Here is a 69,499-nt window from a genome sequence, read left to right as displayed (position 1 = left end):
AACCATTATTTTTGCAGATGTAGATAAATCTCTTAACTCCAATTTGTGCTTACTGCTGTAATGAACAATTATAGGACCAAAATGATATTTTTTAACAACAAAATGAAATACCTAGATTTTATTATAGCTAAAAAAAATTCGAATCTAAATAATTAAAATTTCCTCCATTTATAAAAAAAATGAATACAAGAGAAAAACAATAAATTCATTTATTTAAAACAAATGACAATTGTCGATTTAGTCATAGTTCAGTTGGCATCGGTATTGTTGACGGTGTAAGAGGACGTGGGTTTGAGTGCGTTAAAACACATCATCCTCTTATTTAAGGGTTGGGAAAGAACTATGAGTCAAAAATTGTAATACTTAATCAAAGAAAATGAAAATTTGAATGTATCAGCACATAATTAATTCATGTTGTTGATTGAAAAACAATATTTTGGTAAGAATTTTATGTCTTGGCCAGATACTTAGGGTATTTACCGCTTCAGGTGTGGTCTGAATTTGAGTCGCGCTAGTCACACTACTGTTAGGGCTTTACCCTCCTATTATAATTAAAAAAAAAACCTAAATATTTTAGGCAATTATTATTAGCACAACAAATTCAATATAGTATGAATTTATTTTATATTTTGGTATTGGCAAATTCACTCTTGGGTACTTAAAAATACCTAAAATTGGTTTTATCCTATGCTATATTTTGGGAAGAAAATTATCACATTTTATTTTTACCATAAAAAATTATGAAAAAAAATACAATGTTTTATGAATGAAATTTATTAACTTTCCATTCATGATATTTGGCTAGAAGGAAAAGGAAAAAAATGATTAATCAATTACCTAGTAGAGACTAAAAGTTATAGTTTTAGTGCCTAATCCGTGTTTAACAAATAATAAATTTATATGTCAACAATATGCTTTAGATTAATTAAAAAAGTTCTACATTATCGGTTTAACAACAGCTAACATGGTTATCAATTTGAACCTATCGATAATATTATAAAAACAAAAAAATTAAATTATACCAAATTAAATATTTCTTTCTAATATGCAAAAAAGAATAACTAAAACTATACTAAAAATTTCATAAATATCATTATAATTTCAAAAATGGAATTAAAAAAAACTTGGTCTTAGTCCTATTTCTCAATACTAGACATCCTAAATTGCACTATTAGCTTTTTTATAAGATCGAACTCATCAATGATGGAATCTGTTGAAAATTCTTGAGCTATCTCATTTTCGATGTATGTCACCAAGTAAGTTGAAAGAAAATCATCATCCATTCTATTGCGAAGCCTTGTCTTCACAATTTTCATGGTTGAAAGTGCTCGTTCGGTTGTTACAGTAGACACGAGTATATGTATGGAATTCGGCTTTAAAGTCCATATTGGGCCTCTAAGCTTAATCTTTCAAGGCCCATCATACATTAATATTTGATCATTATTATTAAAGTTATATAATTAAAAACTGAAAAATACTTTGTTAATATAGAGTATAACCTTATGGGTTAAGGAGGCGAATTATATGAAATACAATTTGACCAAGGGGGTAAATGTTATACAATATGGACACCAAATCTAAAATACATGATAATTTATATATAAAATTTAAAAATCTGAAGATTTCAAGGGGCGGTTCATCCCTGAGTAGAAAGATTAAACTAACAATATTTTTGAACCCTAGAAACAATATTTTTGGGAGCAATAGCCATGAACCTCGAAAGAATTAATCTTTATAAACCATAAAATAGACATAAAAGATACATTGATTACAAAAAAAAACAAAAGTGAGGATAAAAGGGCGTGTTTGGAAAATCAATTTGAACCTACTATAACATTATTAATGCGAGATATTTGAATAATCATATTGTACTAAATTAATTATAATTGGAATATTCTAATTATTTTATTATAATTATAAAAAAATTAGAAATGAGAAAATCACACTAGGATATTTAGCTATGACTTTTAAATTACTTTTTTATTTTAAAAAAATAAAATTTCTTATAATTACGTAATTATTATTTTAGTGTAATATTATATGTTATTGCAATTATTTCATGGTGTCCAAACACATTTTAAATCCCAAAAGGGACTAAAATAATAATTATACCGAAATCAAATTAAGAAGAAAAAAACGAAGCCTCTAAATATAGAAGTAAAATGTAGCATTAGCTGTCACCTCCTTATAAGCCCTCAATCTTTTAAGTCTTTAAGTCTTGAACTATTAGAGTGTTTAGACTTTAGCCCTCTGTTAAGGCTACCCCTCTCAAGCTCTTAAATAAACCAGCGATTATCTGTATCTAAATTTCATGAATAATCTAATGGATTCTTTGCAAACTCTGTTATCTCCTCAATCACCACCCATCTTCTTCCTTGTTTCAGCACTGTTGGTTTCGTTTGTTTTCATGTTCGGGCTCCCTAGGAACATCCCATACCCTCCAGGTCCCAAAGGCTACCCCATCATCGGCAACATGATGATGATGGACCAGTTGACTCACCGGGGCCTAGCTCACCTATCTCGACAGTACGGTCACGCCGGTCTCCTCCACCTAACCATGGGGAAGCTCCACATAGTGGCTGTATCGACGCCGGAGATGGCGAGAGAGGTCCTACTCACCCAAGACAGCATATACTCGAACCGACCCGCAAATGATGCGATAGTGTATTTAACCTACGATAGAGCTGATATGGCCTTTGCCAACTACGGTCCATTTTGGCGTCAAATGCGTAAAATCTGTGTCATGAAGGTGTTCAGCCGGAAACGGGCGGAGTCATGGGCCTCCGTCCGTGAAGAAGTCGGCTCAACGGTTCGAACAGTGATGAAAAGCCTGGGTTCGCCTCTCAACGTCGGGGAGTTGGTGTTCGCTTTGACGAGGAACATTACTTACAGAGCAGCGTTCGGGTCGTTTTCGCGTGACGGGCAAGAGGAGCTCGTGAAGATATTGCAGGAGTTTTCGAAGCTATTTGGGGCATTCAACATAGCGGATTTTTTTCCATGGATGGGATGGATCCATGGGGGAGAGTTTCAGAAGAGGTTGGTGAAGGCTCGGGCATCGCTGGATGGGTTCATCGATCATATTATCGATGAACATTTGGTGACGAGGGAGAGGAGGAAGGCGGGTGATGATGCAGCAGCCAAATACGATGACGACATGGTGGATGAATTAATGGCGTTTTACAGCGAAAATGTTTTCAAAGGAGATTATAATGAGTCCTCCAGTTCTTCCATTCAGCTCACCAAAGATAACATCAAAGCTATCATCATGGTAATATCTTAACACCTACGTATACATATAAACACACAAACATAGAGATACAACAATGACCTGAATCCCACTGGCACGGGCAAAAAACCTTCTCGTCACGTTGCTATCCCTACAAAGATGCGTGCATGTGGTGAACAATAATGTTTTTATTCGGTGAATTTTAGTTTTGGACTCTCTACTATATTAAAATTTGAAATTTAATCGTTATATCAAAACCATAATTTGATATTTTTGATTTGGTATTCTTATATCAATTAACTCTTTCAAAATTTATGAAATTATAAGTTAGTATAATAATAAAATTATTGTTTGGTCTAACTTTGCCCCTCTGCAGGACGTAATGTTTGGTGGAACTGAAACTGTGGCGTCGGCAATAGAATGGGCGATGGCGGAGCTGATGAACAGTCCGGCAGACCTCAAGAAAGTTCAGCGAGAACTTAGTGACGTGGTCGGATTGGAGCGGGTCGTCCATGAATCGGATCTTGAAAAGTTAACCTACCTAAAATGTGCCATTAAAGAAACCCTACGTCTACATCCACCTATCCCTCTCCTCCTCCACGAGACAGCCGTGGACTCCGTCCTTGGCGGGTATCGGGTACCCGGGAAATCGCGAATAATGATCAATGCATGGGCTATCGGGCGTGACCCGTCATCATGGAAGGACCCGGATGTGTTTAAACCTAGTAGGTTTTTGGACGAGGGTGCACCTGATTTTAAGGGCAGTAACTTTGAATTCATTCCATTTGGGTCGGGTCGAAGGTCCTGCCCGGGAATGCAACTCGGGTTATATGGGTTGGAGTTAAGTGTGGCTCATTTGCTTCATTGCTTTAACTGGGAGTTACCTAATGGAATGAAGGCCACAGAGCTTGACATGAGCGATTCGTTTGGACTCACTGCTCCACGAGCGACTCGACTCGTCGCTGTGCCGAGTTACAGACTGAGTTGCCCATTTCCTCCGGAGTGGAAAATGAATGGGATTGAGAAGGCAGAAATAGAAAGCAAAGCAAATTAATAATGGAGTTAACTGTTGTTCTGTTGGGTGGATTTTTTTTAAATAAAATAGAACCCTTGTTTTAAATATATTTTTTAAATAAATTATAATTACATTAAATTTACATTTATTACAAAATTTATTAATTTTGCATTTACCATGCACATAAAATTTTAAGCATATTTGTGTCATATTGATTTAAAATTGTGTATATAATCGATATTTATTGAACAATTAAAATTTTTTCATATAAAATAAATAGTTTCCAATTTTTAATTCACATCAAATTTAACATGTATAATCTATATCAATAAAATATAACAGTTAAATTATTAAAATTTTAATCTACAAAAATATACAAAACCGGTGTAACTGAATATTTTCCACTAAATATTAAATTTATGATTATCTTAATACTATAATATGTTTTCAATTACTTAAGGTTTAATAATACAATTTAGATTTGTCCATGAATTGAGCTACTCGAAGGCCCGGCTGAAAAATAAAAATGTTTGAGTAAAAATATAAGCTCGAAAAATATGTTTGGATAGAAAAATAAGACCTGTTTTTTAAACAGGTTAAGCCTCGAAAAAGTTTTTTTTGGCACAGACCAATTCGAATTTGCAAGAATATCTGCTATATTTTTACTATTATTCTTATTTTATTATTAATTTTGTTACTATTTTAAAGATATTTGCTTACTAAATTGTCCTCTTAGTGTTATTCAAGTACATATTTTTTATTTTTATATAAAAAATAATATAACATTTTTAATATAGACAAGTCGAGTTGAGCTCAAATTTTAGCATTTTTATCCAATCCAAACTTAAGCAAAAATTTGAACCCATTTTTCGAACCAATCCAACATAAAAAAACAAGCCAAAATTTTTTTACTTTGTCCGACCCATGGACAACTCTAATAAAAATTAGCAGCCTATATAAAAAAACAATATAGCATAAGAGGAAATATGAGTTAAAATCGAGCACCTTTATATATAACATATAATCATAAATAGTAAAAACTAAAACCAACATTCTCAGTTAAATCTTCATCCCAATCAGTAAAGAAATATTCTTATTCCTTAAAAAGAAACACCTAATAGAATAAAAAAGAAATAGTAAGAATCATTGTTGACACCATTTTTTGGATGAAAAACGGGGTCGACTTGGATTTTGAAAAACGAAAACGAAAATGGGAGTCGCCACCAATCTTTTTTGATGAGGTGTGATCGGGTCACCTTTAAAAGCAGTTGTTTTTAATAAACAATTTTATTTTATTAAAACAACGAGTTTGGTCTACGAAATTCAGAAAACGAGTTCGGGAGTCGATTACGTACAAGGAAGGATTAGCACCCTCGTAACGCCCAAAATTGGTACCTAGTTGATTAGTTAATGTCTTAATGTCGAAGATTGAAAACTTTAAAAAAATTTTAAAAATACGATCCTTGTATTAAAATATTAAAAATTTTCAAGAAAAAGAACATATTTCACGTTATTCGGGAAAGAGAATCATATCCAGTAAGTTAGGACACGATGTCTCGAATTTCCGATACGCTAATGAATGCCAAAATTTTATTTATTTAAAAGATATTTTATTATCTCGGATTTAGGAAAGGGATTATGCCCAGTAAGTTAAGACACGATCTTTTCTTAATTCCCGAGATCATTTAAAAACTTGAGTTTGAAAAGATTCATGTATTTAGATTTATCATGAAAATCGAAACCCAATAAGTTAGGGTACGACCTTCACAAATCTAAACACGAAATTTTGCTTATTCAAATAAAATCATAATTTATGCATCGAAATAAATTAATGGTAGAAATAAAACACGAGGGTAATATGCATACAAAATAATATTGAATGCGATAGTAAAATAATACGAGTAATCAAAATGAATGGATAAAAGAGACAATTTAATAACGTGCAAAATAGCAAATATAAAAAAAACAAAATTGCAATATTCTTTTAAAATGAAAGTAAATAAACAAATAAAATAGATGAATAAAATTCATGAGAATATAAAGCACAAATATATATGCGTAAAACTAAACATATATTGTCATATATTAAAAATACATAGACAGAACTAGGTTTAAAAACGTAAAGAATATGTATAAACATGCGTATATATATATGTGCATTTTTATGCAATATAACAAAAATATGTGGTATATAAATAATACGTAAGTATGTATATATATAAATAAGTTAAAAAATATGTACGTATGTTAGAATTATAAAGTATATAAAAAATATGTATGTATGTATATATATAAGCTAAAAAATGTTTATGAAGAGATACGTACATGTATACACATATATAATAAGATATATATATATAAAGATATATAAATAATTATAATAGTAATAGCAATAGGACAAATATATTCAAAATTTAAATAAGCAAATATAAAATAAAAATATAACAATAATATTAAACTAATGGTATAATAATATATATATAAGTATAAATATCGTAACTAGAAAATAATAATAATAACGAAATGGACCAAATCGGGATAAAAATAAAATTTAAGGGCTCGAGCAGTAATAAAATGCGCAAATAAGGACCAACATGGAAAGGCGCGAAAGAGCGAAGGACCTAATGGGAATAAAACCCAGTTTCAGGCCACGCGTCCCCTCCCAGGGGTCCAACGAATTGAGGACCAAATTAAAAACCGAGACAAATCTACAATCCAAATTAAAAAATGAAGAAAAGTCATAAAAGGACTAAATCGAATCAAACCGAAAATGCGGAAGGGCCAAAAGTGGAAATAACCCACCCGCACAAAAACATGCGGACCCTGGGTTGCGGGTCGGGTCGACGCGCGGGTAGGAGGCCTTAAGGACCAAGACGGTGCCGTTTTAGGGCTATTGGATTAGTCCTAAACGGCGTCGTATCACCCAGCTTATAAAGGCTAATTTTTTTGTGAAATCAGTCATTTTCCATTTATTTTTAAAAAAAAAACTGAGTTCTCTCTCTCCCTCTTTTCTCCCTCAATCTCAGCCCTTAAGTTCAAGACTCCACCGCCGCCTCCATGGCCAGTGGCCGGAGTTGCGCGAAACGGGCTTCTCAGCCCTCCTTTCACGGCGTCCCTGAAGGCTAAGCCTTCTCATCCGCGGGACCGAGAGAAAAAAGGAAGAGACTCCCCTCCCCGCTCGACTCTGGTGATGGCGAAGGTGGGTTCCGGCCGGCCCTCGAAACAAATAGGTATATTTCTTTCCCTTTTTCGTTTCGTTTTTGTTAAAAAGAGTTGTAAAACAAACAAAAATAAAATAAAATAAAAGGAAAATAAAGAAAAGACAAAGACGCAAGAACAGAAAAAGAACCGGAAACAACCTTTTTTAATTTTTGATCTGTTTTTTTTTATTCACTGGTGTTGTAAAAACAACTCTGAAATTACAATGTTGGTATTCAGCTCTTTATAGCCGATCATCACCATATTTTGTTTCTATTTTTTCTCTTTTCTTGCTATCCTCCCTTTTCTCTGGATTTTGCAGGCAAATTTAATGGGCATGGTGGTGGGTCGGTGGCAGAGAGTTGAGGTGACAAGGCGAATGGCGGTGGTAGGTGGTGGCAGAGTACGGCACATGGGGTTAGGGGGATTAGGGTTTTCTGATAGCTTTAGGTTATTGGGCCATTGGGTTGTTTGGGCCAGTTGTATTGGGCCATTTGGGTTAGTTTTAGGGTTTGATTAATTTGGGTTTTGGGTCTCTGCTTGTTGGGCCCGGGCATAAATTGGTCTGTACAATCATGCTGTTGCAATCATCAAACAGTAATAACAAAAAGAGCCCAAACAGATCATGTATAAATTATAATGAATTAATCATTGCAAAATCATCAGTTTGATAAAAAGAAAATCCAACTTAGAAGCTTAACACAGTTGCACCATTGCCTGGGGTAGCAATGTTGGATGATTATCTCTTTAGCTCCATTTGCCTTTTTCCTAGAATACAATAACAGAACATACAGAGTAAATCGAATAAGTCGTGCTTAATCCTAAAAGAAGCACAAATAATTGTTCCGATCAACTGGGATTTGTCATTCCTTGCCAATTATACGAAAAATCTTGTAACCATTAAGTAATTCCCACCCTTTTTACTCCCAAAGCAATCCAGTTGCCAGAAAAAAAGAATGATGATATTGGAGGTGCATGTTGGAATAGTTGGCACTACTTAAAGCAGATGCAAGACTACATCAAGATGCGCAGTACAGCTAGCCCAACGGCAGATATGGAGACCAGGGTACCTATGCAGTACTTAATTACATCATATTTCGCAGCTTCTAACTGGGCTCTTAATGCATGAATTTCCTGCAGATGATTCATAACATCATGTTTATGCTGTATGTCAGAGTATCTAAATATAGACTTTCAAATGATATAAGCAACCACACGCTCACCTTATCTAGCTTGTTTGTCAGGTTGGTAGTTTCTGCATTCTGATTGGCCAGTTCATCACGTATGCGCCTAGAATCAGTTAGGAGTTAAGAAAATAAAGCAAGCAAGTGCAACCATGAAGAGAACAACTGAAAATAAAGTCTACCTACCCTCTTTCAAGATTTAAATCCAGACGCTGCCCTGCAGTGACCTTATCAATTTCATACCTGTTTGAGAGATCAGTTTTACAAAATCAAGCTATCAAAATTTTTGGAGAAGTATTAAACAGTTCAACTCTAATCCAGAGAACATACCTTAGTTCACTTCGCATCTTCTCTATGTCACCTCGAAGTTTCTCAGTTTCACGTTGCAACATAGAAAAATGATGCTCCTGCGTTACAAGGAAATAGCCATTAAGAAAGAATACATGAGTATGAACTAAAGAGAACACTAAGAATTATTTATTCCAAGAAAGACATTTACATGAGAAAAAGAGAACAAAAAAAAAAAAAAATTGGCCATCAAAGAACACTAAGCAAGGGAGAGGCATGATCTTAGCTCAGATTGCAATGAACACAACTATATTTCAACTGAACAAATCACTAGTTCTGGTTTCACCAGCATGGCGTTGCAGTAAACCCAAAGAACTACATATTTTAGCCAAAGTAAGATGGAAAGGAGTAAAAGTACATATAAGGGCAAACATATTTGTGCATTTTTTTATATGGATGAAGTTGTTAATTGACTGCAGAAGTTAAAATATACAGTGAACTCTGCAATGAAATCTACTCAAATGAAAAATCTTCCCACAAAGGGTTCAGTATGATAATTTCAACATTGATCTGATTAAACATCTACCAAGAGAGTATCTCCATTCTACACAGGCACTCCATCTTAGAATAACTTTTGAACTTAAAACTTAATATGTTGTCAATAGTTAAGCTTAGTTTAGTTCCAAAACCTCATAGTTTTCTTTTGCCGAAGCACCATCACCTGAACTTCAAATATCCATCTAATTCTACCCCAACTTGTAGTGTTCTCTAGCCTACAGTTCACCATTAATACAAGATTTGTCATTCCCACTTTCATCTTCTTCACCTCTTTCTTTATCTACATCTGAGCAAGGGAAAAGGAGAAAGTGCTAGGAAAAAAGGGGCACTAAAAAGCACATAGTATCTGGATAACCCTAAGCCTACCCAGCCTCACAAACAGCAATATTGAGTTGACACACAAGAAAGGAACAAAATGAAACTGCAGTGTAACATCATTAGTTCAAATTGAACTAGCTACGAGATTTCAGTCTCTGCCACCAATGGAATTTCTAAAGAATCCCAAATATTAGAGTCAATAAGAGACAGATTGAAGTGATCACTTCGCCAAATGGCAAGTTCCAAATAATGATATTAGCACATAACATAAATTTCTTCCTTCTTCTTTGCCGCTTAGTTTTTTGTTAAGCGTATAAATTAGTACCTGAGAACTTTTTACTTCCGATTTAAACTTGGACAAATTGGCTTCTTGAAGCATCTCAGACTACAAAATGTAAAATAAAGCAAAATTTAGTATCAACACACTCGCAATGAACACAAATGATCTAGAAAACATGGTAACAATTACAAAAACATCACCAAACTTACTTTCTGCATTTCTGCCTTTGAAACAAAGGACTGGGACACATTCTCCAAGCTGTCGTTCAATACTTCAGTGATTGCTGATGTTATTGCCTCCGCTTGTTTTGATGGCACGCCTTGCGCTTCCAAACTCCGAACCTATTAGTGTAAAAAAAAACTCAAAATTAACAGAGGAAACCCAAATCCAAGAGTTCCATTACTAATTTTTTTCGTAAAATAACCAAAATAAACGCCGAATCGTTAAGCAATAAAACGATTCCAGTCGAATTAACCAGGAAACAGATTCAAATTTACTTTCCTAATCGAAAGAGATTAAATTCGTCGTTATTCCTAGGTTTTCTCGACAACCAAACAAGAAATTGAAACGAAATAAAGTAAGGAAAAGGGAAATGACGTACCAGAGCCAATGTATCGACGAGAAATGCACGCTTTCCATTGGATTTCACGAGTTGAGAAATCTGCCGGTGCCCGACCCTGTTCACAATGGAACTCGAATACGCATTGAACCCTAACTGTACCACGCGCTTATACGCGCTCATTTTTGCTTCAAATCTAAAGAAAAGGAATAAAAAAACGAAACTGGCTACGAGGAAAAGGAGAAAAACTCAATGATTCCAATCGCCGAATGAAGAAGAGAAAAAATATAACAATAAAAAGACAATTTTATAGAGACGCCATGATCGATTGAAAAGAATCTTTTCTCTTCCTTTGCAGGAGGCGGCGAAGACGCGGCTTATGGGGGAAAATGGTTAGTTGAGAAATGGGGAAGGAAATGGAGGAACAATGATCTAATCTCAATATCAGTTCCTCTACTCTTCACATATTTTCAGTTTAGTCTCTTTTATATTGGATCATATCGAGTATTTATGTGTGTATCCTCTTCCAGTGTGTTAAACTATGTATATTATATGGTTACTGGTCCTAGATGTGATATAATAGGTAGGTTAACATGCATATTGACACGTATCTTATTATAAGGTTAACATGTGTTTATACGATGTGGGTTTGCCTATATGATGGTGCGAACCCACATCATGCAATCTCATAAAAGGGTGTGAGCACTTTACACATGAACTCGAAGTACGAACCGTGTAGAGTGCGGGTCAAAACTCAATCGGATAGCGGGTCGGTAATAGTAAGTATCATAACAGATTATGTAGCATTTTATTAAAAAAACATCCTCATGTAACCAATGTTGCATGGGTGAAATGCCTAATAAGCAAATAAAATATTGAATTTGAGATTATAAAGCTTTCGATTCTAAATTCAATATCGCTATTATCAAAACATAGAATAAAAGTAAATACTTCTCTTTTGCTTACATGGCTTCCACACGGTTATGTGATCAATTTTTTTTTAAATCACATAACTAAATTTAATGAAATTATTTTAATGGTATTATCAATTGGATTTCAATGGTTAAATCAAAACAATAATGCATTCCTGCAATTACAAATAAATGGACTAAATTTCAAATACTGGAAAATCACAGTGACTGAAAGCATAATTAAACCTAGACTGACGTATGGGGAATAGTTTTGCTTCGTCCCAACGAAAGGAATTTCGTCTAGTCCATTTCCGATTTCCTTGTCCCTCAAGTAAAAATTTGTAAAAGCTAAATTATTAAATAATCTTATATTTGCTTTTAAAATAAAAAAAATAAAAAAATTAATTACTCTTATATATATATTTGGTAATAATTAACCTAAATATTATTTTTCTTTCGAAATTACTTAAAATATTATTTCTTTTATCTAAGCATTCATAGTAAAAAATTGTTTAATGATTTTTTATCAATATATATATAAACCATATATAACTGATATTTAAAATGATTTTATGAAAACTTAAAGTAAATATTTATTAAAAAATAAAAATGTTGATATAATTGATATTTTTAGTACTTTTATAATTTTAGGAATGAATTTTATGTTTGGAATTGTTGTAAATAGAAAAAATTAATCCCTTTACTTGAATTTCTCAAAAATTCAGTCCTCATAATTTATAAAACTAAATAGTTAGTCCAATTGTTAATAAATATTAATGTTGTTAGAATCGAACCGATCAATCGATTTGATTAGTGCCATATAATTGAAAATATTTAAAATCGTTGTTAACCGGTAAAAATCGAAACAAAAGAATAGCTAAAAACGTATATACCGATTTTAAAATATGTTTTTGGTTATTTATTTATTTATTTTGGTTTATATGTATTATCCAAAATACATAATTTGTGCGTATTAATTTCTCATATATATTTTTTTTATTCTTTTGTACTAATTGAGTCAAAAATTGATGGATTAATTGATTTGATTACTCGTCTTATAAAATTAGTAAATATATGAACTTCACTGTTAATTTGATGATCAGTGCTATTGCCCCCAAAATGATAAATTTTAAGTGCTCAACATTAAAAAAAAATAGTAAATTTGATATTTTTCTAATTGAGTTATATCTGATTAATTCGTAAACAGCAACCCAATGAAAGAATTTATAAGTAGAATAACTATCTTTATCCATTTAGAGAGTGTTTAGATGAAAAATTTCGAAATTCGAAGATTTTTAAAATGTTTGCATTTTAGATTTCATCAATTCAAAATGCTAACGATTATAATTATTTGTTTGAAATAAATAAATAATTTTAAAAAAATTAGGGTATTGGATTTTAATGAATTAAAGAATGGTAGTTATATTAAACATAATATAAAACATATTCAACATGTATATCATTATAATTGTAAAAATTTAGAATTATTTTTAATAAAAATAACTTTTAAATATATATTAAAATTAAATAAAAAAGTTTTTCGAAGTTTTAGTATTTACCAGAGACCATGTTTATTAAATGAAATAAAATTTTAAAAAAACTAAGTGGAATTTGAATAGGGAAATTGAGATATTAAAATTCCCTCTCTAAATTACCCGTGAATTTTGAAATTCTCTAAAAATTTTATTCAAATAAGTAAATTCATTTCTAGAATTTTAAAAATTTTGATACAAATAAAATTATTTCTCCAAATCCCTCGTTCAAACACACCCTTAAAAAATTATTTAACAGACAGTTAATCAATTAGGGTCAAAAGAGTGACACATACCTAATAAATAAAATAAGTATTAAAAATGGGCATTTGGCAATATTTTAACTTTGTTTATGAAAATAATATATTTTATTATCAGTCTATCAAATGCTATTCTTTTTAACATTCAAATTGAAGTTAGATGGTTATTCTATTAGTGAAATAAAAACAATTTTATAAATATTTAGTACATTAATACTATATTATTTTGTTCTACAAATAGTTTTAAAAAATTGCCATGTGTCGTTTTTTATAAATATTTATTTATTTTTAATATTTTACTGTACCCCTAGAACATTTGTTAACCCCTTGACTTATAGACCGAATATTTTCCTTTTTAAGATATTACCATATGCTTTTCATAAAAAAAAAACGAAAAGAGATAAGTAATAAATATGACACTTATAAAACTCCCAACCCACTTATAAAGTATATAAAAAACTCCACTAACAGAATATCAAATAATTATCCTAATATCTCAAATAAAAGTTTTTATTTTGTTGTGCCTAATTATTATTTATTTTTTAATTTCTCAAGATATTTATCAGAGCAAACTCAATAACTATTTTTTCGCATTCTGTAAGCTTATTAAGAAAAGAGATGCTCATAACTAATTATTTTTTATTTATCTATTATAAAAACATAAAGCAGCAGCACCGCCCCTTTTGGCCATGTTGGGGTATGGGATAAGAATATATTGCAGCTGTTTGTCCTCACCCTTAAAATGTTACCTACATTCTTGGATACCCCATTTGCTTATCAAAATTTCAAGACAAAACCTCCAACATTTCTTTCTGTTGAAATATAGTATAATACAACACTCTACAGTACTCTCCCTTAATCCTTATATGCACAGAAATATAATCCTTGTCTGCAAATATTTTGGTTCCATGCCAGAGGCATTTTTTTCCGTAAATTGTATGATTTTTAATAAAGGTTAGAGCTAAGATTTCAATACGAAACAATACCTTAACTTTGTCAAGAGTAATTGATTTATATATACTTTCTATGATTTAACCCCGTGATTTAATAACAATCTGCTAAATACATAAAAAGTCTGATTACATATTATTTTAGCTCATATTATATATGTTCAAGCATTCTGTTCTTAGTTCATAATAACCCTAAAACTCCCTCAAGAAAAAAAAAATTATGCTATCTATGGATGTTTGCTTAAGAGTTGCTTCCTACAATAGGTAAGTTATCTCGGGGACACTTAGCAGCCTCGAATAGATGCTCGTGTTATGGTTCAACAATTGAAACCCTAATGCACACTTTCTGAGACTGCTTAAAGGCCTGGGTAGTTTGGGTTCGACTGACAACAACAAAACAACCTAATTCATTTTCTATACATCTGTTACTGAGGTTTATTAGAATGTAATGGTAGTTTTGGGCGAATTTCACTATAATAGCAATTTGGGTCATGTGGTTAACCATAATCTGTAATGCTGTCCCTCTTAATCATTTTTAAAGTTCGAACGCTCTGAGTAAAGCGATGGAGCCGACAAGCCAGAACTATTGAGCATGCGACTTTGCAGCGATATAAGCAAATAGCATTCGAATTTGGGTATCTAAAGGGCAAAAGCCAAATGGCCTCCTCGTCCTCCACCTACACTCCATTGTCTGCTTTGGCCGTATTTGTTTTACTTACCAGCAAATTGTGCATTCACGTTTCGCGATGCATGTGAACTCCTTCACTGACAAATATAAAAACCCCAAATAAGTGTCGGCGCTTTCGCTTTCCCCACTCCTACTCACATTATAAGCAAAGCCTTTCCACTCTCCCTCGTGACTCCTCGTTCCCCCCCTTAATCTAATATATAATCAACCAGGCATTAAAGCAAAAGACCCAGAGACCCCAAATCCTATTCCTCAAAACAAACGCCATGAAATTCCATTATGTTCTTCTTTTTCTTCTTCACCATCATCATCGTCAGCAGTTTTTTCTTTTCGTTTCCCTTGTTTTTTCCCCTTCGGTTCGTTGCGGTCACCATGATTACTCCGACGCATTGTCGAAATCGATTCTGTTTTTCGAGGGCCAGCGTTCTGGTGTTCTGCCCCGAGACCAACGTATGAAATGGAGGGAGCATTCGGGATTGAGCGATGGCCGTTCCATGTACAACATGGACTTAACTGGCGGTTATTACGACGCCGGCGACAATGTTAAGTTCGGCTTCCCGATGGCTTTCACGACGACGATGTTGGCTTGGAGCGTGATTGAGTTTGGAGAATTAATGCCGCCAAGTGAACTTAGAAATGCCCTTGTGGCCATCCGTTGGGGTACTGATTATTTGCTTAAAACTGTCTCTCAGCCTAACCAGATTTTCGTTCAGGTATTTAGTAAACTCCATTGTAGTTTAAGTCTAACTTCGGATTTTGCTCATTTCGGTTGAGTTAAAATTGTTCATTTCTTCTACACTGTACTGTTCAGTGCTCTGCTAGTAGCAGCAATGGTAATGGTCCTTTCATTTCAGTGGTTTGAGTGGGTAAAAACGTGATTATCGGATATGGTTCTAGTGCATGGTTGTCGTTTACTAACAAAACTTTCCCGGAAAATCCTACTTTTTTTTTCTTCCATTCTTGGGATACGCATTTGACAGTAGTAGCCACCTGCACTTGAAATGTTTGTATGGGAGTTGTTGCTAGCTAATAGCAATATCATCTGAAGAAAAGAAACAGAACCCAAAGTGAAAATGACATGAAATAGTAATCTAAGTAAATCAAATTTTCTTTTGTATTTAGGTTGGAGATCCATATAAGGACCATAACTGTTGGGAAAGACCCGAAGATATGGATACTGCGAGGACGGTTTATGCAGTGGATGCACCGAACCCGGCTTCCGAAGTAGCGGCTGAGACGGCGGCCGCTCTTGCGGCTTCATCCATGGCATTCAGATCAGTGGACCCAGGGTATGCCCAGACATTGTTACGGAATTCTGTTCGGGTTTTTCAATATGCTGACAACTTTAGAGGTGCTTATAGTGACAATTCTAATGTCCGAGACGGTGCCTGCCCATTTTACTGCGATTTTAGCGGCTATCAAGTAAGTAAAAAATTAGCTAAACTCAGTGGCGGCCCGCTGGCAGTCGCCGGCCACCCTAAAATGGAAAATAAAACTTTTATAATATATAAAATTTTTAACCAGGATGAATTGCTATGGGGAGCTGCATGGTTAAGGAGGGCCTCGCAAGACAACTCTTACCTTAATTACATCGAAATCAATGGCAAAACCCTTGGTGCCGATGACAACATCAATGAATTTGGATGGGACAATAAGCATGCTGGTCTAAACGTTCTTGTCTCCAAGGTCAAGCCTCCTCTAATTTAACTACCCCAAATGGCTTGCTTTAACTTTTTTTTATTTCGGTCTAATTAGGTCAAATGAAAGTAAATGTATCAAATCGAAAATTGTAACATAGTAGAAGGACTAAAATCATAATTTAGAGATTTTCTTTGGGACATCACATGGGTCCCCTTGTCTTTCAGGAAGCTTTAGAAGGAAACATGTACTCCCTGCAATCATACAAGGTGTCAGCAGATAGCTTTATGTGCACACTAATCCCCGATTCATCGTCGTCCCACATCGAATACACTCCCGGCGGCCTCATCTACAAGCCCGGAGGCAGCAACTTGCAGCATGCGACCACGATTTCGTTTCTTCTCCTCGTTTACGCTAATTACCTCGATCGTACTTCACAAACAGTCAACTGCGGTAACTTAATTGCCTCCCCGTTATCTCTTCGAACCATAGCAAAGAACCAAGCCGATTACATTTTAGGTGATAACCCAATGGGGTTATCGTACATGGTTGGGTACGGCAACCGTTTCCCGCAACGGATTCATCACCGAGGGTCGTCTTTACCGTCTGTGAAAGATCATCCTGAGTTTATAGCTTGCAAGGAAGGTTCCATTTATTTTAATTCAACTAATCCTAATCCAAATGTTTTGGTTGGTGCCATTGTTGGAGGGCCTGGAGAAGATGATGTTTATGATGATGATAGAGCTGATTTTAGGAAATCAGAGCCTACTACTTACATTAATGCACCCTTTGTGGGTGTATTAGCCTATTTTGCAGCTAATCCCAGCTAGCTTAAACCCAAACTTAAAAGAAAATTTGTACATAATCAATGGTTTTCCCTTTTTTATTAAAATCCCTTTGCTTTTGGGGGCTTTTAATAGTGAGAAAAGAAGGTTTTTCTCACCTGGAGTGTGAGCAAAGGAGGGAAGAGAGCAGTAGTTGTTGATTTTTTTAGGGATAAATTTGAAAATTATACATTGATTTTGATTTAATGTGTAATTGTATATATGAACTTTAATTTGGTGTAATTATATAAATAAAACTCTAATTGTGGTTCAAATGTATACTTAAAATTTAATTTTGAATTAATAATTAGACCGATTTTAGAGAAAGAAGGCAAAAACTTGTCTAGTTGGACGCTTTTTAATTGAAAATGCAGGGCACATTTTACGGCCACCACTTGACTTTTTTAACAAATCATCTTATTTGGCTAGATGGTTAAATATTAATGTTTTATCCTTGAGTTTCGAGTTTGATTCCTCTCCTACTGGCATTTGTATTTTTTTATTTCATGTTGCTTCAAGTTTTTTTTTTAAATCTAATTAATATTTTAACATATTAGCTCATTTAGTTAGATAATTATTAAAATGATAAAAAAAAGCTTGAAACAACATAAAATAAACAAAAAATATTAATATGTTTATAAAAATAATGGAACTTGGGACATAAAAATGTAATTTCAATTATCTAACCATTTGATTAAAGGAGTTAATATGTTCAAAATATTAATTAAAAATGTAAAAATAGAACGGCGGTAATGACAATATATCGTAAATAAAAGAGAAATAAAAATAAAGAATAAACAGAATTTTACGTGGAAACCCTTTTGAAAAAAAACCACGGGCAGAGAAGAAGAAAATTCACTATGTCGAATTCGAATGGTTACAAGAGGAGTTTCGACTACATCTATTTATAGGTTGAAAAAACCTAATTCTAATCAAAGTCCAATATATTATGTTAATAAATGCTAAAATATTATACTCATAAATACTAAATCTTCTAGAAAGAAGATATATTTTGTTTAACTTGACTTGTAAGCAATTTCTTAGATTTTGGATCACACAACTCTAACAATCTCTACCTTTACACGAATTCTCAACGAACAAGTTTTTCACCTCTTCCATAAAACCCCTTAAGGGTTTAACTTCAACAATGTACACCAACCAAGTCTAAGCAATGCTCAAACTTGGTTATTCTGCAGGATTTTCATGAGTACTAATTTTGCTCACAACAATATCACCACGAGCAATAATATCACGAACAAAATGATACTGAACATCAATGTGTTTTGTTCTCTCATGAAACATTTGATTTTTTGTAAGGAAGATACACTCTGACTGTCACAAAATACTATACTGATTTGAAGGTCTTCATTGAGTTCATTAAATAGTCCCTTCAACCAAATAGCTTCTTTACAAGTCTCAGTAATCGCCATGTACTTAGCTTCTGTGGTAGACAAAACGGCTGTAGTTTGCAAAGTGACTTTCCAATTAATTGCACAACCTCCGATTGTAAAAATATAACCTGTGAGAGATCTTCTTCAATCAAGGTATCCAGCAAAATCCGCATCAACATACTCAATGACTTCATCTCTAGTTCTTCCAAACTGTAAGTAAACATCAATAGTACCTCGTAAGTATCTTAAAATCTACTGAACTACTTTCCAATGTTATTTACTAAGATTCGCCATGTATCTACTAACTGCACTGACTGCATATGATAAATCTGGATATGAACAAACCATAGCATACGTGAGAGATCCCACTGCACTAAAGTATGAAACATGTGACATGTACTCAATTTCATCATTTGATTGTGGAGAAAAAGCCGATGAAAGCCTAAAATGGGCTGCTAAAGGAGTACTAACAGGCTTAGCGCTCTGCATATTGAACCTGCAAAGAATTTTCTCAATGTACCCTTTCTGACTTAGGTACAATTTACTTGCTTTTCTATCTCTGAGAATCTCCATACCAAGTATCTTCTTTGCTGGTCCTAAATTTTTCATCTCAAATTATTCACTTAGTTGGGTTTTAACCTTTCTTATCTCTCATTTATCTTTTGCTGCTATAAACATGTTATCAACATAAAGGAGTAGATACACAAAAGAACCATCACTGTTTTTCTTAAAGTAAACACAACTGTTAAAACTACTTCTTTTGAAATCATGAGAAGTCATAAATGAATCAAACCTTTTGTACCACTGTCTTGGTGACTATTTCAAACCGTAAAGGGACTTTTTCAGCAAGCAAACAGAGCTCTCTTTTTCTGAGACAGTAAAACCCTTTGGTTGTTGCATGTAAATATTATCTTCAAGTTCTCCATGCAAAAATGTAATTTTTACATCTAACTGCTCAAACTCCAAATCATGCATGGCCACAATACTAAGCAAAGCTTGAATCGAACTATGCTTCACAACTGGGGGAGAACACATCTGTGAAGTCCACTCCTGGAATTTGATTGTAACCTTTTGCAATAAGCTTTACTTTATATCTGGGTTCTTCAACTCTTGGAATCCCTTCTTTCTTTTTAAACACCCATTTACAACGAACAACCTTTTTACCTTTAGGAAGTTTCACAAGATCCCATGTTTTGTTTTTGTGGAGTGATTCCATCTCCTCTTAAATAGAAAACATCCACTTTTCTGAGTCTTCACAGCTAACCGCCTCAAAATAATTAGATGGCTCTTGGTTTGCATTTATATTTTTAGCCATATTTAAAGCATAATCAACTAGATCAGCCTCAGCATACTATTTTAGAGGTTTAATTTCTCTTCTAGTTCTGTTTTTGGCGATAGAGTATTGTGGTAAAGAAACAAATCTATTCTGAATTTTTGTACTGGCTTGAGGAATCGACTCTGTTGTAGATTCTGGATTAATTTGATGCTCCACCTGCTTTTAATTTTCTTTATTGGAAGAGTCTTTAAGAGATAAGATAGGTAGCATAACAGTTTCATAAAAAAACCTGCTAATCACAACTTTTCTATTTTCAGGACACTATAACTTATACTCTTTTACACCACATTTATAACCAAGAAAAGCACATTTAATGGATCTCGGTTCCAATTTTCCAGTATCAACATGAGTATAAGTAGGACACCCAAAGATTTTTAAATCAAAATAGTCAGCAAGATTACCAGACCATATCTCTTGTGAAGTCTTTTTCCCAATGGCAACGGATGAAGATAGGTTGATCAGAAAACATGTAGTAGAGGCTGCTTCGGCCCAAAACGACATTGGTAAGTTGGCATTTGACAACATACATCGAACCTTCTCCATGATCGTTCTGTTCATTCGTTTTGCAACGCCATTTTGCTGTGGAGTGTGACGAACTGTCAAGTGTCTCACGATCTCTTTTGACTTGTACAATTTATTAAACTCATCAGAACATAACTCTAAGACATTTCCTGTATATAGGTATTTTATTTATTTTGCCGTCTATTTTTCAATCATAGTTTTCCAAGACTTAAATGCGAAAAACACATCATTTTTCTGCTTTAGGAAGAACGCTCAAACTTTTTTGGAAAAATCATCAATAAAAGTTAGCATATAATTAGCCCCACCTCTCGAAGGCACTCTGGATGGCCCCCACAGATCAGAATGAATATACTCCAACATTCCCTTCTTGTTATGGATTCCTCTAGTGAATTGAACTCTCTTTTGCTTCCCAAAAACGCAGTGCTCATAGAACTTTAGTTTAGAAATTCCTTACCCATCAAGAAGTCCTCTTTTGCTTAATTCTGCCATGCCATTCTCACTCATATGCCCTAGGCGCATATGCCAAAGTTTAGTAATATTATCATCTGACAAAGAAGAGGAAGCGACAGCTGCATCACCAGTAACAGTAGAACCCTGCAAAACATATAACTTGGCAGTCTTTCTCTGCCCTTTCATCACAACGAGGGAACCTTTAAAAATATTCAAAACCCCACTTTCAGCTATGTATTTGTACCCTTTTGAATCAAAAGTACTCAACGAAATTAAATTTCTCTTCAATTCTGGAACATGTCGTACGTCACCAAGTGTTCTGACAACTCCATCAAACATCTTAACTTTAATCGTTCCAACACCTGTAATTTTACACGTAGCATTATTTCTCATCAAAACAACACATTCAGACATTGTTTCGTAAGTTGTAAACCAATTTCGATTGGGACTCATGTGGAAGGTGCAGCCCGAATTAATGATCCACTCCTCACTCAATTTAGAATTGTTAACAAAAGCGACTAGAAGTTCACCATCGCTGTAGTCTTCTACAATATCAGCTTCACCGGAATTTTTTAGTTGTTTTCCCTTTTGATTCACAGCCTCACTTTTGATCTTGTTCTGTAGCTTATAACACTCAAATTTAATGTGCCTTTTTTTCTTGCAGAAGTTACAAGTTTTGCCTTTGTTTGAAGACTTTGATCTACCCTTAGATTTATCGCGAGGATTATGTTCCCGTGTCCTTCCATGATCATCATCAGTATTCCAATCTTGTCTCCCGCGAATAATGAGACCCTCTCCCTTAGATTTGGGTTTAACCACAAGATGTTTCATCTTATCATACGAGGTCAAAAAATCATAAACCTTATCAATTGTGAGAGACTCACGACTATATAAAATCGTGTCTCTAAAGGTTGAATAAGACGGGGGCAACAAACAAAGAAGAATTAACCCTAGATCTTCCTCATCATACTGAACCTCCATGGCCTCCAAGTTTGAGAGAATTTCTTTAAACATAGTTACGTGTTCATGCACAGATGCACATTCCTCCAAACGATGAGCATAAATACTCTGTTTCATATGCAACTTTCTAGTTAGAGTTTTCGACATACATATTTGTTCCAGCCTCTTCTATAATGTAGCAGCGATCTTATCTTTTATCACATCCTTCAGAATTTCGTTAAAGAAATGCAGATGTAATTGTGTTAATGCCTTTCGATTTTTACGCTTCTTCTCTTCATCCGTTAATGTCGAAGGCATCTTATCTATTCCTAACAGGGCATCCTCCAGATCCATCTGCATAAGAATTGCTTGCATCTTAATCAGCTACAACGAAAATTTGGTGTTGCGATCCAACAGTGGAATTTTATGCTTCAAAGACGCCATTACCGTGATCGAGATGAACAACTCAGAAGCTTTGATACCAATTTGTAAAAATAAAACGTTGGTAATGACAATATATCGTAAAGAAAAGATAAATAAAAATAAAAAACACACAGATTTTTACGTGAAAACTCTTTTGGGAGAAAACCACGGGCAGAGGAGAAGAAAATTCACTATGTTGAATTCGAATGATTATAAGAGGAGTTTCGACTACATCTATTTATAGGTTGAAAAAACCTAATTCTAATCAAACTCAAATATATTATGTTAATCAATGCTAAATATATTATACTCATAAATATTAAATCTTCTAGAAAGAAGATATATTTTGTTTAACTTGACTTGCAAGCAATTTCTTAGAATTTGGGTCACACAACTCTAACAAAAAAAATATAAAAAGCTTGAAGCAACATGAAATAAAAAATATAATATGAGTAGAAGAGAAATTGAACGCGAGACTTAAGAAAAAAATACTAACATTTAACCATCTGACTTAAAAACATGCTCTGCTGAACATATTTTTACCTTTTCTTTTCAAATTCGGCCTAAATATCAAATAAATCAGCCTAAATATTTAAATATTTAAAAACAAACGGCATTTTTACAAAATTTAGCGGTGGATTCACCTTTTTTTTTATGTAATTGCTATGGTATATTTTTTGATAAAGTCCTCACTATTTTGATACATTTGTCATCTTAGTATTTCTTAAATTCCTTTTATAGGTAAATATTAGAGTTGAGATTAGAAATTACGACACATTGGTGTACATCTAACTAACTTTACAAACCGGTAAGTGTTTGAAAAATGAAAATTAATATATATTTGGCTTAAAAGTGTATATTTCACCTTTTTATTTATTTATTATGTCCGTTTTACAAATCATGTTAGAAGTTCGTGGTTGCTCTTTCCAACAATGTGATCTCTAAGGTTCGAACATGCATCTCTAAGGTTCCAACTTTATAAAAAAAAATCATTTTATCCCTCCATTTAATTTTTCGCTTCTTTTAGTCTTTAAACTTGTATTGTTTGTCAAATCACTCCAAAATGGATAGAAAAGTTAATGTTTGTTAACCTTATTGACGTGACATCCACGTGGTAGTTCAAGTATATGCCACATCATCAATTGATTATTTTTTAAAAAAATTAAAATTTTTTTATAATTTAATAATTTTAATAGTTTTAAAATTTTTAAAATAAATTTTATAATTTTTTGAATTTTAAAAAATTAATTAATTGCTCATGTGGCACCCATGTGGTCATCCACATGTATGTCACACCAACAAAGTTAAAAAACCTTAACATTTCCATCCATTTTAGGGCGATTTAACAAATAACGCAAGTTTAAAAGCTAAAAAGAGTGAAAAATTAAATGAAGGATTGGAATGACTTTTTTTTATAAAATTAAAAAGTTAGATAAGCAAATATTCCTTTCTAAATTAATATTTCTCTCTTGTGAAAAGAATTTTGATACCATAATACTACGTTACAATTAGAGGTGTTCATGAGCCGGGTCGTGTTAGGCTTAAGCATGATATTAACATACTTTATACTTGTCCAAGCCCGACCCGACCTAAAATATGGGCTTAAAATTTTACCCAAACTAGCCCATATTTGTAAAAGATTAGCCCAAGCCCATTTAGGCCCGTCCATATTTTTTTTGTTTTTTAAAAAATATTTATATTATATTAGTTTAATATTTAATAATTTTATACATTTTTTATTTATTGAAAATTTTTATATAGTCATGTTAACTTTATTTTAATGTTTACATTAGAGTAATATTATATATTTAGTATAGGTTTATTTTTTTAAATGTGCTCTAAATTACATCATATAAGAAAATAATATAATATAAAGTATTATAAACTTAAAAATAGGTCGAGTCGAGCCTTGAATGTTCAAACTAAGTCCAACTCTTATTTTAAACATGCCTCATTTTTTGCTTAAGCCTATTTTCCAGGCCTAATATTTTTACTGAAACTCTTCCAAGTTTCGGACGGGCCTTTGGGCCTGAACGAATAACCCATGAACAAATCTATTTACAATTCAAATCTGTTTGATATCATAATATTGCACTATTCAAACCCGTGCAATATTATTTCCCTTGATATCATAATAGAAAATCGATATATATATTAAATGATCTCTATTAATTTTTTAATTAATACAAAATTTTCAATAAAAAAATGTCGATTGTCAAAATTTTAATAATTTAAGTCGGTGCTAGAGCTGCTTATGGGCCGGGCCCAGAAAAATTTCGGCCCGGGTCCTAGGCCCGGGCCCGGCCCGAAATATGGGCCTAGAATTTTGCCCAGGCCCGACCCGGGAAAAAATTCATAAGCCCGGGCCCGGCCCGGCCCGGCCCGTTTTTTTAAATAAATACCAAAAATTTATTTTAAAAATTTAAAAAATTATTTTAAAAATATTTTAAAATTAAAAAAAATTAAAAATGTATTTTAAAAATATTTTAAAATTAAAAAAATAAAAAAAATCTATTATATTCGGGCCGGGTCGGCCGGGCCCGGGCCAAAAAAGTGGTGCCCGAGGCCCGGCCCGTTTTTTTAATCGGGCCTCATTTTTTTGCCCAAGCCCATATTTCGGGCCTATATTTTTACCCAAACCCTCCCATATTTCGGGCGGGCCGGACCGCCCGGCCCATGAGCACCTCTAGTCGGTGCATCGCACACACAAATATAAATAAAGAATATAAATATTGTCTAATAAAATTAATTTTTTTAAAATTAGGGTAAACTACATAGATTATCATTTTATTATAAAAATTTTCATTTTAAGCATCAAAAATAGAAATTTTACAATTTAAACACCCACGTTATATACTTCTGTCATTTTGGTCAATTTCGTTAAAATCACAAACGACAAGCTACCTGATAGTTAAAAAAAATTTGTATAACAATAAATTTAGCCCTCAACTTTTACATATTATATCAATTGAATCATAATTTTAAAAAATTAACCCTCAAGATTTGCAAATGATATCAATTTAATCCTAATTCTAAAAAAATCAAAAAATATACAAAAATAGATAAATATTTTCAAAACAATGTAATAATAAATTTATGTATTATATATATATATTATTTTATGTATTTTTAGAATTAGGATCAAATTGAGACTATTTGTAAATTTAGATATCTAAAAAAAAAGATGATATAATTCATTTTTTAAAATAAAGTCAATTTAACATTTTCAACATTAAGGGATAAGTAGCTATTTACCTATTTATCTTACTCACAAACTTTTTAGTTGAAAATTTTGTATTAATTAAAAAAGTCCTCAAACATTAAAAACACATCAATTAAGCCTATTGATTAATGATTTTTGTCTTTGACTATTACTATATTGATGTGGTCATTAATGACAGCTGAGTCAACCATTGTGATGTTAACATGGCTATCCACATCAGCAAAAATTTCAAAAAACTCCAAATTTATATATATATATATAAACATTCAAGTCCATAATGAATAGATGTCCAAATTCATTTGAAAGTCTAAATTTATTTTAAATGTAATTTTTAAATTATAAAACTTTTAAAAATTGTAAAACATTATAAAAATTATAAGAAAATGAAAAAGGGTAGTTCTTTCTTTTCTTGTTGTATCTCCTTCTTCTTTTTTTGTAAGTTTTTTTGAAGTTCTTGTTAATTGTGGCATTAGTGTTTGATATACTTTCAGGGTCATTGTAAAATTGCAAAGTCGAAAACATACTTACTGATATGATTAAATATTTGCATAAAATAGAAAATTACAAGATTTATAATAATAATTTTGTTTGGTATAGATGTTAAACTATAAAGTTTTCAATCATATGGTTGTGGGTTCGAATTTTATAATCAATGTTTTTCTTATTTCGTTAGTTCCATTAAAAATCTAACCTTTTCCGATTGAGAGTATAAAGATTAATATTTTGGATTTAAATCTTATCATGTATATGTATTTTAATAGGAAACCGATTTTTCATATTTCAAATCCTATTTTTATTTTTTTTTTCAATAAATTGAATTCAATCTTAATATTTAACATTTTGTTTTCCTATTGTTAAATGGTGAATTTATTTATAAGAAAAATCATAGACAACCTAATTAATATATGGTAGTAGAACAATTAGAATCATCAAAAGGGTCACTTTTGATCTACTCTTTAATGCTTTGAGGACGTTTCTTCTAATGGTAGTGTTGAGGTTTGTTTTTTGCCTTTTTCATGTAGCGATTTTTCCTTATTTATAAGATACGATTCCTTTAATGGAATATGTTAGGGATGGTTAAGTGTTATTCATATAACTCAAGACGATACGCCATTCCTTTAAGTTTAACGTGTATTTTAGATGTATCTTTTTGACAAAATTCGTACCCAAGTATCATCATACGTGTTTGCATGTCCTGCCTCGCAAGATTGGGAAAAATATTCACATGTCTCCCTCGCGAGGCATTCCATCGTGTTGACTTTGCGAGATTGCGAGAGTATCAGTTATAGATCGAATTCAGGATCACAAGGCCAGGTCGGATTTTGGATTATGAAATTTTCTATAAAATTATAAGTACTTGGGTAATTAACTATGGGTCGATGACCTATGACATTGAAACTTACTTTTCTTATATAGTGAGATGAAGTCCCTTAATCGTCCTCTTAAGTCACTACTAATCTCTATTTTTCTTCTTTACAATTTTTATATATGTCATAACCTCAAAAACTTCAAATTAAAGGGTATTATGCACTGTACTTTTCGTGCCCTTAAAAAATTTAAAATTGAACGATTTAGTTTATGTAGCATTGTTACTATTGTAGTAGATTCAAATATCCGTAATTGAGTTAACAAACAAATGATCGAAATATTATGATTATTTTATAATTTTTTATAGTTGAGTGATAAAAAAAATACCAATTAAGTAACTAATCGTACGTTTGAGAAATATTGATTTAACGACCCATCGTTAGCAACTTAATGAATGGAATCCTTAAATTATTAATCTTCAGGTTATAATGTAACACCCTTTACTTATCATTGTCGTCAGGAACGAATTATAGTGTGCTACCATACGAAACAAACTTATAACAAACAATTCACAGTAAAACATGACAAATTTTTATCATATCAACCATTCAACATAATATAGAGTCATATCCAAGCCTCAATTGAGCTTAGGAAATTTTAACAAAAAGTATGAAAATTTCAGTAAAAAAGGATCACACGACCGTATGAAAAACTGTAGCCGTGTGAAAAGGGAGTCGTACGACTAACTCCAGCTACACGGTTTCAGTTTTTAACACAGTCTAGGCACACGGCTGTGTGGTCCTATTTTATGATTTTCCCTAATTGTTTAAAAATTTCTAACTTAGTCCTTATTTGTACTCAGGTCAGCTTAAGAACTTTTGTAAGCTCGATTAAAACCCGGATTTGCTTGGAAATCATATTAACCATGAATTATGACTTGTGTTTGTTGAATTATTGAATGTTATTGATGTTAAATGTATGTAATTAATCCGTTAATTGTTGTAGCATTCTTTAGCTCGAATCCGGCGATCAGACAGAGTAAGAATTGTTATATTTTATTAAAAATTCACTAAGTGGTTAGGATACTTGGTTTTTACCCGACAGAGCCGGGTTCAAGTACAGGCAATGGGAACTGTTTTTCTTTTTCTTTTTCCGGTCGTCTTTGATTGAAAATTTCGGCGGTCATTATCATGAATCAGGGGTTTTCGAGAATTTATTTTTGTGTTTGGTTAATTCTTACAGGCGTTGCAGTTGGCCACAAATGCAAACAGAATCCCAGTTTCCATGAATCTTAGCCACACGTCATATCATATGTTTTCGGCTCCATTCTCCAAGGTCCTCATGAAAGAAAAATCTCAAGGGATGGCATTCTCTCAACCGTCCTATGTAGGGGCTTAACTTCAAGACCCTGTACTTAAAACCACAGCCATTAATCTGCACAAATTTTAGAACCTCATGTTTGTTTAGTTTCAGAAGGAATCTCTCCAACACCTCTAATTTACGTACGCACTGCAAACTGCATTGTGAATATGATGTTCTTGTACTCTTACTACATCACAAGGAAAGAAAAAATCTGTTTTTTTTTCCGTATAAATATGCTTTATTATTTATGTGGACTATGCCTTGTATTTCAGACCAAAACAGAGAGTGACGTCGTAATGAGAGAACACGATGCCGCAACAAGCAACTGTCATCATGCCGAGATATGAAAATATGTAGCTAATTCATCGGATGACAATTTTTGGATTACTTCCTAATTAGACACTAAGCATTTAATAGTATATTACATTAATTAGTAGCTAAAATGTATCTAGGATAAGTGGGCACCAAGTAACATGTACACTATATAAGTCACCTTAGAGCCACCGAGATTAGTGTGTGAATTAGATTTAGATGCAAAAAATAGCATAGTTAAGAGAGAATTCTGTGTTTTAGTACAGAATATTTTTCTTTCAGGGTTTCAAATTTTCTTTATTTTGACTCTCTCTATCTTATATTTTTATCTTATTAGTGAAATATCCCTTTACTCCTGATTTTTTATCTTCTTCAGAGAAAATTTTCACATAAAATTTGTGTATTCGATCTTTTTAATTTCTTCCTTAATTTACTTGTTTGTTACTTACACATGTTTATCCACTACAATTTCAAATGTTTATGTCCTCAATCTTTATACTCTTCGAATTAGGTTTATCCACTAAATTTACAAGTACTTTAACTGACCAACCCATTCATCAAATCCAATCATAGTTAATTAGGTGTGTCATTGTTTCTTATTGAATGTAGTGTTTTATTGTTTTAATTGATTATGGTCTTAATTAAATATTAAAACGATATATATTCAAGTTTAATAGAAACCTATTAACAATGTTATTAATTGCATTTTGATTTTACTAACGAGTGTTGAGTTTAGTGATAAATCACATTACACTCTTAAAGAGATAATTGAAGTTCAAATCTTGAAAACGATATTATTAAGAGAAATAACCATGAATTTATGTTCAAAATGAATTATGGTAAATTTTTTTTATTCTAAATAAAAAATAGATAATAAAGTAAAATGACTCAACGCATATGAAACAATGTTTTTATCAACGAATGCATCCCCGCCAAGTGTGCAAAATTATCATCTACATGGCATGACGGCATTGGTCAAAGCACGACAGCCTCAAATGTGACATCTTATGATAGGGTGATATAGACAAACACAAGTATAAAATCCAGTGAGTGAGACTTGCATGTGTGGTGAAGGAAGGCCAACATTGAAGAGATAAGATTATAGTGAAAAACTAAACATAATAAAGTCCCTCATAACATTCTTCGACTTGCTTCATTGATTAGCCCAAGATAACATAACCAAAAAGAAAAATGGCTTCTGCTTCCGCTACTCTCCTCAAGTCTTCACCTATTATCGACAAGTCCGAGTGGATTAAGGGTCAAAACCTCCGCCACCCTTCGGTTTGTTTTGTACAGTGCAACCCTACATCGGCCGCCTTTACCGTCCGTGCTAGTTCATATGCCGATGAGCTTGTTAAGACCGCGGTATGTACTTAATTAGAATTAATGTAGTCTTGAATCGTATTTTTATCTCATGCATGCTCAAATATTATTTCTTTGTTTGGATGTAGAAAACTGTTGCATCTCCAGGTCGTGGTATTTTGGCCATGGATGAATCAAATGCTACATGTGGGAAACGGCTTGCCTCGATTGGTCTCGAGAATACCGAGGCAAACCGGCAAGCTTACCGTACCCTTCTCGTGTCTGCCCCTGGCCTCGGTGACTACATCTCGGGAGCTATCCTTTTCGAGGAGACTCTCTACCAATCTACCATCGATGGGAAAAAGATGGTCGATGTTCTTGTTGAGCAAAAGATTGTCCCTGGTATCAAAGTTGACAAGGTATAAAGCTTAACCAAAAAGCACCCACATTCATATCTTTATAGAGGATACTTGGAACTGAATGATTTGGTAAACAAAATAACAGGGTTTGGTTCCACTCCCTGGTTCCAACAACGAGTCATGGTGCCAAGGTCTTGACGGTCTTTCATCCCGCACAGCTGCCTACTACCAGCAGGGTGCTCGTTTCGCCAAATGGTTCGATGACTTCTCAACCATATTATGCAGTGTTGAAATAAAGGATTCTTGTATAACACTATTAGCTCTTTTTGATCGGACAGGCGTACCGTTGTGAGCATTCCAAATGGTCCATCTGCCTTGGCAGTGAAAGAAGCAGCTTGGGGACTTGCTCGCTATGCCGCCATTTCTCAAGTAAGTTGATAGATGAAGCTGTGGAGTAATCATTATGTGTATGCTACTTGTTGTCGAGAAGTGATTTTTGTGGCCATTGTGTTGCAGGACAGTGGACTGGTCCCGATTGTGGAGCCGGAAATCTTGCTTGATGGTGACCATGGAATTGATAGGACTTTCGAAGTAGCGCAGAAGGTTTGGGCTGAGGTTTTCTTCTACCTTGCTGAGAACAATGTCATGTTTGAGGGCATCCTTCTCAAGCCCAGCATGGTCACTCCTGGTGCTGAATGCAAAGACAAGGCCACCCCACAGCAAGTTGCTGATTACACCCTCAAGCTCCTCCACAGGAGAATCCCCCCAGCTGTCCCTGGAATCATGGTACATTTTCTATACGAAAGCATTGTAAAATAATAAAATGAACTGTACTAACGGATTGGACAAACCGTTTCTGTTGTGCAGTTCTTGTCTGGCGGACAATCCGAGGTTGAAGCAACCCTCAACTTGAACGCAATGAACCAATCTCCAAACCCATGGCACGTCTCGTTCTCGTATGCCAGAGCTCTCCAGAACACTTGCTTGAAGACATGGGGAGGCAGACCTGAGAACGTTAAGGCTGCTCAGGATTCACTTCTTGTCCGTGCTAAGGCCAACTCACTTGCTCAGCTCGGCAAATACACCGGCGAGGGAGAATCAGAGGAGGCCAAGAAAGGAATGTTCGTAAAGGGATATGTCTACTAAGCTGCTGCAAACAAAGCTTAGCTGAGATGATGGAGATTTCATGATATGGTTTCTCTTTCATTCTCATTGTGTTTAATGTTCTATAGACCCTGGAGACTAGTTTTTGTTCTGGATTGCAATGTACTGTTAGTTAATAAACTTCTTGCCGATGAGGGTACTCATAAATGGCATCATCACAAATACTAAAACAAGCTTGAATCTGCATTTTAATGATAAAAAAAATTAGAGTAGACTGATATGATTAACTTCCGGATTATCATTTCTCAATCCTGCTCGACGTTGTTCTAAACTGTCTGCTTGGAAATGTTGGACTGGAAAAACAAGTTTAAGCAAAAATATTAGGCGAATTGGACGTGAGATGTTCTCTTTTACTATCCATTTTCCGTGGAGTTAAACCAATTGTTTAACTTAGGATCCTTAAGCATTAAAATTGAAATAGACTTACACATGCCTGAGTGCTTGACTGAATCCGACCCAACCTATAGAGAGATCTACTTACACAGTTAAACTGTATTTTTCACAACATTCCTCCATCTTATTATTGGATTCCATCCAAAAAAATTTCAGCTGCTATTTGAGTGTGGCAAAAATAGAAGAAACACCATAATGGAAGTTAAGCAAAGGTAAAACGGATGCCACTAAGAAGGGGTGGAAGAGCAACATGATTCATACTCTCCCACTGCTTGTTCTGCTTTCAGGCCCAAAATTCGACCAGAAAAAAGATAGACATTTTCCGGAGAAACAAGCAGGGGAATTTTTTCCTTTCAAAAGTTAAAATTTCCTCACCATTATTCTTCTATTTCCCACTTACAATTTGATGGCAACTAGTCATTCTAATTAACCGGTAATAATGACTAATCCATGGGGAAGGAAGACGTATCTAACAAAGGCAAGCGCTTCACTCGTTAAATACATAGATATGCGAGAACTGATTCAGCTGTATCTGCAGCCAAACATTGATGGACAACATTATCTGATAAGAAACCTCATTCAATTATCAAAGGAGTAGAAAGAATGGTTAGCTGTTCGTGAGCGCATGTGTGTGTGTGTGCATATTTTGAGGGGAACGTAAGAGTAACCTTAGAACCAGTCGGATAGTTTTGTTCTACACGAGCCTAAAGTAAGAGAGAGAAACCATGAGATAGATAGGCAAGCAGAAGCCGCCATGTTACCATCTTTTGGGATCAAAAGTTATTTAGCAGTCTAGCCATATGCATGAAGATTAAAGGTTACTTGCACCGTATACCATTTCTCTCAAAAACGTTAGCAGAACTTGCCCCTAATACAAAAGCCTAGACATTCTTACTCTATAGTTTAATGATTCATAAACAACTAGATGCCGATCCATCTGTTTCTCATATGACTATGGGAGTGAGGAACTGCTCAGCAGGTCAAGCTCTACTTTGAAAAACCAGACAAGTCTTGTAAAATGCTATCTAAGCACCAATGTCATGTGAAAGGAAGCCTACCTTCTTGGGAAATCCTATTAATTATTTCTACACTTTACTAATTTGATATCAAATACGTAACGAGCATCTATAATGAAGTATCAAGAAATGAACATAAAAACAGAAAATTCTTAGAGCCAAATGGTTACAATGCTCTTAAAAGAAGTAAACTATACGTAGGTGATAATAGTTATACCTAGCTCATTTTTCAGGCTCTCGTTTGAAGCATCCAACAGGGACCACACTTGTAGAGTCATGATTATTGCCACTCGAAACATCCATGGCTTGCTTCTTAAACACGAAACAGTCACCTCGTTAATTAAGTTCTAAAAGAACATCTTACTACACTGCTTAGCATTCAAGTTTAAGAACGAAAAAAGCTAGTCAAACGACAATACCTGATTGATTGAAGCTTGCACCTGCACCCGTTGTGGCTTGGCATTTAGATCAATCAACTCATTTCCTACCTTTCTATCACCCTTAGCATTATCTTCAAGCAATTGAACACGAGAGACTCCATGGTTTTGCCGGTTCTCTCTCACTGCAAGCTTTGACTGCTGATTCAGATCCTTCCTTACTTCATTCGGACTGAGCGGTTGTAAACCTGGTTCCTCCAAACGACCAGGCTTATCCCCTGGAAACTACAAGCAAAGGAAAGAATTTTAGCAGGCTTTCCAAAATTACAAACAAACATAAAATGTTGCCTACTAAAGAATGACAAACGTCAACTCTCTGCCTCAACAAGAGATACCTCCCATAGGTCCTTCTACCTCCAACATGTACAATCATATCACACTTCAGGAAAGTATGAAATTAATATTTTAGTTATAGTTTAGGGACCAAATTAGCTATTAAGCCTATCTATGTCATATTGAGTTAAGAGACAAGTAACCAAAAGGTTATAAATTGATAAATTTATTGATTCTTTGTAACTTTTTATATATGGGTGAGAAAAAAATACTAAAAATCCGGAATACTGTAGGAAGTTCAATAGCAACTTAATAAATAAATGGCTTAAATAATCTTATTCAAATTAACAAACAAGATTCCGTTGTAGTCTAGGTGGTTAGGATACTCGGCTCTCACCCGAGAGACCCGGGTTCAAGTCCCGGCAACGGAAATTTTTTCATTTTTTCCGATCGTTTTTTGTTTGAAAATTTTCGGCAGTCATTATCATGAATCAGGGGTTTTTGGTTAATTCTTATAGGCGTTGCAGTTGGCCACAAATGCAAACAGAAGCCCAGTTTTCATGAATCTTAGCCACGCTTCATATCATATGCTTTTGGCTCCATTCTCCAAGGTCCTCATGAAAGAAAAATCTCAAGGGATGGCATTCTGTCAACCGTCCGATGTGGGGGCTTAACTTCAAAACCACAGCCATTAATCTGCACAAATTTAGAACCTCATATTTGGTTACTTTCAGTTGAGAAGGAATCTCTCTTTTACCCACACTCTAAACTCCTTTCTGAATATCATGCATTTGTACTCTTCAATATGCCGTATTATTTGAAATGTCTAATTTGGTTAAATTATCCATATAGTCCCTGTACTTTCAAAACTTAGGAATTTATTCATTGTACTTGTATTTCCAGGAATTTAGTCATCTACTTTTCAGATTTTAAAATTCAGGTTTAACTGTTAATACCATTTTTGTTTTTGTTAAATTCAAGTTAATTACAACATGTTGTTTTTATTTAAATGGCTATCAAGTGGTTTTTATTATTATTTCAAAATGTCATTGCAACAAATTTAACAAAGAAAGTTAACGGTATTAATTAGACCTGATCATGAGTTGAACCATCCGTTTAGGCCCGAAGACCCACTTGAAAATGAGAAAGTTTAAATAAAAATATAAAATTAAAAAATAAACTTGAATAAAAATTAAAACCCGTTTTCTAAAAAAAAACCACGATATTTAATTAATATTTATTTGAGCGATGAATTTCCAAACCAGCTTTGGAGAGGTTAGTGTGTAAAAACAACCTAACTAACAAATTAATATTTAAGGTTAGGTATTCATTTTTAAAGACTAATTTTGTTACTAGTCAATGTAATAAACTTAACACCACATCCTTTTTGTTGCTATAAATTGATGAATTTTGTAACCCAAAACTAAAACCATCAAATGTCTAATTTCGGTTGTTATTTTTTCTGATTTTAATATTTTTAGTGAATTTGGTGTATTATATTTTTAAATATAAAAAATAATCTAAAAATTTTAATAGGATAAGTCGTGTCGGGCTTGAGTTTAACATATTTAATTTGAGTCAGATTTGAATAGAATTTTAAATCTATTTTTTGGGCCGAGTCCAGACCTAAATTTCTACATTGACTTGGCCCGAACTCAGCTTGACCAATGATCAAGTCTAGTGTTAGCAGATTGACTTAAATTTTAAAATTTGAAAATACAAATATAATGACTAAATTCTTAATTTTCAAAAAGTACAGCAACTATATTACATATTTTAACCCTCCAATTTTTATACTTTTCAAATTTTTATCCACTTAAGTTTATTATCAATATAATCGACTCAATCATCCCATTTAAAATGCCACATATTCTAGTTTAATAGAAACCTGTTAATATTATTCAAAGAAAAAAAGAAAAAAAAGAAACCTGTTAATAATATTATTAATTACATTTTGGCTTTATGAACAAATATTAAATGTAATAGTAAGGCATATTGTACTTTTAGACAAAATTTACGATCAAACTTTAAAAATATATTGTTGGAAAAAGTAGCTACAACACAGAATGAATGATATTTTAATTTCGCCTTAATGTAACATTTGGAACCTAAATTTTACATTTTTTTCCCTAATTTGGTACCTAAATTTTTTTGGGCCCAATTTGGCACCTGAACCTGACATTTTTTCCTAATTTGGTACCTAAGTTTTTTTTTAGGTTCAATTTAGTACCTAAATTTATTAAATGTTATACAAATTATGCAAAGCACTAACGGTGTTAAAATTTTTTTGGTTATGCTACAAAAATATTGTTAGTGTTATAGGAAATTCATGTTAAAAAAATAGATATTTGACTATGGTTAATGAATTAGTATTAAATAAGAAAAAAATATTTTAAAAAACTCCAAATTAAAAGAAATTCATTATTTTCAATTAATAAAATAATTAATTAAATAAAACTAAAAGTAATTGAACATATAAAATACATTAATTATTTTTGCTACCTTGTAAAAGAATAACATTGTTAGATATTAGAGTAATTTGTAAAACATTTGACAAGTACCAAATCGAACCAAAAAAAGATTAGGTATCAAATTAGAAAAAAGAGTCAAGTTTGAATATCAAATTGGACCAAAAAAATTAGGTACCAAAATAGAAAAAAGTGTCAAATTCAGGTAACAAATGTTATAGTCAACCTTTAAATTTTTTTAAATTAAATAAAAAATAAAAGCAAATTGAAAAAAAGGGAAAAAAATCAACCTATTTGAAACAATGTTTTACGAGGTGACTAGAATCATCCATATCAACCAGGGAATGCATCCCGGCCAAGTGTGCAAAATTATCATCTACATGGCACAAGGGCATTGGTCGGAGCACGACAGCCTCAAATGCGACATCTTCTGGTATAGTGATAGTATAGACAAACGCAAGTATAAAATCCAGTGAGTGAGACTTGCATGTGTGGTGAAGGAAGGCCAGGATTGAAGAGATAAGATTATAGTGAAAAACTAAACATAATAAAGCCCCTTCGACTTGCTTCATTGATTTGCCCTCTCAAAGCCCAAGAAAAATGGCTTCTGCTTCCGCTACTCTCCTCAAGTCTTCACCTATTATCGACAAGTCCGAGTGGATTAAGGGCCAAAACCTCCGCCACCCTTCGGTTTGTTTTGTACGGTCACACCCTACATCGGCCGCCTTTGCCGTCCGTGCTAGTTCATATGCCGATGAGCTTGTTAAGACCGCGGTACTTAATTAGAATTAATGTAGTCTTGAATCGTATTTTTATCTCGTGCATGCTTAAATATTATTTCTTGTTTGGATGTAGAAAACTGTTGCATCTCCAGGTCGTGGTATTTTGGCCATGGATGAATCAAATGCTACATGTGGGAAACGGCTTGCCTCGATTGGTCTCGAGAATACCGAGGCAAACCGGCAAGCTTACCGTACCCTTCTCGTGTCTGCCCCTGGCCTCGGTGACTACATCTCGGGAGCTATCCTTTTCGAGGAGACTCTCTACCAATCTACCATCGATGGGAAAAAGATGGTCGATGTTCTTGTTGAGCAAAAGATTGTCCCTGGTATCAAAGTTGACAAGGTATAAAGCTTAACCAAAAAGCACCCACAAATTCATATCTTTATAGAGGATACTTGGAACTGAATGATTTGGTAAACAAAATAACAGGGTTTGGTTCCACTCCCTGGTTCCAACAACGAGTCATGGTGCCAAGGTCTTGACGGTCTTTCATCCCGCACAGCTGCCTACTACCAGCAGGGTGCTCGTTTCGCCAAATGGTTCGATGACTTCTCAACCATATTATGCAGTGTTGAAATAAAGGATTCTTGTATAACTCTATTAGCTCTTTTTGATCGGACAGGCGTACTGTTGTGAGCATTCCAAATGGTCCATCTGCCTTGGCAGTGAAAGAAGCAGCTTGGGGACTTGCTCGCTATGCCGCCATTTCTCAAGTAAGTTGATAGATGAAGCTGTGGAGCAATCATTATGTGTATGCTACTTGTTGTCGAGAAGTGATTTTTGTGGCCATTGTGTTGCAGGACAGTGGACTGGTCCCGATTGTGGAGCCGGAAATCTTGCTTGATGGTGACCATGGAATTGATAGGACTTTCGAAGTAGCGCAGAAGGTTTGGGCTGAGGTTTTCTTCTACCTTGCTGAGAACAATGTCATGTTTGAGGGCATCCTTCTCAAGCCCAGCATGGTCACTCCTGGTGCTGAATGCAAAGACAAGGCCACCCCACAGCAAGTTGCTGATTACACCCTCAAGCTCCTCCACAGGAGAATCCCCCCAGCTGTTCCTGGAATCATGGTACATTTTCTATACGAAAGCATTGTGAAATAATAAAATGAACCGTACTAACGGATTCGACAAACCGTTTCTGTTGTGCAGTTCTTGTCTGGCGGACAATCCGAGGTTGAAGCAACCCTCAACTTGAACGCAATGAACCAATCTCCAAACCCATGGCACGTCTCGTTCTCGTATGCCAGAGCTCTCCAGAACACTTGCTTGAAGACATGGGGAGGCAGACCCGAGAACGTTAAGGCTGCTCAGGATGCACTCCTTGTCCGTGCCAAAGCCAACTCACTCGCTCAGCTCGGGAAATACACCGGCGAGGGAGAATCAGAAGAGGCCAAGAAAGGAATGTTCGTAAAGGGCTACGTCTACTAAGCTGCTGCAAACAAAGCTTTAGCTGAGATGATGGAGATTTCATGATATGGTTTCTTTCTCTTTGTGTTGAATGTTTTATAGGCTCTGGAGACTACTTTTTGTTCTGGATTGCAATGTACTGTTAAATAAACTTCTTGCTGATGAGATTACTTATAAATGCATCATCATAAATACTAAAACAAGCTTGAATCTGCATTTTAGCCACCGAAAAATTAGGGTAAACTGATCTGATTAACTTCCGCATTACCATTTCTCGATCCTGCTTGATGATGTCTGCTTGGAAATGTTGGACTAAAAAAATCCGTTCAAAAATGAATCAAGAATTGGACATGAAATGATTTGCTCAAATTATAAGAGAAACAGATTCTCTTTTAATGATCGATCCATTTTCCGAGGAATTTTTAACTTTAAGAGGATGGATCATTATGCATAAAAATTGAAATAGACTTACACGTGCCTGAGTGCACCCAATCCATAGACGGATCTACTTACACAATTAAACTGTGTTTTTCATAATATTTCTCCATCTTATTATTGGATTCCATCAAAAAAAATTCAGCTGCTATTGGAGTGTGGCAAAAGTAGAAGAAACGCCATAATGGAAGTTAAACAAAGGTAAAATTGGATGCCACTAAGAAGGGGTGTAAGAGCAACATGATTCATAGTCTCCCACTGCTTGTTCTGCTTCCGGCCCCAAAATTCGAACCAAAAAAGAAAAGAAATTTTCCGGAGAAACAAGCGGGGGAATTTTTCCTTTCAAAAGTGAAAATTTCCCCTCCATTACTCTTCTATTTCCCACTTAAAATTTGATGGCAACTAGTCATTGTAATCACCAGCTGTTAGAGTATAAGAATACGTTAGGTTGTTATTAATCTGTTATACAGACTGGCATATTGTTAGTAGATTGGTTAGCAGCAGTTAGTCTCACTCAAGTATATAAGTCCTATTGTTGTACTGATCCAAGCAAGTTAATAATACTAGAATATTCAGTCATTCATTCTATTTTCCAAATTATTCTTTGTTATTCAATTTCATACAGTTACTAACACCAGCAATAATGTTCAGGAAATTTAAATGAATGGTCATTCACAAAGGATGTATAGTTGGCAATTCAAACAAGCATAAATGTCACAACTATTTTCGGTTAAGCAAGAATGTTGATTTTGGTACATGGGTAAAAGTTTTCTTCAAAAGTTTTCATTTGTGTAAAGGAATTGAATAGACAGAGACTAATCCATGGGGAAGGAAGACATATCTGACAAAGGCAAGCGCTTTACTCAATAAATACATAGATGTGAGAAAACTGATCCAGCTATATCTACAGCAGCCAAAAATTTGGACAACATTATTTGATAAGAAACCTCATTCAATTATCAAAGGAGTAGAAAGAAAGGTTTGTGTGTGTGCATATATGTGTGTGCATGTTTTGAGGGGAACGTAAGAGAAATTGTAGACCTAGCAACAGTTACTACTTGTTTAAGCGACTATATTTCCCAGTTGTTTGTCTTACTCTTAATTGTCATAGACTTGAATCAAAGCAAATGCCCTGATAAAAATGAGCTAACAAACATGGTAGTTGTGTGATTTATTAAGAAAATCTCAGACATGATAGCAACAAAACTTGAGGTGTAAATTGATCCAATATCTGGACTTAAAAGAAAGGAAGCTTTAGCCATGGGAAGTTCATCACAAACAAAGGACCAATCAGCTTCAGTAACAAAACATTATTGCTTTTTCATCAAAATTATATCCTTTTGCCAGTGGAAAATGATAGCACTATAGTTTTTGTATAAACCTATAACCAGCCAGACTAGTTTTGTTCGACACGAGCCTAAATAAGAGAAACAAACCATGAGACAGATAGGCCAGCAGAAGCTGACTTTCCACGTGCATGAAGGTTAAAGATTACTTGCACAGGATACCATTTCTCTCAAAAACGCAGAACTTGCCCCTAATAGAAAAGCCTAGACATTCTTACTCTGTAGTTTAATATTTCATAAACAACTAGATGCCGATCCATCTGTTTCTCATATGACTATGAGAATCAGGAATTGCTCAGCAGGTCAAGCTCTACTTTGAAAAACCAGACAAGTCTTTTAAAATAATATCTAAGCACCAATGTCGTGTGAAAGGAAGCCAACCTGCTTGGGAAATCCTATTAATTATTTGTACACTTCATTAATTTGATATCACACAGATTCAAATACATAATGAGCATCTATAATGAATTATCAGGAAATGCACATAAAAACAGAAAAATCTTAGAGCCACATGGTTGCAATGCTCTTAAACAAAGTCAACAGTATAAGTAGGGGATAATAGTTATACCTAGCTCATTTTTCAGGCTCTTGTTTGAAGGATCCATCAGGGATCCCACTAGTAGTGTCATGATTATTGCCACTCGAAACATCCATGGCTTGCTCCTTAAAAAACAAAACAGTCACCTCATCAATCAAGTCCAAAGAACGAAAAAAGCTAGTCAATCGAAGATACCTGATTGATCGAAGCTTTCCCCTGCACCTGTTGTGGCCTGGCATTTAGATCAATCAACTCATTTCCTACCTTTCCATCAGCCTTAGCATTATCATCATGCAATGGAACATGAGAGACTCCATGGTTTTGCCGGTTCTCTCTCACTGCAAGCTTTGACTGCTGATTCAGATCCTTCCTTACTTCATTCGGACTGAACGGTTGTAAACCTGGTTCCTCCAAACGACCAGGCTTATCCCCTGGAAACTACAAGCAAAGGAAGAATTTTAGCAGGCTTTCCAAAAATTACATGAAAACATAAAATGTTGCCTACTAAAGAGTGACAAACCTCAACTCTCTGCCTCAACAAGAGATACCTCCCATGGGTTCTTTTACCTCCAACATGTACAATCATATCACATTGCAGGCAAAGGGAACTACCATCCACTTCACAGTAAAAGAAAGCTACGTACAAAAATATCAACAAATGAACAAATTTCCAAAAAACTGTAGTTTACACAATAATTATACAATTAAAAAGGACATATATATACCAGGTGCATTTTCACATATATCACAGCGTGGGACATTGCTGGGGTCGGCTAAACCAACTCTGACATGTCTGCTGGCAAGCTTGTTACACATGTGAACCTAAAAACTCCCAATAAAAAGTTTCCTTATTGATTTAATTTCAGAAATAATTATATATATATAAACTACGGCTAATTTAGGAATATACAGAATTTGGAGTACATCAAGTATACATATATACGTAGACGTGTATAAATATGCGGATATCAATTAATTGTACTAAAATGGCAATGAAATGATAAAATAGACCTTTTCGTCGCAGGAACGGCAGAGAGCAGCCTCGTCGGCGGCGCAGAATATGATCGCGGCGGCGCTGTCGCAGACGTCGCAAATGGTTCGCATTCTAGTTTTATCCGTTTGTTTTCCGTTTTACTAATTCTTTCGTGGCGACGACGGCATTCTTCAACGGAGCGATGAAACACCGATCAGAAATTTTCACAGAGGAATTCAACGATTCGGAAAAGGATTACTGCTTCAAATCCAACAAGAAAATTGAAAGGACCAAATTGAAAAGGAAAAGAAAAATCGTTACAAGGAGTAGCTGAAGCAGAGAAGTAATGAACTCCTTTTTTCTTTTTCAAATGAAAGTCCCGAGGAAACTGCGAGATAGAAAATTGCTGACTCGCTGCAAGTATGTAAATCCCCCTACAGTTTTCTAGCTTGATTTCCTTTATCAGTTTGGTCTAATTCTATATTAGGTCCCTGTGTTATATGTTTTCAGAGATTTTAGTTCTTTTCATATAATTTGTTCGGAAGCTAGAGTTGACAATGGTTCTCTTCATGGAGAAACTAGGGGTCACAGGCCCAATCCTCTAAAATCGAAAAATTCATTTAGACATTTATTTTAAATTAATAAAGATAAAATTACACTTTAGTCCTTCTAAAATTATAAAAATTGGATTTATTCATTTAAAAACTATAAAGCTATAGGCTATCACAATGATGAAATTGTAATTTTTACCATCATAAAAATTACAATTAAATTTTGGCCTCTAAAAAATTTGTTGATTTTGCCCTTGGTTCTGTTCATCGGTTTTGAAAATAATTTAAAATAACATTGTTTTAAACCTCGATATTTTTGTACATTTAAAAGATAAAAAGGAGAAAAATATATCATATTTGTTCACTATAAAAAAAATACAAAGATGCATATGTAATATCAAATCATTATTATCAAGATATTTGATTTTTTATTAATTTAACTAAAGCTTCGTTTTAATCTTATATGAATTTTGTATAAATATATTCACCTATATTAAACATGCCATAATCTAATAATTTTATAAAATTAAAGGAAAAATTCACACCAAAATTAAAAATACATATTTTAAAAAGTAAATTACTTAAAATAGTCGACTAACTTGTTAAGACCAAAGCTTTTCAAGACTGATGACTCGACTCTTGTTCAAACAAACATGTTTAAACAACTATTTAAACACTTGTTCAGGCAAGACCTTTGATCGACGAGATCCTTTACACATGATTTTACCATAAGCAAATGGATTCCAAGATGTATTGTAATCCATCTCAAACCATGATAATCGAAATTGGTGGCTTAAGGATGATTTGATCGACTTGCCTTATTGGATAATGCTTATATTTATCTTTATCCTTTAAGCTATTTATGGTTAAGCTGATGATTTTACTTAATGATAAGGTTGTATTTTGGGATAATTTTTGGAGGCTTTTATCTTGAATTATTATGCACCAAATTGAAGTATTTATCTCTACAAAATCTGATCTTGAAGGTTGCCTTATTTGGCCTATAAATAGGCATCAATTTGCATGTTGAAGAGAAAGCTAGGAGATTGCTTGTGCTGATTTAGTTTATTTTTCCTTTTATTTTTGCACTCATTTAGTAGGCTTATTGGAGAGTTTTACTAGTTGTATTGTGAGGTTTTTTGGGTGAATGATTTGTAACAAGTCGGGGTTAGTTATTGGGGCTACAATCACTTCTTTGTGTAAGGGTACATTGAGATTTAGTCAATAGGTTACTAGATCAATTGTTGAATAAAATCATTTACTAAGTAAGGTTTTGCAAAGTAGGATTGGTGAATCTGAATTGTGTTAATAAATTTCTTGTGTTTGTTTCTCTTATTCTCTTATTTGCATACTGTCTATGTTCTATTCTAACATTTGTTTGAACATATTGTCTAAACATACTATCTGAATATCGAATTGAACACAAAGCAAATCGAGGTTATTGCAATTGGTATCAGAGCTTGACTTCAAACATACTTGAAAGGGATCCTAAACTACGGTTTGCAATAATGAAGTCCAATAAGAAAGGTGGTTCTATCACACGTCCAATTGGTGATTAAAGCATTAAATTAGAAAATGAAAATGATGTTTTTTTCAACCTAAAGGATGTGTTTAGCCAAATAATAAAGGCTTGAAACTGTGGTCAAAAAGATATGATATGATTGTTGATTTTAAAAAAGCTAATGAAATGCTTGATAAAACTATATAAAAAAAAAGATGCAACTTTGAAAACAAATGAGTAAGAGTTAAATGATGTCGAAGCCACTCTCAAGAAATGTGAAAGCCAAAGTGATGAGATATTTGTTGTCAGGAGATTCGAACTTGGTCAAATTGAACTTGGTAAGAAACCTATATCTCCTAGGAATTTTATTAGATATAAAATATGGTTGTTATTTCTTCTTTTAAGACAAGTAAAAAGAATAATAGAAAATATGTTTGTTAGTATTGTGGAAAGGCCAAACATATTAGATCTTATCGTTACAAGCTGATGAAAGATCAAAGGTGGAGAAAAATAAGATATGTTCAATCTAATGTTGCAATATTGAACAGAACATCACTTAGACAGCAACATGTTTGCAACAATATGAAAGGGAGGAATAAAACAAGGAGAATGGTTTTCCATTATTGTGTGAAGGCTAGTTATATTAGGCCTTACTATTTCAAGTTGAAAAATGACTTGTGGAAAATTAAATCTGGTGCAATAGTTGTTCAAACAGTTATTTAGATAGGCAAAAGAATAAGTTGAAAAATTATATTTCGATATAATTTTTATATCACATATCATAATTTAAGTATTTCATATCATTTCCTATTTTATTCATTTTAATTCTCTAATCTTGATATTTCATATCAAATTCAATCAAAATATTTCATATTATCATAATAAACTCACCTCAATAATTCAGCAACCAATAAACATGCATATGAAATCAAATATTTCTATCCTGAATCATAAAAGTACAAATCAAGGTTTCATGCATCACTCGTCAACGATTTTTGCTTTTCCTTTCCCTCTCAGCTATTCGATACTGTCATTAGCTACAAATAATTATAAAACATATTATACAATCAATATCTAGCCTAATTAGAATCAAATACCAAATTACACAAATTTTGTAATTTATTTAATTTAGTCCCTAAAACCGGATTTGGGTTACGCAAATTAGTCACAATTAATCACAATTAATCAATATCTTCTACAATTTAGTCCCTAGGTCTAATTAATCACAATTTCAGCTAAATTACTTATCCAAATTTTAATTAATCTATACACTAACTCCATAAATATCCCTATTTAATATTTACGAATTTGGGTTACGCAAATGGGGTCCCAAAACCACATTTTTCGATACCACTAAAAATTGGGTCGTTACATAAATAATATCACAGTGTTGTCATCAATATTAAGCTAGTGTTGCTTTGACTTGTGACACCAAGTCACTTAACAATATTATCAATATATACAATTGATGGGAAAATAATATGCATAATACAATTAAAATGTAAAAATTATATTACAATAAAGCTTTGGTTTAATGGTAAAGTTAAATGTTTTGTTGATGTAGGGGTTAATATGTAGTTTACCCATTGAACTTGTCCAAAAGTACCTAGTTGGTACTTGAACTTAGTTGATACCTAAACTTGTATTCTGTCATCTAGGTTGATACCTCTACAATAACACCGTTAGTTTATGCTAACGTGGCATTGATAGCCAATCTATTGGTGACGTATGACAACCTCTCAGTATGCCACGTGGTAGATATAAATTTAAATATATATAAATTAATAAAAAAATATAATTTTATTCATATCAAGGATGAACCTAGATAAAAATTTATACTTTTTTATTAATTAATTTAATTTTAAAGTTTTTTTTAAAAATTTATGCTCATCACATGCCATATTGAGAAGCTACCACGTGTCACCACTATATTGGCTATCAGTACATGTCAACACAAACTAACAGTGTTAGTGAGGAGGTACCAGCCTGGGTGACAGAATACAAGTTTAGGTACCCGTACCAACTAGGTAAAAAAGTTCAAGTACCAACTAGATACTTTTGGATAAGTTTAAAGGGCAAACTACATGTTAACCTTTTATGTAAATAGCGTGAGTTCAAATCTAACCACATGTAAATTTTTATTTGTTTTTTAAAATTAAAAAGATGAAAATGCTTTCGAATAATATAACTTATTTTAATTATGAACGTATATTTTTATAATTGCACTAATTGAATGGGTACCTAGTTTACTCATGACAACAATTCAATTACAGGATTAAATAATAGTATAAATGATTTTATTGTTATGAATATATTATTAAGTGGATGTCCATCATGATCAAAATAAAGTTTTGAATACGTAGAATACGAGAAAATATGTGATGTTTTCATGAGGAAGAGTAAATATGCGTTATATTCTTTTTTCCTTAACCGAGGTTTTGTCCCATTGGATTTTCCTGGTAAGGTTTTTAATGAGGCAACATATTATACGTATTATAGATTGTGTACTCTTTTTCCCTCGTTAGGTTTTTATCCCATAGGGTTTTTCCTAATAAGGTATTAATGAGGCACATTATTTACCAATGGACATCCAATGGGGAGTATTATGAATATCTTATTAAGAGCATGTCCATCACGATCAAGATAAAATTTTGGTATACTTTAAATTTTAATAGTTATTAGAATTAGATCTCTACTTCTTTTATACTTCTTATGCCTATAAATAGAGACTCTGATGAAACATTGTAACCACCCATTTTGATCAATAAAGTACACTCTTTGTTACTTTTATATTTTCTTTGTTCTTTATTCTCCCCATCTCTCTTTATTTTATAACATTTATCAAATTTTAATCGATTTTTCAGTTCTATTTTTTTGGCATAATGACTTATTTGGTCCTCTATCTTTACAAGAAAAGAAAGTTATTTTAGTCCACTATTTAATTTTTTTTACCTCTTTTAGCTCTTGAACTTACATTATTTGTCAAATCACCCAAAAATGTATAAAAAGTTAACGTTTGTTAACTTTGCTGATATGACATAAACGTGGATTGTCACGTGTTAACAATGAATTAATTTTCTAAAAATTTAAAAAATATTTTTGTACTTTTTTAACAATTTTAATACTTTATAAAATTTTAATACTTGAACTTTTTAAAATTTTTAAAATTATTTAATAACTGATATGTCACGTGTATGACATATCAACAAAATTAACAAACATTAATTTTTCCATTTATTTTGGAGTGATTTAACAAACAATGTAAGTTTAAAGACTAAAGTGGTAAAATAGCTAAAATCAATACATCAAATAATATGTTGTAAATCATTTAAATATTTCGTATAAAAAAAGTAGATAAAAACTTTAAAACTAAAAATATATAAAAAAAATGAAAATTTATTCTTATTTTTCTATTTGAATTAGATATATCTTCTAAAAATCAACTTGTTTCAAATATACATCATTTAAAAGAAATTAGAAAATTCTGGGGCATGTTACATACATATAATCAAAATGGATTCTAAACTAATGGTCTGTTTGATTGATGGGATTGATTTTCCGGAAAATCATTTCCAACTTTTTCAGCGTTTGATTGGCGGAAAATATTTTCCATTTGGAAAATGAACTCTAAAACAAAGAAAAATGGGTTACATTTTAGGGAAAATGTCTTACCCTTTCAATTTCCGTAAGACATTTTGCGTACTCTCCTCTCTATCGCCTCCTTCATTCCTTCCTTCATTTCCGGTAGAAAACTGCTTCTGTTTATCGATTTTCCAGTAACTTGTTTTTTTAATTATTCAATACTTATTTTTTAACACAATTACAAATAATTTATTTGATATTAATTTTTTTCAATTTATAACGATTAATATTGTAGCTTAATAATTGAGTATTATTATAAATAAATCATTGCAATATATGTAAAAATAATTTAAAATATAAAAATTTATTAATATATATTAATATATGTAAAAACAACTTTTCCGAAAAATATTTTCAAAAAATCTGCCAAGCAGCAGAAAATATTTTACACAGATTCAATCAAACACTAGAAAATATTTTCCAGTAAATCATTTTATAGAAAAGTAAAACATTTTCCAGAAATCATTTTACAAAAAATATTTTACTGGCAATCAAACAGACCCTAAATATATAAACATTTTATAAATTAATTAAAATAAAATAAAATCTTATGAAACCAGTGCCTCAAAGTTGGGGCAATCCCAGATTTCAATGACCTCCAAATGGGTAAGAGCAACCCAGACAGAGATCCCTCCTATTGCAATTTCCTCTAATTTCAGACTTGTACAGCAACTCAGCCAGAAATTTAAGAGACGAGAGGTTTTGCATCCCTTAAACAAAATATTTCAATGCCTTAGCAACCAAAGAAGTGCAAGAACTGAAGCGAATTCCAATTACCAGGTTGAATTTCCTCTACGAATACGAGGTTGATCAGACAGGCACTTGAAGCTTTGAAACATCAAATAATCTCTAAATGTCAGTAAGCTCTGAAGCTTATGGATAGACTTTGGAAGTCTACTAAAATTCCGCCACCTAATCATACAACATTCATACTCTCACTTGCATTCTTACCATTTGTTCCTATAATGCACAAACTAAACTGAACCAAGGATCAATTGAACCATAACACTTCACCTTTTAGATTTGTTAGACAATTGTGTTGTGTAATATAATGAATTCCCATTATCAAGGTATTGACATACTCATGATGACAAGAAATGTAAAAGGAGGAAGAACAGGGAAATGAAAGTGGGTGATCTAATATGTAATAATAATATAAACAAGAAGATACAGCTTTAACAAATGAAGAAACTAAATGAGGAAATTGGTGTCTAGAAACAGAGCAAGGGAGAGAGAGAGAGAGAGTTTATCCCCAATCCACAAAAGGAAGAGGTGGATATCCAGCCTCAGGCGGGGGCTTTAAGGATGGAGGCAGATTACCCCACGATATTGTCATACCATTTCCATTTCCCTCTACACCACCTATAACAATATAAACAAAACCCATCCTTACTTGCATTGCACTGCATAACCAAATATGAATTAATAAAACAGAGGGAGAAAAAAAACCTGGTGGTGCAGTTGAAAGTGGAGGATTTGGGGTCCGAGAATCATTGTTGGGATGGAAGTATTTACAGTTATCTCCGTACTGGCAAAATCCCTAAAACAGGAAAACCAAGTGCACTTGAATATTATATGATTGAAGTAAAAAAGAAACAAAAATGGCATTCCAAGAGGAGAAGAGAGGGATATTTACTGTATTAAGGAAGCGATTGCAGACGCCTTTCGAAAAGGGTGGTACCGAAGTTTGATAAAGATCTGCAATCACAAGCATGTGAATAAAAAAGCAGGAAGTAGGGGAGTTGGGAGAAAAGCAGTGAGTGAGAGAGTACCTTGGGCGTTTTGGGAGTGGAACCATTGAGCTTTGGCACGGAGGTGCTGGAGGCCCTGCAAGTGGCGTTTTCGAGCAGCAGGAGTGTCTTGAAATTGCTTATCGCAATAGTCGCAGTAATACTTCCCTAGCGGCATTCCTCTCTCTCTCTCTCTCTCTCTCTCTCTCTCTCTCTCTGATACTTGTTCTATTACTAATACTAGTCGATAACTGGAAGCCAAATCAGAGTAAAAGGGGAAAGGTTTCGGTTGTTTTCAGTGACAGCAAAGGGATGGAAAACTTTGTGTTGGGGCTTTTATAGGGTAGAATATTTTTGGGAGTATTTTGATTTTTATATTTTAAAAGGATATAGAATCCATGGTTATAGAGTTTTAAGAGAAGAAGAGGGCGTAAAGGGTAGGCTTGCGGTGTGAGATGGAAGAAGATGGAGATTTTTTTTCCGTGCAAGATGAAAATAATTTCTTAGGGATTTCTCTGTAAAAGCCTAGGCTTGCTGGGGGTAAGAAATTTTCTTTTCTGTTTCGGGATATTTCCAATATAATTCCTTCTTAGTTTGAGCTTCTTATAAATTTGTCCTTAGCTTGTTCTAATTCATTCCTCGGGCCTTGATCCAAATTGTTTCAATTCTCTAGTAAAACCCTTCAAAACCCATCTATGTGACTATGTCACCTATCCAGGCTCTCTCTCTCCCTATTCTTTTTTTTTTGGTTTTATGTACAGTGTAATTAAAGAAAGGTTCTTTTTGTGTTGTTTTGCAGGAGTTGGTTTTTTGGTAAGAAAGAGAAGTGGGACTGTTGAGAAAACATCATTGGCATCGGATTCAACCTCTTCAGTGTTTGGAGAGTAAGTAAAACACTAAGAATCCCATTATCCTCATTCATAACTATTATAGTTTCGCTGATTATCTTTGCCAGGTTTGATTGCATCTTCAAAACTACGTCTTTGTTGCGAGGTGATTTTGAAAGAAGAAATTTAAGAAAATAGAAGGTTTGAATTTGGTTTTCAAATTTCATAACTATCTCTGCTCTCTCTAACTGGCTATTAAGAAAAGCAGAATAACGAATTGTAGCAGTTGGCAAAATAACCATTGCCAAAACTACAATGTTTCGTTAAACGGTGTTTTTCCCAAAACGAGACGTTTAAGCAATCGTTGATTCCCCCCCTCAAATACAAAATGTCATAGTATTCTGCCCTTGTGACCCTTGAAGAGCATGTAAAGACAACACTAGAGTAGGAATCTCAACCATTTGATTTGCTACCTCTAATTGGTCAGGACAGTCTTGGAACTCCTCTGAAGTAGGACTTTTGGCATCAGTATCATGATCAACTTATGGTTCAATGATAAGCTGATATAATTAGGATTTGGAGCATTTGTGTCTTAGTGTATATTTGGAGCCATACAAAAAACAAAGCCCTTTCTTCCTTCTATCATCCATCTCGGCTTGAGAAAGAGATTTAGTGGGGACTCGTTGACCAGTATTGACCACACCACCAGAACCACCTACTGGTGAAAGGCCCCCATTACCATGATGCATTCTGGAAATAAGCAATAAAGGTTTACAAGGGCCTACTGCATTATTCACAAGTAATCACTTCCTAGAAGGTCTTAAGACAATATTTTCCACCTGTCTAGCTAAAATGTACCCCTTCAACCAAGGTTTGTGGCTTGAACAACTTAAGGTATTGTCTCAGGTTTTAAATTACTTGTGAAAATGCTTAGTGCATATGCTTCAGGCAAGTGGACTTGATTCAGGAAACTTACAAATCCATTATGAAACTGATCGGCAGATCCTTATTGCCTGAGTGAGACAAGTTTAGCCATATGATCAAGGAATGAGTCAGATCCAAAGCGCTCATTCAGGCCATTGGCATATAGTGTTAACATTAATGGGAGACAACATTAATGGCAAACAATACAAAGTGGTGCAAGTTTAGCACCCTAAAGTTGACTTTGAAAAAGTGGCATGGGATAATTTTTTTTTGGTCCTTGAGATAATGGGCTATTTATTGTTTGGTCCTTGAACCTCAACTATAAATAGGCCTTCTCATTTCTCATTTCAATCATCCCAACCAATCTTTCTCTCTTAGTTTTCTCTCTTCTCCCATTTGAGAATTCTTAAGGAATTCTATTTGTTTGTAATACTTTGGAGATAGTAAAGTTATCATCTGGTGTTAGTGCCCGAGGACGTAGGTATAATTTACCGAACCTCGTTAAATCTCTTGTGTTCTTTCTTGTCCTATTTTTCTTTCAATATTTGAGGGTATAATAGTAGTATTTAATTGTGCTATTAAATTACTATAGAAGGGATATTCTGTCTAAGGAAAGACTTGGTATTTAAGAGATCCATGTGATCCACCTCTCTTCCCTGAGAATTGAACTTTGTGTGATTTTTTAGTACAATAATTTACACGCTTCCGACCCTATTGGAACAACAAGTGGTATCAGAGCCGAAGGTTAATCGTAGTATGCTCTGTGGTTGCAGTTTGAACTGATCTTCCACATCAGAAAAGATTTCCTTAGGTATATTGAAAGATTATGGAGAAAACGGTCGGTGTAGGAGCTTCAACATCGTCCATGTGGACAAGACCGACAATTGCAAATGCAAGATTGGCCGTGGAGATCTTTGATGGCACGGGCCATTTTGGTATGTGGCAAAGTGAGGTTCTAGATGCCCTTTTTCAGCAGGGTCTAGACATTGCCATTGATGAAGAGAAACCAGATGATGTATAGGAGAAAGATTGGAAGGCGATCAATCGGTTGGCATGTGGCACAATTCGATCATGCCTTTCTCGAGAGCAGAGGTATGCTTTTTCAAAGGAGACTTCTGCAAATAAGTTGTGGGTGGCACTTGAAGAAAAATTTTTGAAGAAAAACAGTCAAAATAAGCTCCACTTGAAGAAAAGACTGTTTCGCTTCACATACGTCCCAAGTACCACAATGAATGATCACATCACCAAATTTAATCAGTTAGTCACTGATTTGCTGAATATGGATGAGACATTCAAAGATGAAGATTTGGCTTTGATGCTGTTGGGGTCACTTCCTGAGGAGTTTGAGTTCCTAGAAACTACTCTACTTCATGGCAGGAGTGATATATCTCTGAGCGAAGTCTGTGCGGCCTTATACAGTTATGAACAGAGAAAGAAGGACAAACAGAAAAACTCAATCAGAGATACAGAAGCTTTAGTAGTCCGAGGTCGTTCATACACTCGGAAGAAAACTCAAAAGGGGAGATCAAAATCAAAGTCCAGACTCGGGAAAGATGAATGTGCTTTTTGTCATGAGAAAGGCCACTGGAAGAAAAATTGTCCAAAGCTGAAGAATAAGGGAAAAGCTGCTGTAGATGCTTGTGTTGCTAAGCATGATACTAGTGACTCTGAACTATCACTGGTTGCATCATCATCGTCGTTCCATTCAGATGAGTGGATATTGGATTCGGGTTGTACCTATCATATGTCCCCTAACCGGGAGTGGTTCTCTGATTTAGTAGAACTAAATGGAGGAGTTGTTTATATGGGCAATGACAATGCCTGTAAAACTATTGGGATAAGTTCAATCCAATTAAAGAATAAAGATGGATCAACCAGAGTTCTGACTGATGTTCGGTACGTGCCCAGTTTGAAGAAAAATCTCATCTCATTGGGAGCCTTGGAATCCAATGGTTCAGTTGTTACTATGAGAGATGGGGTTTTGAAAGTGACATCTGGCGCACTTGTGATATTGAAGGGCATCAGGAAAAATAACTTGTATTACTACCAAGGTAGTACAGTTATTGGAGCAGTCGCTGCAGCTTCCGGTAACAAAGACTTGGACTCAATGCAGTTGTGGCATATGAAGTTGGGACATGCCAGCGAAAAATCCTTGCAAATTCTAGCAAAGCAAAGATTGTTGAAAGGTGCAAAGGCTTGCAAATTAAAATTTTGTGAGCACTGTGTTCTGGGAAAGCAAAAGAGAGTGAAATTCGGCACTGCTATCCATAATACAAAAGGTATTTTGGAATATATTCACTCAGATGTGTGGGGGCCTTCCAAAACACCTTCGTTGGGAGGAAAACACTACTTTGTTACTTTTGTTGATGACTTTTCCAGAAGAGTTTGGGTGTATACCATGAAAACTAAAGATGAAGTGCTTGGAGTTTTTCTTAAATGGAAAACTATGATCGAAAACCAGACTGGCAATAAAATCAAGCGGCTTAGGATGGACAATGGAGGGGAATATAAAAGTGATCCGTTCTTCGATGTGTGCCAAGAGTATGGTATTGTTCGACACTTCATAGTTAGGGATACACCACAACAGAATGGAGTGGCAGAGCGTATGAATCGAACATTGCTGGAGAAAGTTCGATGTATGTTGTCCAATGCTGGGTTGGGCAAGCAATTTTGGGCTGAGGCTGTGACATACGCTGGCCATCTTGTTAATCGTTTGCCATCATCTGCATTAGAAAGAAAAACTCCTATAGAGGTATGGTCTGGAAAACCGGCTACAGATTATGATTCCTTACATGTGTTTGGAACCACTGCATATTACCATGTGAAGGAGTCAAAGTTAGATCCGAGGGCAAAGAAAGCTCTCTTTATGGGAATCACTTCTAGAGTGAAGGGATTTCGTCTTTGGTGCTTAAGCACAAAGAAAATGATCTGTAGCAGAGATGTTACCTTTGATGAATCTGCCACATTGAAAATGTAGCAGATAAAGATATTCAGACGAGCAATACTCCACAGCAGGTGGAGTGTACTCCAAAACAGGTAGAGTTTGAGCAGATGGGGATTTGCCCAGTTAATAAGTCTAATTCTCCAGCCACAATGGAGGAATTAGAGGTTGAAGAGGTTCTGACCCAAGAACCACTAAGTACACCAGAACCAGTTGCAGTTGCAAGGCCACGGAGAGAAATTCGTAAACCTGCTCGATTTACTGATATGGTGGCCTACGCCCTTCCCGTTGTTGATGATATTCCTATCACTTATCAAGAAGCAATGCAAAGCTTAGAAAGTGATAAATGGAAAAGCGCCATGGATGAAGAAATGCAGTCTCTCCGGAAGAACAATACTTGGGAGTTGGCGCAATTACCAAAGGTAAAAGGGCAATCGGATGCAAGTGGGTATTCGCAAAGAAAGATGGATCTCCTAGCAAGAAGGATATTCGCTACAAGGCAAGATTGGTAGCTAAAGGCTACGCTCAGAAGGAGGGAATTGACTACAATGATGTCTTTTCCCCTGTTGTGAAGCATTCCTCCATTAGAATTTTGTTGGCCTTGGTAGCACAGTTGAATTTGGAACTAGCTCAACTTGATGTTAAGACGGCTTTCTTGCATGGTGAGTTAGAAGAGGAGATCTATATGACTCAGCCCGAAGGATACACAGATGCTGGTGGTAGAAATTGGGTTTGTAAGCTTAACAAATCGCTATATGGATTGAAGCAATCCCCGAGGCAGTGGTACAAGCGATTTGATAGCTTTATGAGAAGGCAGAAGTACACAAGAAGCAAATATGACAATTGTGTATATTTGCAGAAGCTGCATGACGGATCTTTCATTTATCTACTCTTGTATGTTGATGATATGTTAATCGCTTCGAAGAGCCAAAATGAGATAGATAAGCTGAAGGCTCAGTTGAATCAAGAGTTCGAGATGAAAGATCTAGGTGAGGCCAAGAAGATTCTCGGCATGGAGATAAGTAGAGATAGACCGAGAGGCAAGCTCTGTTTAAATCAGAAGCAATATCTGAAAAAGGTATTACAATGTTTTGGTGTAAATGAAAACACAAAACATGTAAGTACCCCACTTGCTTCTCATTTGAAACTTAGTGCTCAATTATCTCCGAAGACTGAAGATAAAAGAGAATATATGGCGAAAGTCCCATATGCTAATGCAGTTGGGAGTTTGATGTATGCGATGGTGTGTACGAGGCCTGACATTTCACAAGCTGTTGGAGTTGTGAGCAGGTATATGCATGATCTTGGAAAAGGACATTGGCAAGCTGTGAAATGGATTCTACGGTATCTTCGAAAAACCGTAGATGTTGGTTTAATTTTTGAACAGGATGAAGCACTTGGTCAGTTTGTAGTTGGATATGTTGATTCCGACTTTGCTGGTGATTTAGATAAACGTCGTTCAACTACGGGGTATCTGTTTACTCTTGCGAAAGCCCCAGTGAGTTGGAAGTCTACCTTACAGTCTACAGTAGCTGTGTCTACTACAGAGGCAGAATATATGGCAGTTACAGAAGCTGTTAAGGAGGCTATTTGGCTTAATGGATTGTTGAAAGACTTAGGAGTTGTTCAAAGTCACATAAGTTTATATTGTGACAGTCAGAGCGCTATTCATTTAGCGAAAAATCAAGTCTATCATTCAAGAACCAAGCATATCGACGTAAGATATCACTTTGTGCGGGAAGTCTTTGAAAAAGGAAAAATTCTACTTCAGAAGATTCCGACAGCAGATAATCCCGCAGATATGATGACCAAGGTGGTAACAACAATCAAGTTTAATCATTGTTTGAACTTGATTAACATCCTGAGAATTTGAGCAGCTTCAGGTGTATGGCGCTCGAGAGTGCATTTGTAGGCACTACAAAAGATAACTTTATCGAATTTGGGGAGTTGAAGGAAGTGTGTGAAGATGTGATTATCCTAATCAAATCTTCAAGGTGGAGATTGTTAACATTAATGGGAGACAACATTAATGGCAAACAATACAAAGTGGTGCAAGTTTAGCACCCTAAAGTTGACTTTGAAAAAGTGGCATGGGATAATTTTTTTTTGGTCCTTGAGATAATGGGCTATTTATTGTTTGGTCCTTGAACCTCAACTATAAATAGGCCTTCTCATTTCTCATTTCAATCATCCCAACCAATCTTTCTCTCTTAGTTTTCTCTCTTCTCCCATTTGAGAATTCTTAAGGAATTCTATTTGTTTGTAATACTTTGGAGATAGTAAAGTTATCATCTGGTGTTAGTACCCGAGGACGTAGGTATAATTTACCGAACCTCGTTAAATCTCTTGTGTTCTTTCTTGTCCTATTTTTCTTTCAATATTTGAGGGTATAATAGTAGTATTTAATTGTGCTATTAAATTACTATAGAAGGGATATTCTGTCTAAGGAAAGACTTGGTATTTAAGAGATCCATGTGATCCACCTCTCTTCCCTGGGAATTGAACTTTGTGTGATTTTTTAGTACAATAATTTACACGCTTCCGACCCTATTGGAACAACATATAGATCCCAGGTTACTTGATGTAACTCTCCCTGCCTCTGGACAAAGAAGTGATGCCAATCCAATGCCTTCCCTTCCAAATGCAACATCACCACTCGGAACTCTAGCATGGTCTCCTACCCCCTCATATTCGAAGTACTTTTCAAACTTAGACCACCACCTTCGAAAATTACTCCCATAAAAATGAGGACAATCTACTCTGAAAAGAGTACTCCCAACATCCAAGCTGCTCACACGAGAAGACGCACCAGTATGTCTCAGATCTAGTATGGGAGACACAACAAATTGTTCTCTTGATGGAAATCCTGGAGGACTCTCGCCTAGAATTCCCTTTCCTTTGTTTGAAACCAAACCAGTAACCACAATAAGAGGAGTTTGGCTAAAGTACTGCTCAAACAGAGAGTGGAGCTTTGAACGAAGCTCGGGTCTTACCTCAGAACGAACCTCATTATTAATTCTTTCCTGGAAGTCCTTAAGAGGTGTATCAATCCTTATGCTCAGTTGATTGAACTTTGCTTGCAACTATGTAAGCTCATTCTGAATCAGTGTCATATCTTTCTGAAGCCTGGTTGTAATGCCCTCAGTAGCCATGAGAATCGACGAGGCTCTGATACATTTGTGGCGAGGTGATTTTGAAAGAAGAAATTTAAGAAAATAGAAGGTGAGAAAGAGAGAAACGAGAGAGAAGAAAATTGAATATGGTTTTCAAATTTCATAACTACCTCTGCTCTCTCTAATTGGCTATTAAGAAAAGCAGAATAACGGATGGTAACAGTTGGCAGAATAATCATTGCCAAAATTACACCGTTTCCTTAAACGGTGTTTTTCCCAACCCCCCCACCCCCCTCAAATACAAAACGCACCGTACTACTAAAAGAATACCAAAACATTACAATAAAAAGTAATTAAGAGTAATTAACAGAAATATGAAATGACAGTTACAATTGCATTCCATAACAGTCTTTTTCATTGGATAATCTTTTGCCTATATTTCTATTTCCATTTTTCTTTTTGTTTATGAAGATAGAAATGATAATTATGTCCCCAGATGATCGAAACTGAACATACATTGCCATTTTATTCTCTTTTCAATGAGACTCCAAGTCAGTTATATTGTACTACCAACTCATCTCTGGTTCAACCAAAACCTTCCCTTTTTGTTAAATCCCTTCAAAACTCATCTCTATCTCACCTGTCAAAAGAAAACCCATTAATTTATGTACTCAGAAGAAATAAGTCCTTGTTAAATTTTCATTGAGTCAAGAGTGTATATATTTTTAATTGAATCCCATTCAGATTTGAGGCATGGAAAGCATCTAAGGAGGATTTGGCAATTCACCTAAAAGAGAACAAAAACTTGTCCAATTACATTGCTTTTCTAGATAACTGACGGCCATGAGGAGAACATTGTGCAACTTATTTTTCTATAAAGCAGAATCCCTGCAAGACATAAGACTGAACTGATAAACCTTCCTCTCAGAGTCCTAGCGCCTTGAAAAAAAAACTACTTTGCTTTGTTTCTTTGTTTAGAAGAAAAATGGCTGTTAATTTTGTTATGCAATCATCTCTGGTTCAACCAAAACCTTCACTTTCTCTTAAAACCCTTCAAAATCCATCTCTGCCTCAACTATCCAGGCTCTCTCCTCCATCAAGTCTCTCTCTTCCTCTATCTTCTTTTCTATCGAATTTTTTTGGGTGTACTGTGTAATCAAAGAAAGGTTCTTTTTTGTTTTTTTCTTTGTTGTGTTTTGCAGGAGTTGGTTTCTTGCTAACAAAGAGAAGTGGGGTTGTTGGAAAATTATCAACGCCGTCAGCTGTACCGTATTCAGCCTTTTCAGTGTTGGAGACTGTTAAACAATAGTATAAAGATTGTTAGTCTGTTATCAAATCTGTTAAGTAGTTGGTTAGGAGCAGTTATATAAACTTCATCAATATGTTCATTCAAGAGAGGGAATATTGATTAAAGAATTACACTATAGTTTATCTTTCTGTTCATACATATTTTGCATAGTATCTAACAGAGACTAAGCAAGACAGCCAGAATCCCATTATACTCATTGACAACTATGATAGTTTTTTCACTCCCAATCTCATTTTCATAGCTAATCGTTTGCCTTTCTTAATTGCCCTGCTTTAAGACTTGATTCTAGATATGCTGTTTGATTGCTTACAAATCGTGAGGAAAACGACAGGTAACAGAATTATTGATTAGCAGGTTTATAGTAAATTTATTGTACTTGTGTGTGAAAGAATATATTCATGCTTGTAAATGATCTAGAAAGAAAATCCTGAACTGTTGAATTTTTCTTTTTTGGTCTAATTTTAGTTCTTTCTTTGAAAGTAAAGGATTATTTTTCAAAACTATTTACCTCAACGAAATTGTTGCAACTTTATTATCAGTAAGAAACATGATATGTCAAAAGTGATTCCTGCTGAATGAATATTCATATGGTGTAGTGAACTCAATTCAGCATCTTCGATACTGTTGGTCACTTGGTTTAATGGTCTTTGACCAATGAATATCAATAGCATGAGACAGTTTTTTATGTTTATGGTGCTAGAAATTGGTCAAAGATTTCCCCCCGACAAGGACAAGCACAAGCACAAGCACTGAGAAACCAACTATTAGGGAATAGAGTGAAATCTTGCTTCCAATGTTGGGAATCATCCTTACTTCAATCTTGTCTTTGTCCTTTTAAGCAGTAGACATGGCTCATTTGATTGCCGCCTTATGAAAGGGGTAAAAGGAGTTGATAATAATTTTCTGATCTAGAAATGTTGCCTTACGAATTTTTTTGTTTGATTGCTTTTAGTCTTTTCTGAGTTGTGCTATTGACTAATTACAGAAAACCCTCAGAATTTACATATTACTTTGCAGTATTTGGGAGAGCTTGGATGTAGTCTCAAGGTTTGTCGGAATGATGAGTTAACCGTGGAAGAGTTGAAAAGTTAAGAATTTTAGCCTTTTGACTAGTACAATACTATGTATAACATGATGGTCACTCGGGTGGTGGATGGTTATTAATTATCTTATATCTAGAGATTTTATTCACATAATGACTAGTTCTCCTGTTATATTGTAGGAAAAACCCTAGGGGAGTGCTCATCTCCCCTGGTCCAGGTACTAGTTTGCCGTATTAACCAAAGCATAAGAACCTGTCGTATTTCAGCGTTTTAAACACTTTGTTTCCATTGAACAGGCACGCTCAAAAACTCCAGAACATTATTGCAAACAGTTTTGGAGCTTGGACGATTGTACCATTGTTAGGTGTTTCTACGGGAATGTGGTGCATTTGTGAGGCTTTCAGAGGTGAGTGTTCAAGGATAGCTTATGTAACTGTTATTCATTTTAATTCAGGATCTTTCTACATTATCTCAATATTTATTCCATAGTCGTGTATGTCTATCATGAAGCTGGGCTGCTTGCTGGTGGGATCTTAACATTATTTGTTTGACTTCATTGTAAAATTCAGGAAAGACAGTACGTTCTCCATATGGTCTTAAACTGGGCGACAGTTGTTGTGTATATTATTATGATGAGAAGGAAGCTGGGTTGTTTACAGGATTGCCAAAGTATATACTTCTTGGCCCACAATTTTTCCTTTTTAAATTCTTAAAGTGTGCTTAAATTATGTGCTCAAACTATCAATACAGTCAAATTTGTTTCTTGAGCTCTCTTTTACCTTTCAAGTATAGGGACTCCTTAATAGCACTTTTCCCCTAACAAGTTTCAACTGTTAGGAAATTTTGTTTACTTTATAGGCAAAATAGTGGATAAGGAGCTGTAAAACATGTTTCAATTTCCACTTTTTTTTTTCCAATGCCCCTTGAGAGGGATTCTACACCCTGTCAGCTTTTGTTTACCAATGCTAGATGGTTCCAATAGGTCAGAAAATCAGTAGAGCTCTATACAGCATGTTACACATAATGTGCATGGTTGACTACTTATGTAGCTAATCATGTCCTAAATTTGTTGGCCATTGAAAAACTAGTGGTATGAAAAAAATCTTATCTTCGTTAAAATCTCACATTAGCAAACTGAATTTGAGAAAGGTACAGAAGAAGAGCCATTTTAATTAGTGAAGTCTATGTTTCAGATTTGCAAATCACCCTGCCGCTTTCAGACCTAGGTTTAGCTATGAGATTGGCAATGAAAGGGTGTTGAGAGTGAGGAGTCTATAAATATACCGAAAAAGAAGCCCAGTCATATGAAGTTCATATAGTGTCTAAGGGTATATAGTCACTGTTGAGCATGTTGCAATGCTTACTTGGGAAACTAAAACCAATCTCTCTCAGAAAACTGCACCTTGCTTCCCTCACAACCACCCCTAGCCCCCATGTGAGAATGTAATATACTATTACTGTGCGGCATACTTGGTCAAAACCTCCCTTTTCTGCTACTATCCTTCTTTATTTTTACTAGACATTTGGAAGCTCTATTAAATTACTCTTAAAAACAGTTTCCAATTTATTTCATTAATTACACCTCAGATTATCAGCAATTCTTACTAAGTTTGTGCCTTTTCCAGCCCATTCCAAGCTGGCAGAGGTCCCGATGCCTTTCTTGATATGGATAGTTTTCCTTTGGAAGCACTCAAGGTTACTGCTTTTACAGAAGATGGACTGATAATGGCTGCTCGGCACAAGATATACAAGTATCTACATGTAAGACCGCTGTCTATTTTACTTATAACGTATTAGCTCAATGATTTTCAGAATGAGAACAAACACCTACAGTCAAATTGACAACTAACTGATTGGCTGGTAAGATTGTATTTGCTGTGATGTAACTGATTTCTTTACATAAATTAGATGCACTCCTAATTGATAGAATCACTATAATTATATCTGGAATAATTGGAGTATCAATATAAGGTTAAATTCCCTGGCACCATAATTTTAATCTCTGGAGAATCATAGCTCAACCATGATATATGTTTGACCAATTGCTTGTTTTAAGAATCATCTAATAAGGTTCTTTCTGCAATGTGCTTTATTCTCCTAATTTTATTAAGTTTATATTGATTTTTCTAGTGGTGTCTTCTTTTTTTGGCCAAAATGGTGTCTTCTTGTATACATGCACTTGCAGACATCGATACCTTTTAAATTTCAGTATGAAAATGTTAACTAACAACCTATTTTATGTTGAAAACCAAAATGTCACTTGTTTTCATATTTATCAAAAAGTCTCTCGTCTCTTAGTTACCTCTGTTCTGTTCTGACATTACTGCCTAGAGATATCAATGTAATAGCATCTCTAATGGCATCATAGATTCATAGGAGTACCCTTTCTTGACTTCAGTGCCTTAGACATGACACCTTTGGGTTTTTGCAGCATTTTAGGAATTAAAATAGCTATTTTTTCATCTTAATTATACCCCTATATTAACCCCCATCACTGCTAAGAACATTTCTTCAATTCTAACATCGTCGTTATGAGACGGTCGATGATGTTGTTCACACTATGATCTCCACATCTTCCACATACATTCCTTCATTCAGTTTTAGCAATTTGTGTATACCTCTATATGATTTGATTCCATAGTCTGGTTATAGATAAAAGAAACTAAAGCTACCATCATAAAACAAGCACTTTTAACAAGTTCTTTATGTCATCTTTTTCCTCCTTTTATCACAAACCAAGAGTCGAGGAAAAGAAGGGTCCCAAAAAAAGCCTTATGCAGAGGCTGTCCCTCATTGTTATGCTTATTTTCCACTTACTGAAGTATTACTATATCAATCTTTTCCATTTACTTCTCTTTACGCTCATTAAGTTGATTGAAAACCGTAGGGTGTTCATTTCAGTCAGGAGAGCATCATAACCTCTGAAGGCAAAATAATTGTTCAGAATTTCATCAAACTGATAGAGAGAAAGGAGGCAGCTGAATCCCAGAACTAGAGATCTTGTTCTTTACTGATATACTTTGGTGGTAAATGTAAGTTTGGTAGTAGAATTCGAAATTAGTTGGAGTCGTATTTGTGTTGAGAACTTTTCTGAATGCATCTCCTCTTGTTGCTGGAAAGCATCTTCTGGACATTTTGCTTTTGGACTATCATTTATATTTCTTAACAGCTGTTTCTTATAGAAGAAAAGAAAAATCTTGGACATAACACACCATGGCATCGTGTAAATGATTTACATGATATTTCTTACATTCATCTACTTTACATGGATTAGTAAGAGGAAGGGTTATACATACATGTGATACTATTGGACAAAGTCAAATTTTAGGGTTTATAGCAGGTATGTATATTGATATTGCACTTGTTAGCTTGTGTTAATCAAATCCATTTTCTTTGATTTCTTTCACTGTTAGGGAAATGCAGGTTACAATCTGTAGCAATCAAAGATATCTGCTTTAAAAGATAGTGAGATGTAGCCTTTTCTTTTTGAGCTTTGCACATGATTTATGTCAGTGCATATGGATAACTATGAATTATTATTATGTGGTCTAAAATACTGGGATTTCTTCATTTTTTTTCATTTCAATTTTACTCAATGAGGTTGCAATTCCAGTTCAGAATTGGCTGTCAAATGATATTGGAATCTAAGCACAAGTTGTTCCAAAAATTTGTGACCTCTATTCTTCACCTTATGATTTTGTGCAAATGCTTTACATTTAATGCCCCTTGGAATGGATGAATTTATGTTCTGTAGTGGGCGAAATCAAGATTTTTTTTTAATTATAAAATTTTAGATGTCAAAGTTATTTTTTTTTGTTAAAGGGTTTAAATTAAATTATTAGTTTTTGTAGGGCTCAAAAATAAAATTTAGTAATATTTTTTAAAAGTATATCTCCCCAACTTGTCACATCTAACCCTCCTTAGATTCCAACTACCCAATGGCATATACATATTGATCAGCAACATGCTAACAGACATAGAGATAACCCCAAACTTTGGACATTAAATGCAACAATTTTGGGTGCTGCAGATGTCTCTTTGAACCACCAAGAGGGAAAGCAGAAAATGATACTTAAATTAACTTTTTAAAAAATAAAGATGTTTTAAATCTGCTAAAGTATTTTATTGCATCAATAACAAAAATGGACAGCGAAACCTAAAACGGTATGGAACTATACACATACCCTCCACATCATTGAACATATATAATGACTCATATCACCCTCAATATATATATGTATATGTGCTGTGCTCTGCAGTCTTCCCCCTCTCTCTATACACAAAACTGATCCCCAAGCTGAATGAAAAGGAGAGGAAAACAATGGTCAAAGGTCTTTCATCAGATGGAATCAGCCTCAGACCGGCTTGCTCGCATATGGTGGTGTCGTTTCCCATGGTGGCGCCTGCCTCCTCCAAATGTGACAGGGTCAAACTTCTTCAGTCTTTCAGCTTCTCGGGGATTGATCACACACTCCGGAGGAGCAACCTTGTATCTGGTTTGGTCATAGCAGTAAGAGTATGTCATGTGCTTCCTCCTAAAGCTATCCATCTTGCTTCTTTGTGATGGGGTGATACTGGTTGTAAGTTGTTCCCAACTTTGCGTGCCGTCACACCTCTTGGACGAAAACTCGATTGGATCAACTGCGCAGCCGTGCAAGACTAAATCGGAGAATTCCGCTACATAAGGAGCATATTTGTAATTGACTCTATATTTGCCACCATTAGTAGCCCAATCAGATCCATCCCATATTGTAGCATACAATGACATTGGCTTAGAGGGGAAATCTCCACCCATTTCAGCTGTTCTTTTGAACTCTCTAATGGGGATATTGTCTACATAAAATCTGCAAGCAAAAATAATTACCATCAAAAACAAAACCAACAATTTAGTTATGGTGGTATTAGAAGAAAAACTGGATGGATGTAAGAAGGGATGCCATTACAAGCAAAACCAGACTTCATATCGTGTAATATATAAACATCCCAAAATAAGAAACTTACCCTACATCACAATACAACCATCACATCAAAACCATAACTCTTCAAAACAGCATGTTCAGCACTTACTCATACAATGTTCATAGGTTAAAAAAGTTGTGGTTGGAGCAGAGCAGCATAACTAAAGGATTTAACCATTTGAGGAAAAAGGAAAGCAACACAACAAAAAATTATAGGAGAGATGGTGGGGGCAATGCTTAAAGGGTAATATTCCCATATCCATGTTTGTGATTGGGTCGGATGTCCAACACGAGTATTTGGGGATATAGATTGTGAATGCTTACATGATGTGAGAAGCAGTCCAGAGAATAGTGTAGTGATGGAAATCATCAGCAGGATCAAACCAGAGATTGTATCTCTCTTCTCTGCCAGCACTGGTGCTTCCATTGCCATAAATATTGGTCTGAATCCTCCAATTTTTTCCTCTAATGTTACCCAAGAACTCAAAATCTATTTCATCATGGTTCTTCTCGAACATATCACCATTTGACATCTGTTTATCACATAAATTAAAATCCATATTCAGGAAAATGAATTTCATTTATGAAAGAAGCCATCTCCTTCAACATGAAAAAACCATCTGGAAATTCTAATTAACCTGAGATAAGTTGAACATGTTCATAGTCATATCCATGTGTATTTTGATCAGATTCTTGAATAAAAATTTGAATTTTTTGTGACTTGAAAAGAAAAACCAAAGTCTTTATTCAAGACCCTATTCAAACTCCAAGTTGAACCATGAGAGGAAAGTGAAAAAAACAGTGACAAACTCATCTGAGTCTCATTAGTATCAGAATTAAAAAAAGAACAGATTAATTGACACTAAACAGCAACCATGAGCTTAAAAGGACTGTTGAGAGAGCTTCTAAAATAATTAAATGTTAGATAAATAGATTTTAATATAAAAAAAAGGAAAGAGATTAATGCAGAACATAGGTAAACTCACATAGAAAGCAACCACAACTCCAGCAGTGTAATCAGCAGGTAACTTTATTGAAGCACTGAAGTAACCATGCAAGTAAAGGTCTTGTGACACAAACCCCGACCCTGTTTTTCACCAGCATCAAAAGCAAAAAAATGTTTCCTTTTTAATGAAACAACAAAGAAAAAAAGAAGAACCCAAATCAGCAAAAAAGAAACATACCTGTTCTTTCGTTCAAAGACAAGTGAACAGCTTTACCATCTCTATGGATAACTAGATTATCATCCCCAAACAACTGATTATATCCTTCATCGAATGAAAGAATTGGGAGCCCTTTTCCAGACCCAGAAGCAACAATAGAAACCAAACTAAAAAAAACCAAAAACAAACAAGAACCCAGATAAGGTAACTTCATCACCATTTTTTAAAAAAAAATCCTCTCTGGAATATGTGGTTGTAAATTTAGGGTGTTTGAAAATAAAGATTATATATGAAGAGAAAGAGTATTATGGAAGAAGAGGGGGAAGAGATTGTTGAGAATGAAAGAAGAAGAAAGGAATAATAATATGAATAATCTCTCTACAGCTATGAGAACCAAAAAAGGTTAATAAAAATTGAAAAGAAAGACAATATAGCAGGTCATTTTATTGGGAGACTGAGCAGGTGTTAGCTGTTCATATGTAGACAGGTTTTTTTTTTTTTCAAATTATTCTCCCATTTTCTTTTTCTTACTTTTTCATTTTCAACATCATTTTCCATCATATTTTAGAAATTTTATTTTTTATTTTAAAAATCATATTAATGCTTCATGGGGTTTTTTTCCTAATAATTTTTAGTGAAAGGAGGTTTGAGAAATCAGTCAAGAGTCAGAACTGAGAATTCAGAACAGAGTCAGTAGGCATGAACTCTTTTTACTAGCATGTCCATGTCCTAAAACTAAAGACTTGTTCTCCCTAGCATTTTAATGGTGAACTTTTTTGACGATTTGACGATTTGAGTTTTCTCAACATGATTTTTGATCTCAAATCGAAGTAACAAAGATTTTTTATTTTGTGAGACGGATGTTTGATTTATCGTCTCAAGATCTTAAATTGCTAGAGGCGAAGGCAAGACCAAAAACTAATAAATTTGATATAAAAGCCCTTCAAATTTTATAAAATCATAAGTTAATGTAATGATAATATTATACCATGCTTCCAAATCATTATTCATTTTTAACCCCTAAAGTAATTTTTATTATTTTCATATTTTTTTTATTCAGTTACTATTTACATTTTAAAAAATCAATTTAACCTTAACTCGGTTGAGATGGGCGTTATTGATAATACAAGAGAACATGTGTTCGAGTGTGCTAAAATGTATTATACTTCTATTTATGGTTTAGAAAAAGACTATAAATAATTCTAACATTGTGTCAAAAAGAACAGATACAACCACAACCTATAATAAGATTGTTCAAAAAAAAACACTGATTTTTTAATTTAATGTCTCACATAGTTGAATTTTTGAAACTTGAATAGTTGAAAACGAAGAGCTTAAAGAAATACAAGGTTCTTGTGAAGCATTTAAATTCACAAATATGCAAATACGATATTCGGAATTTCAAATTCATGAAAATATTTTCATGTAATATTCAAATGGGTGTTCATCTTTATCCCACCCACATATTGCCAAGGAGATTGGCTCAACTTTATCTTTAAAATTACTATCTTAAATATCACAATACATTGAATTCATACATATATATATTGCGTATCCAAAGAGGACTTTAGTTATAGGGTTTGGATTTTCAATACTTACATACAAATCTTTAAAAATATAATCATAATTCGGAGTTTCGATTATATCTATTTAAGGGTTTAAAAATCTTGTTTTAATCAAAGTCAAATAGTAGAATGTAGTTCTTTATGGACTCTACTTGTGCGGTATGGCCCGTACTACGGGGGCGAACGTCGCAACCCCAGCCCAGTTTTGAGCTTAATTCGCCCCTATAGATCTCCTTATTTTACCACTGGATTTATTTCTTCAACAAGTGATGAGATTCGGGTTACACAAACTCCAACACTAATCATATATTGGAATTTAATTTTTATACTTTTAGTTTTAGGAATTTAATCTCTTTATTTTTCGAATTTTGAAATTTTAGGTCTATTTGTTAATATCGTTAAAATGCTTCAGTCGAATTTATTGGTATGATATTTTAAAATTTTTAAAAAAAAATACTCACTTGGTATTCCTGTAATGGACATGAATTTAATAGAGAGTTTTAACAATGTTAACGATTCTTAAAAGTTCGCATAAACATTTTAATTTTGAGATAAGCATTTAATTTAACTAATGATATTATAAAAGTTGAGGTACCAAATTATGTCGAAATTAAAGTATAAAGATTAAATCTCAAATTTGAATGAAGTAAAGAGATCGAAACTAAAATTTAACCGTTCTTACATAATCTCAAAAATAGAAAGATTAGAATTGAAATTTCACCATTATATTATTATATTATAAGATATTATTGTGTCATGTAATTGTAATTGTATTATTATTATTCAAACACAATTCTATTCGATTAAAAGTGATATTCAAATAAAACTTTCCTAATATTATCAACTCTAAAATTTAAATTTAATCCAAATACTCGAAAATTTTTCATTTTATAGGGGCCTGGGTCCCTGCTAGCCCCTGGTTTCGCCCCTGCCCATACCATTTGAATGTTTACATAGTATTTCTAAGATACTTTTTATATTTATTTTCATATTCCTAATTTTATCCTTACTAAAAAATCTTGATACTTACTTAAGGAATTGACTTAAAAACCACTTTTTCTATAAATTATGAGTTAATACCCGAGATTTATGTCTTTAAAACAAACCTTAATTACTTTGAAAAAGATAACCCCACCTCTTAAAAACTATTAAAATAAACTACTTTGTTTCCCTTATATGTATTATTATTATTTCATTTTAAGGTACTCATCAAAGTGAGTTTAATGATTAATTTCCCATATTTTTCTAGGTCGGTAGACGCTGACTATGGATTTTAAAGTTGTTCTCCATACTCAAAACGAAGATCAAACTCTTAACCATTGATTAAAGTAGGAGAAACCCTTAACATTTCACTTAACCCGTGGTTAAGTATTATCATTTTTAAAAAAAATATTAATTTAAATTATATAAACTTTTTACATATTTTTTTCATCTACGTGTATAAATTTACTTGGTCACTTTATCCCTCATTCAAGGCTCCCAAAGCTTGAAAATTGAACTTTGAATTTTTTTTCTTTATGAAAAAGGTTGAAGTTTTGAAAGAGGGATAAAGTGTCAAAAGCTTTGCTATAATAATAAGTAAAGAATAAAATTAATCAACTGGACAAAGACAAGAGTGAGCAATGTCAAAGAAAGTGTGATAAAATGTAAATCATTAGGGGTAAAAATAATGATTGCAATGACTTTTGGGGGGCCTAAAACAGATTTTTCCTTTTAATATTTAAATATTATCGAGATAAAATGAACCAAATTTGGGTTTAATATTAAACTAAAAGTAAACCATAAAAACTTTTTTTTTTCAGAATTCATCTATTTTTACCAATTGAATAAAAAAAGGTTGGATTAAAAATCGGTTGAGATACCGGTTTAGGGTAGGGGTGTTCAAATGGTTAACCGGAACGGTTAATCAAAGTGAATTAATCAAAATTTTTAATTATTTAATTGTTAATCGAACCGTAATTTAAAAAAAATTAACCGGACCGAAATATTACAGAATTAACTAAAATTTATATTTTTTTTGTTAAAACAAGTATAAAACATACAAAAAAATTGATTTCATTTGACCGAATTAACCGAATTAAAACTACATATAATTTATATTATTAATTATTAAGTTCGGTTAATTTTGAATTGAATTAACCGATAATCAAACTTCTAAAAAATCATTAACCGACCTCTAACTGAATTAAATCGATTAACCGACCAATTAACCGAATTAAATCGATTTGGTTGGTTAATTAAGTTTTAATCGAAATTTGAACACCCCTAGTCGAGGAGAGGTTTTGAATTGATTAACTCAAGAATCGATACGAACCAGTTGAATCGAGCAAACATTTGTTAAATTAAATTTTTAATCTATTTTTAAAAAATTTTAATTGAATCAATAACTTAATCGATTCGATTTAAAATATATTATAAAAAAAAGAATCTACGCATGACATAAGTATATAATGAAATCAAAAACTCGCATAATATAATTATACATAATAAAACTCGAACTCAACCCCTCAGACTTTTAACTAATAATACTAAACAATAAATTATTTTACTTAGAAACGAAGGAATAATTTCAATTATTAATTAAATCAATCAATATTAATGGAACTGATTTTCAACACGGAACGCTTCCTTCCTTTGCTTT

The 69,499-nt window shown here is 33.9% G+C and overlaps 8 protein-coding genes, 1 long non-coding RNA gene, 2 other non-coding genes and 1 pseudogene across 14 annotated transcripts; 8 read left to right on the top strand and 4 right to left on the bottom strand.

Moving 5' to 3' along the window:
* The first annotated feature begins 2,176 nt into the window (after positions 1-2,176).
* Positions 2,177-4,421, top strand: LOC107918995 (cytochrome P450 84A1). The gene is made up of 2 exons (XM_016848541.2): positions 2,177-3,268; positions 3,603-4,421. The coding sequence occupies exons 1-2, from the start codon at positions 2,312-2,314 to the stop codon at positions 4,278-4,280; spliced, it is 1,635 nt and encodes a 544-aa protein (XP_016704030.2). The 5' UTR covers positions 2,177-2,311; the 3' UTR covers positions 4,281-4,421.
* A 2,776-nt stretch (positions 4,422-7,197) lies between these two features.
* On the top strand, positions 7,198-8,116 carry LOC107920682 (uncharacterized). Its single transcript, XR_001690731.2, has 2 exons — positions 7,198-7,471; positions 7,762-8,116. It is a non-coding gene; the product is annotated as an uncharacterized lncRNA (long non-coding RNA).
* On the bottom strand, positions 8,066-11,214 carry LOC107920680 (protein FMP32, mitochondrial). The gene is made up of 7 exons (XM_016850494.2): positions 10,669-11,214; positions 10,277-10,408; positions 10,113-10,172; positions 8,954-9,030; positions 8,810-8,866; positions 8,663-8,729; positions 8,066-8,573 (listed from the first exon to the last, which is right to left on the bottom strand). The coding sequence occupies exons 1-7, from the start codon at positions 10,807-10,809 to the stop codon at positions 8,454-8,456; spliced, it is 654 nt and encodes a 217-aa protein (XP_016705983.1). The 5' UTR covers positions 10,810-11,214; the 3' UTR covers positions 8,066-8,453.
* Positions 11,215-15,089: 3,875 nt separating this feature from the next.
* LOC107918867 (endoglucanase 24) lies at positions 15,090-17,704 on the top strand. Its single transcript, XM_016848448.2, has 4 exons — positions 15,090-15,680; positions 16,090-16,389; positions 16,492-16,653; positions 16,833-17,704. The coding sequence occupies exons 1-4, from the start codon at positions 15,234-15,236 to the stop codon at positions 17,433-17,435; spliced, it is 1,512 nt and encodes a 503-aa protein (XP_016703937.1). The 5' UTR covers positions 15,090-15,233; the 3' UTR covers positions 17,436-17,704.
* Positions 17,705-29,732: 12,028 nt separating this feature from the next.
* LOC107919979 (fructose-bisphosphate aldolase 1, chloroplastic) lies at positions 29,733-31,732 on the top strand. The gene is made up of 6 exons (XM_016849441.2): positions 29,733-30,060; positions 30,147-30,416; positions 30,502-30,611; positions 30,695-30,785; positions 30,873-31,142; positions 31,224-31,732. The coding sequence occupies exons 1-6, from the start codon at positions 29,887-29,889 to the stop codon at positions 31,500-31,502; spliced, it is 1,194 nt and encodes a 397-aa protein (XP_016704930.1). The 5' UTR covers positions 29,733-29,886; the 3' UTR covers positions 31,503-31,732.
* A 2,265-nt stretch (positions 31,733-33,997) lies between these two features.
* Positions 33,998-34,070, top strand: TRNAE-CUC (transfer RNA glutamic acid (anticodon CUC)). The gene has a single exon. It is a non-coding gene; the product is annotated as a tRNA-Glu (tRNA).
* Positions 34,071-36,246: 2,176 nt separating this feature from the next.
* Positions 36,247-38,511, top strand: LOC107919978 (fructose-bisphosphate aldolase 1, chloroplastic). The gene is made up of 6 exons (XM_016849440.2): positions 36,247-36,881; positions 36,963-37,232; positions 37,320-37,429; positions 37,513-37,603; positions 37,691-37,960; positions 38,042-38,511. The coding sequence occupies exons 1-6, from the start codon at positions 36,708-36,710 to the stop codon at positions 38,318-38,320; spliced, it is 1,194 nt and encodes a 397-aa protein (XP_016704929.2). The 5' UTR covers positions 36,247-36,707; the 3' UTR covers positions 38,321-38,511.
* On the bottom strand, positions 37,688-42,128 carry LOC107919980 (B-box zinc finger protein 19). Of its 3 annotated transcripts, none has more exons than XM_016849443.2 (6): positions 41,630-42,128; positions 41,344-41,440; positions 41,139-41,254; positions 40,814-41,056; positions 40,649-40,743; positions 38,375-39,638 (listed from the first exon to the last, which is right to left on the bottom strand). In XM_016849443.2, exons 1-5 carry the CDS (start codon positions 41,720-41,722, stop codon positions 40,654-40,656), a joined length of 639 nt encoding a protein of 212 aa, XP_016704932.1. In that variant the 5' UTR covers positions 41,723-42,128; the 3' UTR covers positions 38,375-39,638; positions 40,649-40,653. The 3 variants fall into 3 exon arrangements, with proteins under 3 accessions (XP_016704931.1, XP_016704932.1, XP_016704933.1); XM_016849444.2 differs by having other exon boundaries at positions 38,375-39,156; positions 41,630-42,124; XM_016849442.2 differs by having other exon boundaries at positions 37,688-40,743; positions 41,630-42,122.
* Positions 42,129-48,404: 6,276 nt separating this feature from the next.
* LOC107918744 (zinc finger CCCH domain-containing protein 3) lies at positions 48,405-49,585 on the bottom strand. 2 transcript variants are annotated; one of them, XM_041109955.1, is made up of 4 exons: positions 49,058-49,585; positions 48,922-48,983; positions 48,735-48,825; positions 48,405-48,647 (listed from the first exon to the last, which is right to left on the bottom strand). In XM_041109955.1, the coding sequence occupies exons 1-4, from the start codon at positions 49,191-49,193 to the stop codon at positions 48,532-48,534; spliced, it is 405 nt and encodes a 134-aa protein (XP_040965889.1). In that variant the 5' UTR covers positions 49,194-49,585; the 3' UTR covers positions 48,405-48,531. The 2 variants fall into 2 exon arrangements, with proteins under 2 accessions (XP_040965889.1, XP_040965888.1); XM_041109954.1 differs by having other exon boundaries at positions 48,405-48,825; positions 49,058-49,579.
* A 7,707-nt stretch (positions 49,586-57,292) lies between these two features.
* LOC121226024 (small nucleolar RNA Z103) lies at positions 57,293-57,389 on the top strand. Its single transcript, XR_005923923.1, has one exon. It is a non-coding gene; the product is annotated as a small nucleolar RNA Z103 (small nucleolar RNA).
* A 416-nt stretch (positions 57,390-57,805) lies between these two features.
* On the top strand, positions 57,806-62,291 carry LOC107919451 (anthranilate synthase beta subunit 2, chloroplastic-like; annotated as a pseudogene).
* A 980-nt stretch (positions 62,292-63,271) lies between these two features.
* LOC107920492 (probable xyloglucan endotransglucosylase/hydrolase protein 28) lies at positions 63,272-66,195 on the bottom strand. Its single transcript, XM_016850233.2, has 4 exons — positions 65,315-66,195; positions 65,117-65,217; positions 64,455-64,663; positions 63,272-64,016 (listed from the first exon to the last, which is right to left on the bottom strand). The coding sequence occupies exons 1-4, from the start codon at positions 65,511-65,513 to the stop codon at positions 63,512-63,514; spliced, it is 1,014 nt and encodes a 337-aa protein (XP_016705722.2). The 5' UTR covers positions 65,514-66,195; the 3' UTR covers positions 63,272-63,511.
* Positions 66,196-69,499: the final 3,304 nt, after the last annotated feature.

The sequence above is a fragment of the Gossypium hirsutum genome, chromosome D13 (genome assembly GCF_007990345.1).
Source record: "Gossypium hirsutum isolate 1008001.06 chromosome D13, Gossypium_hirsutum_v2.1, whole genome shotgun sequence".
NCBI classification, from domain to species: Eukaryota; Viridiplantae; Streptophyta; class Magnoliopsida; order Malvales; family Malvaceae; genus Gossypium; species Gossypium hirsutum.
The sequence above is the reverse complement of the archived record's forward strand: the minus strand, read 5'-3'. Positions and strand labels throughout refer to the sequence as shown.

What these genes read in the sequence shown, in the direction of transcription:
- LOC107918995 (XM_016848541.2), top strand. Translation starts at nt 2,312, where the DNA reads ATGAATAATCTAATGGATTCTTTGCAAACTCTGTTATCTCCTCAATCA. An exon ending in ACATCAAAGCTATCATCATG is followed by an intron (nt 3,269 to 3,602) that starts GTAATATCTTAA and finishes GCCCCTCTGCAG; the next exon opens with GACGTAATGTTTGGTGGAAC.
- LOC107920680 (XM_016850494.2), bottom strand. Translation starts at nt 10,809, where the DNA reads ATGAGCGCGTATAAGCGCGTGGTACAGTTAGGGTTCAATGCGTATTCG. An exon ending in CGGAAGTAAAAAGTTCTCAG is followed by an intron (nt 9,031 to 10,112) that starts GTACTAATTTAT and finishes CTTGTAACGCAG; the next exon opens with GAGCATCATTTTTCTATGTT. An exon ending in TGACAAACAAGCTAGATAAG is followed by an intron (nt 8,574 to 8,662) that starts GTGAGCGTGTGG and finishes AATCATCTGCAG; the next exon opens with GAAATTCATGCATTAAGAGC.
- LOC107918867 (XM_016848448.2), top strand. Translation starts at nt 15,234, where the DNA reads ATGAAATTCCATTATGTTCTTCTTTTTCTTCTTCACCATCATCATCGT. An exon ending in GCGATTTTAGCGGCTATCAA is followed by an intron (nt 16,390 to 16,491) that starts GTAAGTAAAAAA and finishes ATTTTTAACCAG; the next exon opens with GATGAATTGCTATGGGGAGC. An exon ending in TAAACGTTCTTGTCTCCAAG is followed by an intron (nt 16,654 to 16,832) that starts GTCAAGCCTCCT and finishes CTTGTCTTTCAG; the next exon opens with GAAGCTTTAGAAGGAAACAT.
- LOC107919979 (XM_016849441.2), top strand. Translation starts at nt 29,887, where the DNA reads ATGGCTTCTGCTTCCGCTACTCTCCTCAAGTCTTCACCTATTATCGAC. An exon ending in ATGAGCTTGTTAAGACCGCG is followed by an intron (nt 30,061 to 30,146) that starts GTATGTACTTAA and finishes GTTTGGATGTAG; the next exon opens with AAAACTGTTGCATCTCCAGG. An exon ending in GCTATGCCGCCATTTCTCAA is followed by an intron (nt 30,786 to 30,872) that starts GTAAGTTGATAG and finishes ATTGTGTTGCAG; the next exon opens with GACAGTGGACTGGTCCCGAT.
- LOC107919978 (XM_016849440.2), top strand. Translation starts at nt 36,708, where the DNA reads ATGGCTTCTGCTTCCGCTACTCTCCTCAAGTCTTCACCTATTATCGAC. An exon ending in ATGAGCTTGTTAAGACCGCG is followed by an intron (nt 36,882 to 36,962) that starts GTACTTAATTAG and finishes GTTTGGATGTAG; the next exon opens with AAAACTGTTGCATCTCCAGG. An exon ending in GCTATGCCGCCATTTCTCAA is followed by an intron (nt 37,604 to 37,690) that starts GTAAGTTGATAG and finishes ATTGTGTTGCAG; the next exon opens with GACAGTGGACTGGTCCCGAT.
- LOC107919980 (XM_016849443.2), bottom strand. Translation starts at nt 41,722, where the DNA reads ATGCGAACCATTTGCGACGTCTGCGACAGCGCCGCCGCGATCATATTC. An exon ending in TGTTGAGGCAGAGAGTTGAG is followed by an intron (nt 41,057 to 41,138) that starts GTTTGTCACTCT and finishes CTTTGCTTGTAG; the next exon opens with TTTCCAGGGGATAAGCCTGG. An exon ending in GGAAAGCTTCGATCAATCAG is followed by an intron (nt 40,744 to 40,813) that starts GTATCTTCGATT and finishes TTGTTTTTTAAG; the next exon opens with GAGCAAGCCATGGATGTTTC.
- LOC107918744 (XM_041109954.1), bottom strand. Translation starts at nt 49,193, where the DNA reads ATGCCGCTAGGGAAGTATTACTGCGACTATTGCGATAAGCAATTTCAA. An exon ending in CCACTCCCAAAACGCCCAAG is followed by an intron (nt 48,984 to 49,057) that starts GTACTCTCTCAC and finishes TTGTGATTGCAG; the next exon opens with ATCTTTATCAAACTTCGGTA. An exon ending in GCAATCGCTTCCTTAATACA is followed by an intron (nt 48,826 to 48,921) that starts GTAAATATCCCT and finishes TTCCTGTTTTAG; the next exon opens with GGATTTTGCCAGTACGGAGA.
- LOC107920492 (XM_016850233.2), bottom strand. Translation starts at nt 65,513, where the DNA reads ATGGTGATGAAGTTACCTTATCTGGGTTCTTGTTTGTTTTTGGTTTTT. An exon ending in GTCTTTGAACGAAAGAACAG is followed by an intron (nt 65,218 to 65,314) that starts GTATGTTTCTTT and finishes GGTGAAAAACAG; the next exon opens with GGTCGGGGTTTGTGTCACAA. An exon ending in GAGTTGTGGTTGCTTTCTAT is followed by an intron (nt 64,664 to 65,116) that starts GTGAGTTTACCT and finishes TGTGATAAACAG; the next exon opens with ATGTCAAATGGTGATATGTT.